The sequence below is a fragment of the Triturus cristatus genome, chromosome 5_2, assembly GCF_964204655.1.
Source record: "Triturus cristatus chromosome 5_2, aTriCri1.1, whole genome shotgun sequence".
NCBI lineage: Eukaryota > Metazoa > Chordata > Amphibia > Caudata > Salamandridae > Triturus > Triturus cristatus.
In genome coordinates this window covers 721,261,373-721,333,461 of record NC_140588.1, presented here as the reverse complement: position 1 = coordinate 721,333,461, position 72,089 = coordinate 721,261,373, and positions in this window count along the sequence as shown.

Sequence of the window (72,089 nt, the reverse complement as noted above, 5' to 3'; positions counted from 1 at the left end):
AGACAGCTGGAGAACTGTGTTCCTTAGATCCTGTAAATGTGTGCAGATATTTTAATCATAGGTTTCAAGCTATGATGTCTTTTATCTGCAAGAAAAACAACCAACCTCTTGGAGACGTTATTGCTTTCTTTTGGAGAAAGGAGCACCAAGCTAGAGGTGCTCCTCATGTGCATATGGTGTTATGGATCAAAGATGCACCTACATTTGGAATTGATTCAAATGAGACTGTTTTATCTTTCATTGAAGACTATGTTACATGTGGTATTCCAAAAACAGGAGAAGAAAATACCATAAGACAACAAGTTTTACGGTTTGAAACTCATCGATGTGGCAAATACTGTCGACAGAAATACAAGCCAAAAGAAAAGTTTTATACAAAATGTCGTTTTGGATTTCCACGTCCAGTAATTTCCAAAGGAAGAGTCAACAGTTTCATGTCAGCAGTGAGGCATACTATCACACGAAAATCTCCAGGAAATACTTACAATTTAAAAAGAAGTAAACATTCAAAGTTTATTAATGATTAGAATCCAGTGATTTTGTCGATGTGGAATGCAAATATGAATATCCAATATGTTTCAGATAATTTTATTGCTGTTGCTCGCTATGTTACATCATACATAATAAAATCGGAAAAGACGGAGTTGAAAGAAATGTGGCAAGAAATTTCACAAGAGAAGACTCTTAGTAACAAATTGTACAGCTTTAGTTTGAAGATGCTGTCCCATCGAGAGGTTGGATCCTATGAATGTTCGGATCGGTTGACATCTGCTAGTTTATATTCAAAGTCAAGAGGAATCATTTGGGTTAGTCTAGGTCTTGCTGCAACACAAAATTGAGTATTGAAATCTGTACAAGAAATTAAATATTTTGCATTAAATGAACCGGAAAGCACAGCTATTGCTAAAACAAACATGTTGGATACATAAAATTCTAAAAAAAAGTCCCTATCTTGTAAACATATGTCTCTATGAAGTACTGCAATATTACAGAGAATATAAATGAAGAAAAATATGAAATAATTAGCTGTGATGGATGTTTGGTGAAACATACCAAAGGAAATCTCATTAATCACAGGAAACTCAGTTACGAAACTCCTGATAAAAGGGAATTTTACTATTTAGCTCTTCTACAACTGTTCAAGCCTTGGCGTACTGAAATCAAATTACTTGGAGATTTTCAGTGCGATGAAGATTCTTTTAATGCATGTAAAAATAGCATTGAATGCACAGTTTTTCCAAATTATCTACAAATGTTAAATGAAGAAATTTAACAAGAAACCACTATTGCAGCTGAGATTGCTAGAGACAGTTGTCAGGATAGTCAAAGTTCTGTTCCACTGAGTCAAGATCCACTAGGAGAACAAATTCTTGAAAGTGAAGCTGCAATAGCCATGAGTGAAGTAGAAACAGTAATGCATCAAGCTCAACAGGATATTATGGAGTTGGGAAACTTGGAAGAACAACTAAATGTTGCACAGAAAGAAATATATCAGCAAGTTACACAACAGATAGACCATGGTTTACTTCATGAAAATAAAAAATGCAACTGTGCATCAATTAAACCTATTCAATCAATTTCCACACTTTCTATCTACTTCAGTAATCCCTCAGATATTAACCTTGCAGGCTAGGAATCACTCGGGGTGTAGTTACGTACTGCTCCTACAGTTATGCAATGATGCAGGCTGTTGTTGTGTAGTCATCTGATTACCTACACTCTAGCTTTGCATTTGTCAAATATCCCATGCGTTTCAGCTGCCTTCATGTATTCACCTAGTCAGTACTCAATGGCTCAAGAATCCCTTCAACTGTTATTTATACAGTTATCCACGCACTGAATGTGTATGTTTGCACTCATGAAATTAGCCAGTCACTTTTCATGTTGTCCTTTACTTACCCAGTGACTTATAGTTGACTTATGTAACAGTGTGCTGCTTTATTTTTGAGTAGGCTGAACTGTCATGCACTTATAAAAACACCCAAATACTCACCATGCAATCTTACAATGTTGCAGGCGCTACATATGCAGTGCTGTAATCACTCAGGCATTGCTTCAGCACTGAGGCAATCATTTAGGCACAACTGCGCATCAATTAAACCTATTCAATGTATATCAGTGGTCAGGCTGGTACAGGAAAAAGTTTCTTAATTAATGTTTTGACCTGTTATTTACAGAAAACCACTGAATTACATTTATCTTGTGTTGTAACCGCTCCAACTAGGTTAGCAGCACACAACAATAAAGGGATTACATTACATCGTTTATTGATGCTACCTGTTGAACATGAAAACAAGTTGGAATATCACAAGCTATCTGGGGAAGCTTGTTATGAAGTTTCAAGAGTACTAAGAAAATGAAACTTCTGATAATTGATGAGGTGAGCATGGTCTCAACCCTAATGCTTGTCTTTGTACATTTAAGAATGCAGCACATTTTTAAAACAGATTATGATGCGTTATTTGGAGTAAAACATGTGATTGTTTTCGGCAATCTACTGCAACTTCCTCCTGGAAAAGGGGAACTAGTTTTTAAAACACTTGTGCATGAAGACACTAGGACATTTTTGGGAAGTATTGGAAATGTCAACATGTGGTCGTATTTTGAATACAAAGAACTTATTAAAAATATGCAACAGGCAAGTGATGAAGATTATGGATCCAATCTTCAAGATATAAGAATTGGTGTATTGACAGAACATGGTAAAGAAGCTTTGCAAAGTCAGCTACTTACAAACTTGTTTTCAAATAAAAATGTTGCTCTGGAAATAATATACAAAAAAATTGGAGAAAATCTATAATTTTCCTAATGCCAACTCTGCGGGAGTGGTCTACATTCAATCAAGAACTTTTAAAGTTGGAAAATCAAAAAATAATTAAAATGGAAGCAATTGAATTACTATTTTTTTGTCTGACCAATTAAAATCAAAATTGGATTCTTTGGAAAAATCTATATCTAAGACTGCTGGTTTAGAATTTTTTTTATATGTATGTGAAAACTGTTGGGAAATTTTATGGCATAATTTGGATGTGGAATAAGGTATAGTAAATGGAGCAATGGGAAAAGTTGTTGATTTTTTTAATTATCCAAATAGAGATGGAATTGAATTTTTGAAGATTACATTTGATCAGATTTAGAGGTAAAACAGATTGGACGTTGTGCTGTTTGTTTTTTGCTTGTTAAAGACTTGTATGTTCGTAGAAAACAGTTTCCTCTTTCTTTAGCATATGAGGTGACCATTCATAAATCTCAAGGTTTAAGTGTAGACAGTGCTTTGGTAAACATTGGAAGTACCGTGTTTAAAGGGGGCATGGCATATGTTGCATTGTCATGGATCAGAACTTTATCAGGATTGTATTTGATCGATTTTGATGAGAGAAAGATTATTGCAGATGCAAATTGTGTAAGAGAGTATAATTGGTTAAGAAAGACTGTATGCTCCCAACTTAGGTGAATATCCTGTATATGAAAAGTGTATAGTATGTCGAAAACGGACATATGAGAAACTCTGTAGTGAGGTTGGAAATAAGAGATTGTTGAGGTTACAAACAAAAAGAAAATGGACACTGTTGAAGATATTGTAGGATGTCAGTTAGAAAATATTTCAGCTATCAACTGCCATGCAAATGTAGTTGTGAAAATAATATTTTTTAAAGACAATCTTCAACAACAAATTATGGAGAATTGAGAAAAAAGGTTTTGTTCTTTGCTGCATTGTATTTTTGAAAACTTTTCAACCGATAAAACTAAAATCCAAAGTGCTTCTGGCATTCGGCATCTTCTGGATATATGTTCTGGTTCTTCACAATTTACACTTAATGTACAGCAAGATGCTCAAGAATTTCTTATGCTTATGCTTGCAGTATTGGGAGGTGAAGGAATACAAATTGAAACCTGTCTGGAGTACGTTACAGATCGGATCATAAATGTGAAGACTGTTCATTTTCATCTACTGAAATAGACACAGATTGATTCATATATTTGACAATACCAGATTGCAAAACATTGTCTTTTAACAAATTAGTAGAATTTGTAAATCAAAATGTGGAATGTAGTTGTTGCAAATCTGAAATGTTATCAACATTATTTATAGAAAGATTTGGACAATATATCATTTTAAAGCTACAACGTTGTAGAGCAGATGGAAGAACATTAGAAACTCAAATTAAAAATGTTGTGGCAAGTCAACTGTCAATTTCAGGAAGAACTTTCAAAGCAGTGGCAATTATTTTCCATGATGGACCTTCTACAACATCTGGACACTATACCGTGTATTTAAAGTGCAATAAAGGATGGACACATTGTAATGATGTCCAGTTGGAATTCAAATGCTGGTTGCCTTATGAATTACCAAATTCATATCTAATATTTTTATGCCAAAGTTATGAAAACATCATTCGGCCTATTGGGAAGATGTCAACATGAATTAATGATTTTATTTTGGATATTTTCAATACAAACGATTTCAGAAACATCATTCGGCCTATTGGGAAGATGTCGATATGAATTAAGAAGTTTATTTTGGATTTATTCAATGCAAATAATTTCGGGAAACATCATTCTGCCTATAGGGAAGAATTACTGTTTCAATTATCGTTTCTCTTCTTTGAAGTCATATTTAGAAAATTGTTTTTGAAAGGAGCAGTTCATTTATTTGATCTTTGTATTATTTGCAATGTAAATGAGAGTGTTTATTTTTGAAAATGCAAACAGATAATTGAGTTTGTTGTAAATATTTTAAACACAGATTTGTTTTTTTTAACAATCTTATCGATTGCATTTTTTTGCCCGCTGTCACATGAAGATCGACATTGAAATCCCTCTGTATGGTGAAATTCAATAGTATCTGAAAACAGTAAAAAAGGCAAACTAACTATGTTATGTAACTGTAAATGTATGTTGTGTTCTTAAAACTATAATATTATATGTTATAACAGTATTTTTTCTTTTCTTTTACAGACACTAATACTAAAGTTTGAAAATATTTTAAATTTAGATTATAATAAAAGAACAGAAAAAATAGTTTCAATGACTTTCATATCTACTTCAAAAAAGGTAAGATTAAGTAACCCAATCACTACCCATGAAGTGCTAGAATCACCTGTGCACTACCCATACAATCCTCTAATCACCTAAACACTGCTCGTTCACTCCTTCAATTACACAGATAGTACCCATACACTCCAGCAATCACCCTGTTGCTACCCATGCACTCCTTGAATCACCCAGCCAGTACCATGTACTTATGCAATCACTCCACCAATACCCAAGCACTTATAAATTCACCATACACTCTGTTGCAGTACTCTAATCCTCCAGTCAGTAACCATGTACTCATGGAATGACCCAGGCAGTAACCATGCACTGCTACAATCCCCTGTGCACTACCCATAAAATCCTCGAATCACCTAGGGGCAGATGTATGAAACGAATTTTTATTCGCAAACGCTGCGAATTGTAAAAAACAGCGTTTGCGAATAAAAAATCGCTATCTGAGATGTATGAGACACATTCACAGTGCAAACTAAGAAATCGCAAAAATAGCGATTTCTAATACTGCAAAACCAAAATTCTGCGAATTCCTAAATAACGATTTTCTCAGTTTGCAAAACTCGCAAAAAGGGAATTGCAATCTAAGAAATCACAAGGACATGTATGAAAAATTCGCAAATTGAGAAATTGATAAATTTGCAAATTAAGAAATCGCAATTAACACCAAGTGCATGCAGGTGGCAACCATGTGCAAGGTACTTAAACCAGCCCACAATGCAACAGATCTTTCCACATTGGCAGCACTATTCGTGATAGCCAGGAGGCTGCGTATTCGGGCTCTTGCACAAAGGAAAATGAGACAGGAACGTATCTTCAGGCTGCGCATCACTCTGTTCCAGCAGACTGAAGAGGACATCGATGACAAGTACAGGCTGCACCCACAGACCATCTTGGACCTGATTGAGGAGCTGAAAACCTATTTGGAACACCCAAGACACAGGACACAAACAATTCCCACCCATGTGCAGGTCCTCTGCTCCCTGCACCTCCCGGCCTCAGGGAGTTTTCAAGGGGTCATAGCGGAGGTTGGCGGGTGTCACAGAGTGCCCTGTCACGCTTTTTCCATGCCTTTCTAGATGCAATGCTACAGAGGCTATCACATCACATATACTTCCTCAGCACCCAACAGGCATTACAGCAGACAAAACTTGACTTCTACCAGATTGCACGTTTCCCCCACGTCATTGGCTGCATTGATGGGACCCATGTGCCCATCACACACCCATCAGCAACTGAATATGTCTACAGAAACCATAAATGCTACCATTCCCTGAATATACAGATTGTGTGCAATGCTAAGTATATCATCAATGACATTGTACCCAAATACCCTGGCAGTACACATGACTCTTTCATCTTTAGACACAGTGGGATACACAGACGTCTGAGTGCTGGAGAGTTTGGCGGGGGATACCTGCTAGGTAAATGCATGGCACACATCCATACATCCACTACATCTCCTGAGGGGGGGGGACATTGACTTACCTATTGTGTCTATCCCTGCAGGTGACACTGCCTATGCAGTGCGGGACTGCATCCTGACCCCGTACCTGGATCCAGCCAATGCAAGTGAGAGGAGATACAACAGGGCACACATATCTACGCGCTGCATCATAGAGTGTACGTTTGGAATCCTAAAGAGCCGGTTCCGGTGCCTGCATAAAAGTGGAGGAGCACTGCAATACAGCCCTGACACCTGCTGTAAAATCATGGCATGCTGTGCAATGCTCCATAATATGGCTATGAGGAAAGGCACCACAATTGATGTGACCGATACAGACACATCGGATGACGATTGCCCTGCTCCCCCTGGCAGACCAGCATCAGGAGTTGGGGCAGCTGCCAGACGTCAGAGACGGAATGAGATCACGCAAAACTACTTCTAGGTGAGTAATGATGACATGAGCCAAAATTATGATTGAAATCTGTGCTGTGTTTATTCACACTTCAAAAGCATTCACTGTTGCTGTACCCAGCACATTTTATGCACACAGTGCAGGTAGTTCCCAAGAAAGTGTTCAATATGCATTGCTGGGTTGCATCACCCATTTACGCAAATGTTTCACTGTTCAGTTCACCTCCTCCGGTGACGGATTGGTGCTGTTCGGGATCCAGGCTGAGTGCCCTCCGTTGGGTTCCTAGGTACTGCACCCTGTCTGCCACTGTGCCTTCTTGCTTCAGGCAATGTAGGTGTGTTGCTACTCCTACTTGAGGTCTCCTCACTTTCCCCAGAGACCATGAGTGCGGTGCCACCTTAGTTAGCCGTCTGCATTTGCTCAACTGCACTGGTGACCTGTTCCAGCCCTCTTGCAATGTCCTGGCAGGAGTGTGACATTTCCAACTGCATGGTAATGCTGCGACAGGTCAAGTTGCTGGTGGTGGTGCACAGGTGGTTCACCGCCTTTGTGTAGTTATGCAGCCGTGCGTTGGCACGTTGGGCAGCCCTGTCCCTGGCATCTTGGTTTTGCTTCAGGGTGTCACAGAGGTCACGTATGGCACCTGCCATGGCCATGATGCCCTCCCCCATGTAGAGCTGATTCCTGTTGAGTGTGCTGAGCTGCCTATTAATGGAGCGCAATGATTTATGTTGCAGGCACTGTACCTGCAGCATGCTGTTTCCAAGACCTGCAAATACTGTGTGCTCCTCATCGGTGCCAGTGCTGCTCCTAGGCCTTGACCTGCATGTTTACATTGCTGCCACACTCATTCGTGGGGTTTCCTGCCTCCGCATGTGTGACACACCCTGCCTTGCCTTCCTGCTCACTCTCCTCCCCTGTGGCCTCTATGTCATCCTCCAATGGAGGCAGTGGGGGCACATGTGTGTGCTTCCTGCGCATGATTGTTGTGTGCTCTGTCTCCTCACGTGAGTCCCCATCATCATGCTGGTCCTCAGGATTTGCAAAGTCATCTCGCTCTGCACTGTCATCAAGTGCCCTGGATTGTGCTGTGGATGTAAAGGGGAATACATGAGTTTGTGTCATTGTCTGCATTTTGCACTCTATAAGGTTTTTACAATTTGTCTTGGCTAACTTCTGACACTGTCTTATTCCCTTATCACTGAACCACATGTTGCATTTGATTTCCTATGTGTCATGGACACACTATCATTCATGTTACTACAACTCTCATGATGCATTGCTGGGTGTGCTGTAACAAGTGGACCAGAGTGACATGTGTTGTTTCTATTTTGCGCATTCCTAAAAGTGTGCATGGGATGGGGATCTGGGCAGATATATTTGGAATGCATCTTACCTTGGCTGCTGGATGCAGGGTCGGAGCAGTCGATGTCAGCCACACCACTGACTCTCTCAGGCAGAAGGGTGGACTCCACCAGCTTCTCATGGGGTGTTGGCTCTGCTGCTGTGGATGATCCTCCCCCGGTCTTGTTGGACTCCTTGAGTCTGGCTGCCACCCTCTCCTTCGACCTTTGCGGCATGTCATACCACCTCTTGTGCAATTCTTCAACAGTGCGATGAGTCATACCCACAGCATTGACTTTTTCTTGAATGTCCAGCCAAATCTTTCTTTTCCTTGATTCAGGGACTTTCAGTGCCTTTTTCCCAAAGAGGAGCGCATGGCTGCACACCATCTCCTCTAAGAGCACCTCCTGCTCCTTGTCAGAGAATTTGTGTTTTCTCTTCCTCTTTTCACCCTCCTTGCCCTCATGTTGCTTCTGGGACTCCATTGGGGTTGTTTCTCTGCTGTGCTGACTCCTCACACTCTCCAAACAGCCTCTGACTGTGGCTCAGGCAATCAGGTGCAGCAAATCACTCCCACTTCCTGGTTGTGATGTCATCAGGCTGCACCTGTATAGCAGATTCCCGCTTTTGTGATTTCTTAATTTGCGAATTTCGCAATTAAGGAATCGCAAATCATGTTTCTGAGATTTTTTTGCGATTTTTATGTAATCGCTAATCATTAGTGATTTTTTAAATACATCCCGATTTACGAATCTCAAACTGCAAATCGCAATATGCCCCCTAGACACTACTCATTCACTCCTTCAATTACCCATGCAGTACCCATGCAGTCCAGCAATCACCCTGTCACTACCCATGCACTCCTCTAATCACACAGCCAGTACCATTTACTTGGCCCTTGGATGAATAGTCTGTAGATGCTTCAGCATCAACGATGTGCCGCATGAATACTTTTTTTCAGACCCACGCGACAGGACACTTTGGCACAGAGTGCACATGACTTTGCGTGCATTCACCTTCTTATGTCCTTCAGGATTAGAAATGAAGGCCCAGACAATGATGGTCGTGCACACCGCGACCTAAGATGGCCGCCTAGCGACGGAGCTCCGCATCACGCCGGACTTCATGCCTTTCTCAGAGCGGTTCTGCTGCTCTTTTTCAGAATATGCTGGCATCCTTTTGAATCGGAATGCTGGTGATTCCAGATGGTGCCATTTCCTGAATTTGGCTTTGAGGGAAATTTTGATTTTGTGCAGGTCACCTCTTTATGCTGCCTGACGGCCGCCATATTGTTTCCTTCTGTGCCGGTTTTCTCTTCAGACTTCCTCTCACGATGTCCCTGGCTACATTATCACAATGCTTGCTGAATGTTTTGTGCATCTTTTTTTCATGAATGACGTTTTGCTGTGGGAGGTCCTCATCTTTCTCGATTTTGCCACTTCTTCTGAGGTACTTTGCCGCCTATCCTGTGTGGTGTCACTACTTTTTCTGCATTCTCGCTACCACACTCCATGGGTAGGAGCAAATGCCTACTACATCATGCCAAATAATTGGATTTGAATGCTCCTGCTTCTTCTGGGACCAGCGTCGCTACTTTTATCACATTTTCCAGTTTATCTGGGCTATCATCACACGGACACTGTCCCACTCTTGCAGAGGGTCCCATTACCATGGCGTCTAAAGTGCTGTTACCTTCAACCACTGGCAAGAGACTTAAACAGGATCCTCCTTCTCCCCCTAAATCTTCTTCTCCAGTTTCCTTGGACATGGTTTGGGAGGAACTACGTGCCCTCCAACCCTTTATTGAGGAATCCTATTGTCGCCTACAAACATTGGACAATAAATGGTCTTTCATGGAGTTCCGCATCAATGTGGTGGAACATCAACTTAATGAAGTACAGGATTCATTTGCTAAAATGTCATCATTGGAGAAGGAAATTTTACAGCTGAAAAGGGCGACTGAAGATTTGGAAAACAGAAATTGTCGTAACAATTTATGTATTTATGGTCTTCCTGAGGGACTTGAAGGTGATGGCCTCTTTCTTGCTGCAATTTCTGGGTCTACCTTCTACAACTAAACTGAATATACAACGAGCTCATAGACTGGGTCCTCATCTTTCTTCCTCATCTGCACCTTCTAATCCTCATGGAATACATATTTTATTTTTGCAATTCACTGATCTGCTGGTACTAAACGCCGCTAAATCCAAAAAGAATCTTTCCTGGCATGGCACCAAAGTATTTATTTCCCAGGATGTTTCTTCAATGACTGCCAAACGATGGAAGGAGTTTCTGGATCTTCGTCCGGCTCTTCGCTCCTTAGGTGCAAGATATGGCTTGTTCCATCCCTGCCTCTTCAAGGTCACCTTTCTCAACATGACTTCCACCTTTGAGGGCCCAGCTGACCTCCGCAGATTTATCCAATCTCATTCTACTACCTCAATGGAGATGGCTCCTTCTTCCTCTGGATCTTGACTGTCGTATTTCTTCTGTTATACTACTACATCGAAGTTACTGTTATAGTTTTTACTTTTTGGTCTCCATTGTTCTTCTGGCTCTATTTTGCATACTCCTTTGTTTCTTGTTACAGGTTCACTGATAGTTTACCTCACTTCTCCTCATATTCCTGCTCCTACTCTTGTTTATTGACGTCCTGTTGTAGTATGTTGCCCCTTGTTGGGTGGGCTGTTTCCATTGTTCATTGCCACCTCATCCTTGTCCTTGTTCCATTACCTTGAGGGAAACTGTTCCTCCTTCTTCTGGATCTTGACTGTAGTGCTCCTGTTGTTAACCCTCTCTTCCTTTCGAGGTGGGGTCGATTAGACTCAATGAAGATGATGATTTCCCCTATTTTGATTTATGCTCTTTCTATGCCTCCCGTCCATATTTCTGCCTTTCATTTTAAACAAATAGACTCTTGCCTCTCTAAATTTCTATGGAAGAACAAAAGAGCTAGGATTTCTTTATCTTTTCTTCGCAAGACAAGACCTAACAGAGGTGTAAATTTCCCTTTATCATAAATCATTTTGCCTTCGCCAAGCCTCGAAATGGCTTCTTTCCAAACCTTCCCCTTTCACTCCCCTTTGGCTCTCCATTGAATGAGCCTTATTATTACCCTTTTCTTTCAAGGACGTTCTTGCCTTTTCTACCAAAACCCCTTATACCTCTCCCCCCTTGTTCAAGCACACTTGTTCTTTATTGAGGGCACTCGTCCATCCAAAATCTATGTCTAGAGAATCCTTTGTAGACTCTCCTATTTGGCATAATTCCCTTATTACTATCAATAACAGAACCATCTTTTGGATATCCTAGAGGTTAAAGGGCATCATTTGGGTTAAAAATCTTTTTGATGGCCTGGCCCCATGCTCCTTTACCCAATTTCAAGATACATTTCATTATCCATGCTCTTTCCTGCAGAGATTCACTATTCTAATGGTGGTCATTCTTGATACTTTTTACTCTCTTCTATCTTCCTCTCTTCCCTCTGTTCAAAACTCCATTCTTAAGATCCTTCTCTTGATACCCAAATCCTCTCTTATCTATAAACACTTCACATTTCCTAATCCAGAACGTACTAAGTCTAAGTTAGAGATTTTATGGGAATCTGACCTGGGATGTGAATGGACGATCTCCTTTTGGGACAAACTTTGGTCCCGCTCTCTCAAAACTTCTCGTTCTGCCTCTCTTACTCAATCCATGTTCTTCCTCTATCATAGACTTTATCTTACTCCTACCTCTATAGCTCAATTTTCCCACTCTACTGGTACAAACTGTTGGACCTGTTGCTCTTCTAATGCTGATCTTCTACACCTTTTCTTCCTTTGCCCCTCAGTTTCTAATTTCTGGGGGGATATTTGGTCCTATATTTCTCACCTATTCAATATTTCCACTCCCTACTTCATTCCTCTTCTTTTCTCTGGGAGTTTATCCGATTCTTTAGATCTTCTCTCCCATACACATGGTCTCTTTGACCTTATGCTTGCTTTAGCTTTTCAACGCATCACTCTTAACTGGAAAACACTTGCAAAACTCTCTCTCCAGCACTGGTGGAATAGTCTCTGCCATTTTCATCGACTTGATTTTGCTTTTGCCTCCTCCTGTAGGCCAATGGTTAATAAAGATCTCTTTTGGTTGCCTCTTACTACTTATTTAGACAATCTAGCGTTTACATATAATTCTCGTTTAAATGCTGAACATTTGAAACCTCCTTTAATGTTTATCTTCCCTGCTTCCTGCTTTTTACCTTTATTGGCTTATTGTATATATATTATTTTGAATGAAATTATCTCTCACATTTCTTTGTAAATATGCATTTATTTACCTTTTTAATTTTATCCTTATCAATTGTAAGAGTTTCCTTTTCCCCTTCCTTCTCTCTCCTCTTTCCCCCTACCTTCCCCTAAAAAAATTAAACAGCTTTCTCCTCTGTTTTTGTACTAGCCACTTTCTTGTTATGGTTTTTTTGTAGTATGTTTTACTTTCTATTGCTGTTCTTCTGTATTTTTTGTTATTATTTTAAACATAAAAAAGAAGGCCCAGACAACACTGTCAAATCTTTTTTTTACTAGTGCTGGTGTGTCATCTTCTTTCTCTGAACCTATTGTTGGATGCTGTAAGAAGCCATTTTTTCTTGCTCTTTTTGAAAAACACCAACAAAATGCACAAAATGGAGAGAGAAATCACAACTGCTGTCTCTCTGCTGATGTTCTGTAAAGAAGAACAAAATTGGGTGGGGTCTTGTAACTTGTAGAATGAAAAAGTTATGAACCAATGAAATTCTTCCTTTAAAAAGTCACCTGGGGGCGTGGCCAACGCGTCAAGATGGCAGTCGCGCTATGATAGGGTTCCGGACCCCTCCGTCATCCGCGTTGTAATCCAATGCCATCAGTGCTCCCATCAATCTCCACTGCTTCCCTGTTGTGGCTACGTTGGAGAAGAGTTCCCTACGTGCCGATTTCTCAGTGAAACAGCCTGCTGTGGGGTGAATCAGCCGTGAGGCCGGCCTCCGAGATCCTAAGATGGTGGCGCCCGGCTCCCCGGCCTGGCGGCCCTAGTTTCGGTATTCTGTATCGGCCTCCCTGTCTTGGTATCCCTGGCCCTCCGGGGCACTAAGCCACCGGCAAGCCACCCGCATACAACCTGCCTGCCTGGTCTATGCCCTCAACTGCGCTGTATGCCGCATTGCCTGCGTGAGAGCCCAGCCCTCCCCTACCTGGCCATATTCTGCCTTCCCTAGACCGGCCTGCGGGGTGGTGTGAGCAGCGGTGGATTCTTCTTCCTGCAGCTATTGCATCAGCAGCTGAATCGGGCGACGGGGGTTGTGAGATCTGCTGCCTGCTGCTCTGCTCAGGCCTGGACCGGACTCTGGCCCAGTCCCCCGTATGCTGCGAGTGGGCGGTCTGATGTTTCCGGTGGATGGAGCCGTGGCTGGACGCACCTAGGTCTTGAGGAGTGGGCCCTGCCCGGGCTATCACCTGATGTTCCTGAGGCACGGGGGGAGAGACCCTCTCGGTTGCTGCTGTGCCCGCCGGTCCAGTATTTTGTGTTCTGGACCCTAGCGCTCCTGAGACTCCATGTTCCGTGGTGGAGCTGCGGAGGCGGCCTGCACTATCTCCTGATCTCCTGCTTCAGGCCCGGCGGTGGCTGTCTGCTGTGAGGCAGTGGGTGAGTGCAGGACATCTGTAGCAGGGATTGGTGGGGTTTCCTGCCCGGGCGCCCCATGCCGATCTGCACCCAAATAGCTGCACCCTGTCTTGCCCCCGGGTGTCATTGTTGCCCTCCTGTTGGGGCCTGTCCTGTCCTGGCTTATTCCGGCCTGGTGTGCTGGTGCACCAACTCTCTACTCCTGCCTGGCCTTTGCATATCTTCTCCACTGACACACCAGTGACTGAGACACCGCCCCCCCTGCAGTTTGGGGCCTTGTGGGACATCACCTCCAGACCAAAGGGCTCAGCCACAGGCATCGAGTGGCATGACACCTGGGGGTGGGCCCTCCCTGCGGCTCCCCATCCTGCACCCTGACCCGGGATAGCACCCGGGGCTGACGCCCGCTGCTTCAACTCGGCCGCACACACCGGGCAGCGTGGGTTGCCTTGAGAGCTCACAGTCACCATCCTACATTGGCCGCACACATCGGGTGGCACGAAGCTCCCACTACTCACCCTTTCCTCTACATTGCTGCTTGGCGCATCGGCCGGAGGGCCCGTACTGGTCTGCTGCTTGATCAATTAGCCTCCGTCCTCGCTTCTGGACTGTTGGCCCAACAGCTGCCTCTCTCCTGCACAGACCCCTAGAGGAGGGGCGGGTTCGGCAGCATTCATCGAGCAACAGGAGGTCCGTGGACTGGGTCCTCCGTTCTCTCCCCCACCTTCCTTCGACCAGGTGGTGCTTGCCCCTAATAGATCCGGGAAGTCCCCCCGCTGGTTCGGCCATCACTTCCCATGGTGGGGGATGAGGTCCACGACCCCGGTGTGTCTGCACCCTTGGAAGCCCGGGGGCTCCTGCCGGGGTGGGTTCGGCGCCCGGGCCTGAGCATCGACGGTGTGGGGGCTCGCCCCCCTTGGTTGGGATCGGTTGCTTGTGGGCCTACCTCCTACATCCAGTGGGACATCCAGGTCCTGTGCTTGCAGCCAGGATGGGAAGGGATTGCACCCCGAAAACACCTGCACCACAAACCCAATCTAAAATGGACCAGTACACTACTGCTGACCGAGTCCGACGTGGGGGGCGTCCGGCAGCACCTCCCTTGCCGGAGGAGACCTTTCGACTATCCTGCAGGCGATTGGCACCTCTCAGGCCTCCGGGGAGGGCAAGATCAGCGAGGTACGGGCCGACGTGGCCCTTATTCGTTAGGACCTCCGCAACGCCACGACAAAACTGTCAGAGGCAGAGTCACACCTCTCTACCACTGAAGACGAATTGGGCCAGTTGAAAACTCAGGTGGCCCGCCTGTAGACTCAGACCTCAGAGCTACACCGCCGGGCTGAAGATGCTGAGAACCGCTCACGGTGGAACAACCTGCGCCTCATAGGTTTTCCTGAGAATGCCAAACAGGGGCACAAGGACACCTTCGTGGAGACTTGGGTCAAGTCATGGATACCCAAAGACGCTATCTCACCATGGTTTGCAGTCGAGCACGCCAACCGCTCTCTGGCAGCCAAGCCTCCCCCTGGGGCTCCACCCTGTCCCATCATCATTCATATCCTCAACTTCTGAGACAGAGACGCTATCCTGAGGAAAGCCGAGCCCACGGTCCCCTAAAATACCAAAACAATACCATAATGCTCTACCCAGACTACACGAGAGACGTTCAGGTCCAGCGTCGTGCGTACACAGATGTCAAACAAAAACTTCACAATCGGGGTTTACGCTATGGACTCCTCTTCCCGGCCTGCCTCAGGGTCATTTTCCAGGGCAAGGCAAACTTCTTCGACACACCGCAGGTGGCATGGACCTGGCTCACGGAGGAGCGGCCTCTGCGGACCCTACCTGCTTCGCCTCCTCCCCTGTCAGGCCCTTCCTGGTCACACCCATATTCCCCAAACAGCAGCGGAGGCACAATCAGTCCCGTAGGAGAGGGGAGCGGTGGGGGGGTCAATGGGCCGAGTCTGAATTGCTGATCTCTTCTGGGGACCCTCTGCTTCTGGATGACCCCAGCCGATCCAGTTCAATGACAGACTTTCACCATGGACATGACCCAGCTGCGACGCTGTGCCCGGCCCTCAGACTTAGATCTGTCTCGAAGACCCGCGCTCTGGGGGTCTGGTGATGATGCAGGACTCTGACTGTGGGGTCCCATGGAAGTGGAGCTAAATCGGAACTCTTGGGACACGTTGCAATAATATTCAAATGTTGACACTGTGTTATCCGCCTATATGGAGGGGTCCATTGTCATTGCCATCGCCACGAATTGCCCTGCTAACCGTTTTAGTGTAGCCTCTTGTTCTTGCTTTTGGGCGACAGATGCTTCAGGTTTGGAAGTATAGGGTGTGGGGTGTTGGGGGGTTTAAGGGGAGAGGTTGTTGCCCTACGAATTCTATTGGTTTTGACTCCGTTCAAGTCACTGTTCACAGCTCTGTTTGTATTGAAGTTTTTTGTTCTTTATGACAGCTCACCACATGCACACGCCATCTCCACCGACAGTGGGCATACTGTCATCCGCACGCCATATCTCCCTATCATAGCTGCCATGCGTCACCTCACCCGGGACTTAGGACTCCCCCAGATCTTTTATCTCCATGCCAGCTACTTCCCAGATGCCCACACATGGTAGGTCCCTCCACATCTTTTCATGGAATGTAAATGGGTTGCTGGACCATATTAAACGCATAGCCGTCCTCAGGAGCACCCAACGCCAGGTGCCTGACGTACTCCTCCTTCAGGAGACACACCTCTTGGGAACCCAATGCTACTTCCTTGCCCGTTATGGGTTTGACAGGGTCTGGCACTCCGGTTTCACAAGAGGCTCCCGGGGGGGTGGCTATACTGACTTGGCGAGGTCTTCCCTTCACCCCAATTCAAGTGACAGCTGACACACAAGGCCAATATGTTGCCCTCTCCGGTAGGCTTGAGGGACAGGTCTTCAACCTCCTTTCCACGTATACCCCTCCAGCCATGCTCCCCTCTACTCTCCGTCACCTTATGGAGGTAATATCCGCCCTGCCCCAAGGCCAAGCAATAATTGTGGGTGACTTCAATGCGGGAATGCAGCAGGACCTTGACGCAATGGGTGACCCCGCCTCATCACGCCTCACCTGTTCGAAAAGGCTATCAGACTGGTCATCTGCCCTTGGTCTATGTGATTCTATTCTCCCACGTGGAATCTCAGACCTCTCCGCCATTTCTCTCTGCTTGGGAAATACTACCGGGGGGGGGTGCGTTCGGTTTGGCGGCTCAATGCATATTTTTTACAAGACAGGGAGATCAAGGATGCGCTTGTAGTAGAATTGAAACATTATTTTCTTGACAACAAGGGCACTGTTACCTCTACAGGCACACTGTGGGAAGCTGGTAAGGCGGCTACCTTAGGTGGGGTGGCAAGGGGTCTGGTATACACTAAATGGGCAGATCAGACCGCTCGCTTGAGGCGCAAGCCTTGCGGCTGGAGTTGATCTCTGGTGACAAAAATGACGACTTGATATGCTTCGTGAAGAGATCCGTCAGATCTCCCTAGACTCAGCCAAGATGCTGTGGCGCTCCTCTGTGGCCTGAGTCCATGGATGGGGTGACAAAAATGGTAAGTTGCTTTATAACCTGGTCTCCTACCCCAGGGCCAACAACATTATCCCTGAAATCCGAGATGCTGCCGGTACCCATCACTATACTTTGCCAGCTATTGTCCAAGCTTTCACGGGTTACTATGCTCAGTTCTACTCAGCATGGCCCCCTGGGGCCTCTCTGGTGGGTCTGCTGGACTGAGCAGAGGTCCAACTCCCTTGCCTAGCTCAGACCGATTCGATAGACCTTGACCTTCCCTTTACTCCAGAAGATATCCAGGGTGCTATCTCCCTACGTCACTCTTGGAAGACGCCAGGGCATGATGGCTTTCCACAGGAATATTACACGATATACCAAGACCTATTGGTTCCTCACCTGGTCAATCTCTTCTACCACGTGGTAAAGATGGGCTCCTTCCCTTCGGAGACTGACGTGGCCACTATTGTGGTCATTTTGAAAACCCAGTCACCTTCTCTCTCTTGTGCGGACTAATGCCCGATTTCTCTCATCAACACCGAAATGAAAATCTTCGCTACTGCCCTGGCTCAACATCTTCGCCCCTTGTTGCATGAACTGATCCACCCAGATCAATGTGGCTTTATGCCTGCTCACGGCACTCGGCACTGTATACGGTGCCTCCATCTGGCCCTGGCCCGTCGCCATCTGCTCACCCCGTATTTGGCCCTGCTGCTCATCGTTTTTGAGAAGGCCTTCGATACAGTCAATTGGTGCTACTTGGAGGATGTTCTTGCCACGATGGGCTTTGGTCCCAACTTTTGACGTCTCATCTGAGTCCTGTATTCCAGCCCCAAGGCAAAGGTCCTGACCAACAGAGCCTTCTAAGAGGCATTCTCCATCCGAAGAGGCACCCGTCAGGGGTGCCCTCTTTCACCACTTTTATTCATGCTGGTGATGGAGCAGCCGGCATGACTCATACTCAGTGATCGCCAAATCCGAGGGTGGTCTTGAAACCCCCATCAGATCAACAACATTGCCCTATATGTGGACGACGTTCTGCTTTTCCTGGATGACCCAGAGAGCTCCGGCCCACGCTGTCTGGAGGGGCTTTGGACCTCTGAGAATGTCTCCGGCCTATGGCTCAACCCGGCGAATTGCACTTTGGTCCCCTTCACTCCTCAAGCGCCTGCTTTGATTGGCATTCTACTATCCCCTACGGAGACAATCGTTTAAATATCTGGGGATCTGGATAACCTTGCTTCCTGAACTGGAGTGGGCTCTTAACCTCACACCCCTGGTTACGAAAGCCAAGGCTGACCTTCAGCATTGGCAGTCCCTCCCGCTTAACCCCCTTGGAATGATGATTCTCCCCGTTTTTTATACATTCTTCAAAACATCACTTTTCATCGCCCGGGTAGTTGGTTCCGCGAGTTTGATGGGGTAATTACCAAGTTTCTGTGGGGGAGTGGGAGACCACGTATGGCCCTGGCCCACTGCCAGATACCTCCCTTTGACAGAGGCATGGGGGTGACCAACCTTCACCTCTACTACTTGGCCACCCGGCTCATTGATGTCCACAACTGGTTTGCTGGAGGTTGGTCTGATCCAGCCTAATGGATCGAGCTCAGAACTATGGATTTCTCACGGATTCAAGCTTACCTGTACGGGGCCCCCATTCCACAGAATACTCCACCCATCACCAGAGCGGTACTAACGGCCTGGCGCTCCGCTCTGCGCTACACACAATGGGATACGACGCTTACCCAACATATGCCTCTATGGCATGTCACATGGCTACGCGAGGCATCGGCTCTCCGAGGGTTTCAACAATGGGATCGGATTGGGATTTCACTTGTTGGGGATGTTTGGGTTGGAGACCACATTTGGGCCTTCTCTGACCTGCAACAGCACCACTCCCTTCATACCACTCAATCTTATAAATATCTGCAACTCCGTCACGCCCTCAATACACATATTCCACCAGGCACCTTACTCCCTGAATTGAGTCCGTTAGAAGCCCAGGTCATGATGGGCAGCCAGGGTAGAGGCGGGTGTTGCAGAAATATTGCTCCCATGTGAACAATGGCCCTGCCACCTTAGACTCGGTGCGAACCCGCTGGGAGGGATGGCTGGGCCCCCTGGAGGAGGCAGATTGGCGAGACGCCCTTATGGCGCCCATAACTCTGACATCCTCCTCTAAATTACACATCATTCAACTTTACTACCTTCACACAGCGTACCTCAACCCTGCGAACCTCCATAGGGTGGGTCTACGCCCATCACCGGATTGTACACGATGTGGCCAAGCTCCGGACGATTTTTACTACATGGTCTGGCAATGCCCTGGTCTCGCCTCCTTCTGGGCAGGTATAGAGTTGGAGCTCACACATACTCTGGGGTGGCAAGTCTCTCATGATCCCATATGCCTTCTCCTAGGAGTATTTGATAGCTTGGACGGCTCTTGAGCTGACAAGTGTTTACTGGGCACGGAGGTGGCAGTGGCCAAGCGAGATATTGCGGCGGCCTGGTCACAGGCCAAGCCTCCCACTGTACGCAAGTGGCACCGGGGGTGGATTGATGCGCGGCCCAAGAGGAACCCCTCTTTGAGGCCCGAGGATGTCCTGAGAAATTTGAGAAGGTGTGGGGCAAATGGCTAAATCTGCTGTTTTGAATTCTATGCCTGTTTTACTCCTGTATTGCTGCTCTCTCTCTTCAAGTGAAAAGGTTTATTCAGGGGCCTTATATTTAGGCCAGGCCTACTGCTATCTGCTGATGATGGACTTTGATGTACTGTGCACTCCTATGCTGTCTTTATATGTTTTATTGCACGCTGCACGCACCCATCGTGCACCCATTGCGAATTTAAAAAATACATTTATGAGTAATTTATCTTTATTGTACTGACAAAGATATTATTTTTATAAAAAAACTTAAACAATCTCTTGCTTTAATATACATGTAAAAGTTATATATATACAGATTTAAAAGTAAAAAGTTCATGGCAGATTCGTGTACCCAGCGCGAACACCGCAACGTTAAGTGAGGTCATAATTTGCACACCCATCGCTTACGAAGCGTGCATTCTACACGACTTTACCAATATGGCGGCATGAATTCGTGCACCGATCGAGACAGGTACACCATGGGTGTGCGACTCCAAATTTTTATTTAAATGAATATTTATCTTTTAAAAAGTACAAAATAATACAATTTTATTTAACAATTAAAAAATATGTAGATACATTTTTGCAACATTATAGTAAGAAAATAGAATTTAAAAACCATTTGAAATAATTCAATGAGAAAACATAGGTTACAGGAACGTTATAGTTAGAAATTAGCATTTAAAAAACCTTTGAAATTCTCTGTAAAAAAACATAGGTTTCAGGGACGTTATAGTTAGAAATTAACATTTAAAAAACCTTTGAAATTCACTGAAAAAACCATAGGTTTCAGGGATATTATAATTAGTTGGAAATTTCACTCGTACAAAACCAGAGAAATTCAGCCGTTATAGTTAGTTGAGCTAACTATAACTCACGCCCACGCAATGCACTGCTGATGACGTCACATATTACATCATTCATGACATGGTCAGTGACGTCACTGATGATATCAATGATGACATCTCAAATGACATCATTGATGACATCACTGAAGACATCATCCACGTGATAATCTGATGCACCTTCTCACACCCTAATATAACCTTTGATACACCCACTCTAAAATGTATACTACAATTTTCGAAACCATAGACACACAAATACCAGTTACTGCATACCCACTCACAGATTCCTAGTTCTACACACATGTCCACTCATTCATCCATACAGTTACTCATACATGCAGTCACTCATCAATACAGCCCTATCATATGCACTCATACACCTATACAGACACTCACACACCACCACTCACCCATAGAGTTACTCACACACCTATTCAGTCATGCAAAGAATCAATCCTACTCCCAATTTACTCACCTATACAGTTATACACACACCACTTCACTTATTTATATAGCTACTAACACATACTCTCTTATACAATCACTGACACAAGCACACCCTCATCCATACAGCCACTCTCACATATAGTCATTTATATACTCCAACACTCACATATACTGCCTTTTACATATGTAGTTACTCACACATGTACCACTGAGATATCCATTCACTCACCAAAACACCCATACACACACTTACCCACCCATACAGCCCTTCACAGATGCACCCTTGAACCCATACACCCAGTGAATCACCTACTCAGACATCTATGCCCACAGTCATACACCCCCCACCCACCCACAGAGAAACTCAAGCACCCATACAGATACCCAGACAACAAATCAATAACCCATATAGACACTCATGTAGCTACTCACAACCCATGCAGCCACTTACACACCAACTGACAGACTTATACAGACATTCACACAGTCTAGTCACTAGCCCATGCATTCAGAAAGACATGATTAATCACTCACTTATACAGTCAGTCACACACCTACTAAATCATACATTCAAACAGTCATACACCCACTCATTCTTCAAAACACATTGGTCTATATATATAAAACATATTTAAACATTAAAGAAACACACAGTCACTGGATGATGTCATCAGTGATGTCATTTGAGATGTCATCAGTGATGTCATCAGTGATGTCACTGACCATGTCATGAATGATTTAATATGTGACATCATCAGCAGTGCATTGCGGGGGCGCGAGTTGTAGTTAGCTGAACTAACTATAATGGGGGAATTTATATGGTTTTGTACGAGTGAAATGTCCAACTAACTATAACGTCCCTGAAACCTATGGTTTTTTCAGTGAATCTCTAAGATTTTTTAAATGCTAATTTCTAACTATAAGGTGCCTGAAACCTATGTTTTTTTCACTGAATTTCAATGTTTTTTTAAATGCTAATTTCTAACTATGCCTACAAAGTTAGGACATGTGAAGAAAGAGGAAGAAAAGCACAGCAAGAAGCAAGACAAATGCAGAAAGAGGCAACAGAAGTCCATAAAGATGAAGAAAAGTGAAGGAAGAAGCAAGAGACGGAGATGTGCAGAAAGAACCAATAGAGGAGCAGAAAGTCCTCCTGTGCCCCCAACTTTTTAGTGACGGGTACTGGTGGTAACTGACTCTGACTAACCAGGACTGGAGCAAGTGCTATGCTAAAAGACACTTAGAATACAGTGAAAACACCTACATATACTAGGGAACACTATGCGTTGGGGTACCCCTGTAATGAGCATGACCTCTTCTGTATTTGCCATGAGTTAGTGCCTGGGTCATTACATGATGCTGGATGGGTGATTGGAGGAGTGCATGGGTAGTGACAGAGGGATTTCTGGGTACAACCTGGGTAATTGGAGGAGTGAATCAGTACTGTGTAGGTGGTTAGAGGTCTGCATGGGTAGTGCACAAGGGGTTGTAGCAGTGCATGTGTTAGTGCCTGGGTCACACCATGAATATATGTGTACTGACTGGAAGATTAGAGTACTGCAAGGAGAGCGCATAGTGAATTTATAAGTGCCTGAGTCTTGGTGAAGTGATTGGATAAGTACATGGTGCTCTCTGGGTGATTGGAGGAGTGCATGGGTAGTGAAAGGGCATGGCTGGGCTGCATGGGTACTGCTCAGGGTATTGTAGCAGTGCATAATTTAGTGCTTGGGTCATTCCATGAGTGTATGGGTAGTGACTGGATGATTAGAGTGCTGCAAGGAGAGTGCATGGTGAATGTATAAGTGCTTGGGTTTTGGTGGAGTGATTGCATAATTACACACATGTCACATCAGGCCCGCTCCCTCCCTACACCACTGTTCAAACGCACCCCCTGGCAGGTTTTAATTTGGGGGTTTAATTCCCCTTGAATCCTGAGTATCCCTGGGGGCCAACTAGCCCACCAGGTACCTCCAGTAAGTACCACAGAGCTGCATTGCAGAGAGGTGGTCTGAGGCCACACCCCTTTTTACACCTCTCTGCAATGCAACTTTGTGGCACTTACTGGACGTACCTGGTTGGCTAGTTGGCCCCCAGGAACCCTCAGGATTCAAGGGGACTTAATTCCTCAACTTAAAACATGCCACAGGGCGCGTTTGCACACTTGTCACATCAGGCCACACCCCCTCCCTGCACCACTGTGCAAACGCACCCCCTGGTGCTTTGTAAATTGGGGAATTAAGTACCCTTGAGTCCTGAGGGTCCCTGGGGGCCAACTAGCCCACCAGTTACCTCCAGTAAGCGCCACAGAGCTCGGTTGCAGAGTGGTATAAAAAGGGGGCATGGCCTTGGACCACCGCTCTGCAAGGCAGCTCCCTGATGCTTACTAGAGGTACCTGGTGGGCTAGTTGGCCCCCAGGGACCCTCAGAATTGAAGGGGACTTAATCCCCCAACATAAAACAGGCCACGGGGCGCGTTTGCACAGTGGTGCAGGGAGGGGGCGGGGCCTGATGTGACAAGTATGCAAATGCACCATGTGGCGCATTTTAAGTTAGGGGATTAAGTCCCCTTGAATCCTGAGGGTCCCTGGGGGCCAACTAGCCCACCAGGTACCTACAGTATGCACCAGGGATCTGTGTTGCAGAGAGGTGTAAAAAGGGGCGTGGCCTCTGAACACCTCTCTGCAACACAGCTCCCTTTGAGGTACCTGGTGGGCTAGTTTGGCCCCAGGGACCCTTAGGATTGAAGGGGACTTAATCCCCCAATTTACAATGTGCCAGGCGGTGCGTTTGCACACTTGCTATGTCTGGCCCATCCCCCTCCCTGCACCACTGTGCAAACACACCCCCCGGCACGTTGTAAATTGGGTGATTAATTCCCCTTGAGTCCTGAGGGTCCCTGAAGGCCAACTAGCCCACCAGGTACCTCCAGTAAGCGCAACTGAGCTGCGTTGCAGAGTGGTGTAAAAAGGGGCGTGGCCTCTGAACACCTCTCTGCAACGCAGTTCCCTGGCGCATACTGGAGGTTCCTAGTTGGCTAGTTGGCCGAAGGGACCCTCAGTATTTAAAGGGAATTAATTCCCCAACTTACAACGCACCAGGGGGCGCGTTTGCTGAGTGCTGCAGGGAGTAAGCGGGGCCTAGCCGCGATGCTGTTGACCCCATCCCCGAGGGCCTGGCCCACTTTAAAATTTTTTTTAAATGGAAACGGGAAGGGGGCCACATGGGCCCCACTCCCATGGCCAATTCCAGGCTGGGGACCCCATCCCCGAGGCATGGCCACATATTTTTTTTTTATAGGAAGAGGGGTGCGTGGCCCCCCTCCTGTGGCCTCTATTGGCCCCGGGGGCCCCATCTCCCAGGGCCGGCATTTATTTAGAATTTTTTTTATTTGGAGAGGGGGGCCACATGTCCCCCCTGCCGGGCCACTTCTGGCCCTGGGGACTCCATACCCTGGGGTCTGGCCACTTCTTTGGGGACCGTAGGGGGAGCTCCAAAGCCCCCACAGTCCCTGCCGGCTCCCCGCCTCCTCCGGGAGCCGGCATTGCTTTTACACATGGGGAGCTGCTGACATGTAGCTCCCCATGTGGAAAAGCAATGTAATTTGATTTTTGAAAGCAAGAGCAGGTTTTCTGCTCTTGCTTTCAAAACCCAAACCACAGTTTGCTATGACAGGGCAGGAGCCTCACGACTCCCGCCCTGTCATAGCAAACAGCAGAGTCCCGGGGTGGGCACCCCGGGTCACTGCAGGAGCCGGTCCTGGGGGGTGGCAGTCCCCAGGGCCATGAAGGGCTCCAGGAGGGGGGCCGCGTGGACCCCTCCCACATAATGCACAGCCCCGGGGAGGTGGAGGTCTGCTCAGGGGGTCCCACAAGGACTCACAGGGCCCAAAAAATATATATTTTTTAAAAATCGCGGGATGTGAGGAGGATCTGCGGATCAGGCCGAAATTTTTTTATAAAACGAAGCGCGGGCTCCCGCGCTTCGTTATTAATTAGACTCCGGGTGGGCCAAGTCCCGGGGGCACTGTAAAATAAAATTGCGGGGGCACAATTAATAAATATTTGTGGGGGGACACAGCCCTCCCCGCAGCCCCGGGAACCACCGCCCCCAGAGCTTTTAAAAAAAAAAATAGACCTGTGTGGGGGGGTCGAGCCCCCCAACATGCCCCGGGGACTGCCACCTCCCCTGGGCACTAAGATTTAAATGCGGAGGTCCATAATGGACCCCTGCCGCAGGGACCACCACCTCCCTGGGCCAGTGCAATTGTTGGGAGGGGGGCCGCGTGGCCCCCCTCCTGGCCCCTTTCATGGCCCTAGGGACCGCCACCCCCCAGATACGGCTCCTGCAGTGTCCCGGGGTGCCCACCCCGGGACACTGCTGTTTGCAATGACAGGGCGCGAACCTCGCGGCTCCCACCCTGTCATTGCAAACTGCTTTGCTTCATTGAAGCGAGAGCAGGGAAACCTGCTCTCACTTCAATGAAGCAAAGCAGATTGCTTTTCCTCAAGGGGAGCTGCATGTTAGCAGCTTCCCATGTGGAAAAGCAATGCCGGCTCCCGTAGGACGCGGGGAGACGGCGGGACCGTGGGGGCATTGGGGCTCCCACCACGGTCCCCAACATATGAGATAGGCCTAGGGGGATGGGGTCCCCGGGGCGAATAGCAATTAATGGTAGGAGCCTTTTTTTTTACGCAAAAATAAGGGGTCGCGTACCTTGCGCAGTCCCTAGTGTGCATGCGAGGGGTACGCGACTCCAAGCGTGAAAAGCTATGTCGGCTTCCGAAGGTCGCGGGGAGCCGGCGGGACTGTGGGGGCATTGGGGCTCCCCCCACCGTGCCCAACGTATGAGATAGGCCCCGGGGGATGGGGTCCCCGGGGTGAATAGAAATTAATGGTAGGAGCCTTTTTTTAACGGAAAAATAAGGAGTTGCGTACCTAGCGCGGCGCTCAGCACGGCCCCCTAGTGTGCACGCGAGGGGTACATGACTCCAAGCAAAACTATAAAAATTTTTTTTATAAAAACGGAGGTTATATGTTAGGATATTGGGTGGCTCTAAAAAGAGCACTTGTGTTTATTGGGAGATTTTTGTAGCTACATGTAAGTGCCAATTCAGAGTCTTAAGTTGTTGAGTAGGACTTTGTTTCCCTTATCTGTGAAATGTACACCATCAGTCCTGTAGATCCCATCCATATTAAAATGTAGATTGTTGTTGTATATGGACCCCATACTATGGTCTCTGAGATAAGCAGAAGCAGCTTTATTGACATTTTTTCTAGCTTTCTCAATCTGTGGACAAAATTGATTGGACCTGTTCCATTTCTGTCTTTGGCATATGTTCGAGTACACAAAGGCAGTTTTGGGAAAATGCAACATCAATTCTGCAAAGGTGTCCTTCATTAGCATTTCCAGAGCTAACCCAGTCAATGTGCCTAGGTCATTGCCACCACAGTGCACAATCATGAGTTCAGGTGGTTGGAGATGCAAAAAGGATTTAACCAATGGCATCAATTGGTGCCACTTTAATCCTCTCTGTCCAATCCATTTAATGTCTATATTTTGCAAACGTAGGTCTTTGTCAATACCTCTGCTTTCAGCATACCTTTTGCACGAGAAAATATAGCTGTGTCCAATAATCCACACAGAAAGCATCTTGAAAGGATTTCTATAGGTAATCAGAAAATGTCTGCAGCTGAGGTAGGCAGGTGGAAGAAAAAAATCTATCTAAAATGGTGGACAAGATGCTGTTTTTAAGAAAGTAGAGATTTGATTGGCTGTTTAAAAACACTCTACATTCAAAAATAGGGTGCATTTCACTTTGTTTAGAAAGCATGTTTCTTATTGGTTATTAACAAATGTTGGAAAAGTACAGCAGAGAGGATAAGGGCAAGCATTGCAAAGCCAACAACCTGCTGTTGTCATTTATAACATTGTGTGGTGAACTTGTGACCTGGCAGCTAAGTTGAATGTTGCATGACCTGTTGCTATGGAAACTGACCTTAAGGAAAAGGGGTGAAGATGTCAGTTGAAAAGTATTATTCTCTGTGACCAATGGAAAATCATTTTTCAATTTGAAAAAACACTGGGAAGCAATGCCATTTGTTGTTTATGTCCATATGTATGGAAAAATAGAGGGACAATTTGCCAATACTGGTTGACCCTTGCAGAGTGTGTTGATCTACATTCTCTGTGTGAAAAATAAACTCCTGAGTGAGTGTGTGAGGTTTTTAATTCAACAGATTTATTTAAAGGTGAGTTACATATTTTTGGGGGGTTAATTTAAAAAAGATTTGACATTTTTATGAAACTGTGTTGTTTGAAATATATTATAAAATGCACAGATGTTTATTGGGATTATTTTGATTGTATTTGACGTTTGCTTAAAAAGCAGTATGTACAGTATTATATTTATTTAAGTGTGTTAGAAGATATAGTTGAATGAAGGCTTCTATTTACTATTAATTGGTTAAATATATACTTAGAAGGTGTATTTTCTAAAACATTCATATAAGGCATAGTTTATTAGGCATGATTATTTCTTCTGTGTAAAAAGGTATAGTTTAAAAATATTGCATTATTATAGATAGTGTGGTAAAATGAAGTACAGTTGTGCTGTTTGCAAGATGATCATATAAGATGTTAATAATTATGAACCTGTTATTTAGTAGGTACAGTTTCTGCAGTTTTAAAAATCCTTATTAAAAAATGTGTTCTTTATTACTGTTCTTCATTAAGTCTGTTGAGAGGTACAGTTTGATGAAGTTGCATATTTGTAGATTTAAAGGACAATATGTAGCTGCAAAGAAAGTCAGTACATTTTATTCTTCTTGGTATGTAGTAGTTAGTATGTCATGAGATAGGTTTTTGTTTGCATTATATTTATATATTCGTATGAATTAATGATAGGTATCTAATATATTAGAGGACTGCAAAGGTGGTGAAAATGTGATTTTATAAGTGTATGAGAAGTGATTTTGTGGTTCTATAATGTGTAATTTCGTTGTTAGTATATAAGTAAATGTGCTCAATGTATGCAGTGCTATAACCCGCTGCAGACTATTGATTTACTCCTGTAAAAATCCAATCAGTAGCCATGCTGATAAGCAATCACAATGGCATTCCCTGTCCAATCCTCCTATCATCCTGACAGCACCATTTCTGTTTCTACTCTTTGCACTGAAACACAAGCACTTAAAAACTCACCCTTCTGTCAAATACCACCACTCTTACTATCTAGTTACTTTGCATACACCTATAGAATGCTTCAAGCATTAAGACACTAAGGGCACCATTAGGATGGCGGGCGGACATCCTATCGTAGAATGGGACCACCCACCATTGGTGCAGGGGTCCCGTTGGTGACATTAGGATGCTCCCGCCACACTGGCAGATGCTTCCTGCATAGTTGACATTGCAGCGGGCGGTGCATGAGCACCGCCCGCCGCAACGCCAAAAAGACATGCAGTGCTGTTCCATGCACAACGTGGCAGGCACCATGCATGGAACTGCAGGAGGGTACCATAGGTACCCCCATGTGCACCCCCCCACCCCCCAGAATCCCTGGGGGCCTGCTACGGGCCCCCAATGGCAAGAACCGCCTGCCTTTCTGTGGCGGCAACGCCGCCACGGAAAGGCATGTTCCCGCACATATGCTAAAATGGATGGCGGTGTCTCCCAGACACCACCACCATGTTAACAGAATTTCCTACCGAGCGGATTGCCTACCGGCGGAAAACCAGCAGACGGTCTATCCATCCGCCAGGGTCTTCCCCGCCATGGTAATGTGGTGGGGGGATATTGCTATGCTGGCGGTGGTTTTTGGCGGGCGGATCGCCACCGCCATATGGGTGGTGGCGATCCGCCCGCTATCCTAATGACCCTCATAGTGTACAGTGAAATATGCGCAATGTATGCAGACTCTTAACCCTCTGCAGACTACTGATTCACCCTTGCAATACGCCAGGTAGTATTTATGTAGTGCCCTAATCAGGCTGTCACCCTTTGTCCACTCCTGCAATCATGCTGACAGAACCATATTCTTATCTAATGTCTGTGCCAACATACAAGCACTTATAAACTCTTCCTGTAGTGAATGAAAAGCAGTGTAACTTTCCAGTCACTATCCATGCTCTTGTAGAGTGACTCAGGCATTACGACAAGCAGTACTACAGTCAAATGTGCACAATCTATGCAGGCCTCTAACCACCAGTAGACTACTGATTCACCCTTGGTTTAAGCCAGGTAGTATTCATGCAGTGCCCCAATCAGACTGTCACTCTCTGTCCACTCCTGCAATAATGCTGACAGTAACATGTCCTTATCTAATTTCTGTGCCAACACACAATCAATTAAAAACTCACCCTCCTGTCAACTAACACCACTCTTACTATCTAGTCACTGTGCATACACCTGTAGAATGTTTCAGGCACTAAGACACATAGTGTACAGTGAAATATGTGCAATGTATGCAGGCCTGTAACCACCAGGAGACTACTAATTCATCCTTGCAATAAACCAGGTAGTATTCATGCAGTGCCCCAATCAACCTATCAGACTCTGTCCACTCCTGCAATTATCCTGACAGAAGCATGTCCTTATCTAACCGCTGTGCCAACACACAAGCCCTTAAAAACTCACCATCCTGTCCACTCTTACTATCTAGTCACTGTGAATACACCTATAGAATGCTTCAGGCATTAAGACACATAGTGTACAGTGAAATATGCACAATGTATGGAGGCCTGTAACCACCAGCAGACTACTGATTCACCCTTGGAATAAGCCAGGTAGTATTCATGCTGTGCCCCAATCAGACTGTCACTCTCTGCCCACTCCTGCAATGATCTTGACAGAAGCATGTCCTTATCTAATTTCTGTGCCAACACACAAGCACTTAAAAACTCACCCTCCTGTCAGCTACCAGCACTCTCACTATCTAGTCACTGTGCATACACCTACAGAATGCCTCAAGCATTAAGACACATAGTGCTACTGTGAAATAAGCGCAATGTATGCAGGCTTGTAACCCCCAACAGACTGCTGATTCACCCTTGCAATAAGCCAGGTAGTATTCATGTAGTGCCCCAATCAGCCTATCTCTCTTTGTCCACTCCTGCAATCATGCTTACAGAATCATATCCTTATCTAATGCCTGTGCTAACATACAAACACTTATAAACTCTCCCTGCAGTCAATGACAAGCAGTGTAACTTTTCAGTCACTATCCATGCACTTGTAGAGTGACTCAGGCATTAAGACAAGCAGTGCTACAGTCAAATGTGTGCAATCTATGCAGGCCTCTAACCACCAGCAGACTACTGATTCACACTTGCAATAAGCCAGGTAGTATTCACGCAGTGCCCCAATCAGACTATCAGTCTCTGTCCACTCCTACAATTATCCTGACAGAAGCATGTCCTTATCTAATCGCTGTGCCAGCATACAAGCACTTAAAAACTCACCCTCCTGACAACTACCAGCACTCTCAATATCTAGTCACTGTCCATATACCTGTAGAATGCCTCAGGCATTAAGACACATAGTGCTACAGTTAAATGTGTGCAATGTATGCAGGCCCCTAACCCCCTGAAGACCACTGATTCATCCTTACAATAAGCCAGGTAGTATTCATGATGTGCCCCAATCAGACTGTCACTCTCTGCCCACTCCTGCAATTATCCTGACAGAAAAATGTCCTTATCTAATTTCTGTGCCAACAGATAAGCACTTAAAAACTCACCCTCCTGTCAACTAACAACACTCTCACTATCTAGTCACTGTCCATATACCTGTAGAATGCCTCAGGCATTAAGACACATAGTGCTACTGTGAAATGTGTGCAATGTATGCAGGCCTGTAACCCCCAGCAGACTACTGATTCATCCTTGCAATAAGCCAGGTAGTAATCATGTAGTGCCCCAATCAGCCTATCACTGTCTGTCCACTTCTGCAATTATCCTGACAGAAGCATGTCCTTATCTAATCGCTGTGCCAACACACAAGCACTTAAAAACTCACCCTCCTGTCTACTACCAGCACTCTCACTATCTAGTCACTGTCCATATACCTGTAGAATACCTCAGGCATAAAGACACATAGTGTTACAGTTAAATGCGTGCAATGGATGCAGGCTCCCAACCCCCTGCAGACTTCTGATTCACCCTTGCAATAAGCCAGGTAGTATTTATGTAGTGCTCCAATCAGGCTGTCACTCTTTGTCCCCTCCTGCAATCATGCTGACAGAACCATATCCTTTTCTAATGTCTGTGCCAACTTACAAGCACGTATAAACTCTTCCTGCAGTCAATGACAAACAGTGTAACTTTTCAGTCACTATCCATGCACTTGTAGAGTGACTCAGGCATTAAGACAAGCAGTGCTACAGTCAAATGTACGCAATCTATGCAGGCCTCTAACCACCAGCAGACTACTGATTCACCCTTGGAATAAGCCAGGTAGTATTCATGCAGTGCCCCAATCAGCCTATCAGTCTCGGTCCACTCCTGAAATTATCCTGACAGAAGCATGTCCTTATCTAATCGCTGTGCCAATCCACAAGCACTTAAAAACTCACCCTCCTGCCAACTACCAGCACTCTCACTATCTCGTTACTGTCCATACACCTGTAGAATGCCTCAGGCATTAAGACACATAGTGCTACAGTGAAATGTGTGCAATGTATGAAGGCCCTTAACACCTAGCAGAGTACTCATTCACCCTTGGAATAAGCCAGGTAGTATTCAAGTAGTGCCCCAATCAGACTGTCAGTCTCTATCCACTCGTGCAATCATACTGACAGAACCATGTCCTTATCTAATCGCTGTGCCAGCACACAAGCACTTAAAAACTCACCCTCCTGACAACTACCAGCACTCTCAATATCTAGTCACTGTCCATATACCTGTAGAATGCCTCAGGCATTAAGACACATAGTGCTACAGTTAAATGTGTGCAATGTATGCAGGCCCCTAACCCCCTGAAGACCACTGATTCATCCTTACAATAAGCCAGGTAGTATTCATGATGTGCCCCAATCAGACTGTCACTCTCTGCCCACTCCTGCAATTATCCTGACAGAAAAATGTCCTTATCTAATTTCTGTGCCAACAGATAAGCACTTAAAAACTCACCCTCCTGTCAACTAACAACACTCTCACTATCTAGTCACTGTCCATATACCTGTAGAATGCCTCAGGCATTAAGACACATAGTGCTACTGTGAAATGTGTGCAATGTATGCAGGCCTGTAACCCCCAGCAGACTACTGATTCATCCTTGCAATAAGCAAGGTAGTAATCATGTAGTGCCCCAATCAGCCTATCACTGTCTGTCCACTTCTGCAATTATCCTGACAGAAGCATGTCCTTATCTAATCGCTGTGCCAACACACAAGCACTTAAAAACTCACCCTCCTGTCTACTACCAGCACTCTCACTATCTAGTCACTGTCCATATACCTGTAGAATACCTCAGGCATAAAGACACATAGTGTTACAGTTAAATGCGTGCAATGGATGCAGGCTCCCAACCCCCTGCAGACTTCTGATTCACCCTTGCAATAAGCCAGGTAGTATTTATGTAGTGCTCCAATCAGGCTGTCACTCTTTGTCCACTCCTGCAATCATGCTGACAGAACCATATCCTTTTCTAATGTCTGTGCCAACTTACAAGCACGTATAAACTCTTCCTGCAGTCAATGACAAACAGTGTAACTTTTCAGTCACTATCCATGCACTTGTAGAGTGACTCAGGCATTAAGACAAGCAGTGCTACAGTCAAATGTACGCAATCTATGCAGGCCTCTAACCACCAGCAGACTACTGATTCACCCTTGGAATAAGCCAGGTAGTATTCATGCAGTGCCCCAATCAGCCTATCAGTCTCGGTCCACTCCTGAAATTATCCTGACAGAAGCATGTCCTTATCTAATCGCTGTGCCAATCCACAAGCACTTAAAAACTCACCCTCCTGCCAACTACCAGCACTCTCACTATCTCGTTACTGTCCATACACCTGTAGAATGCCTCAGGCATTAAGACACATAGTGTACAGTGAAATGTGTGCAGGCTCCTAACACCCTGCAGACTACTGATTCACGCTTGCAATAACCAGGTAGCATTTATGTAGTGCCCCAATCAGGCTGTCAGTCTCTCTCCACTCCTGAAATTATCCTGACAGAAGCATAGCTTTATCTAATCACTGTGCCAACACACAAGCACTTAAAAACTCACCCTCCTGCCAACTACCAGCACTCTCAGTATCTAGTCAGTGTCCATACACCTGTAGAATGCGTTACACATTAAGACACATAGTGCTACAGTGAAATGTGTGCAATGTATGAAGGCCCTTAACACCTAGCAGAGTACTCATTCACCCTTGGAATAAGCCAGGTAGTATTCAAGTAGTGCCCCAATCAGACTGTCAGTCTCTCTCCACTCGTGCAATCATACTGACAGAACCATGTCCTTATCTAATCTCTGTGCCAACACACGAGCACTTTCTCTGTAGTCAACTACCATCAGTGAAGGTATGCAGTTACAATACATGCACTTGTAGAATGACTCAGGTATTAAGACACGCAGTGTACAATCAAATGTGCGCAATCTATGCAGGCCTCTAACCCCCAGCAGAGTACTGATTCACCCTTGCTATAAGGCAGGTAGTATTCATTTGGTGCCCCAATCAGACTGTCAGTCTCTGTCCACTCCTGCAATCATACTGTCAGAAGGATGTCCTTATCTAATCTCTGTGCCAACACACAAGCATTTATAAAGTCTCTGTGCAGTGAAATACCAGTAGTGTAAGTATCCAGTAACTATCCATGCACGTGTACAGCGATTCAAGCATTAAGACAAGCAGTGCTACAGTCTAATGTGCACAATGTATAGAGGCCCGTAACCTCAAGCACAGTACTGATTCATCCTTGCAATAAGTCAGGTAGTATTCATGCAGTGCCACAATCATACTATCACTCTCTGTCCACTCCTGCAATCATCCTAACAGAATCATATCTTTCTCTAATCTCTGTGCCAACACACAAGCACTTATAAACTTACCCTACTATTAACTAACAGCACTCTAACCATACAGTCTAGGTATCCTCATGTCTATTCCATATACTTCTCCATCACTTATCAACCACTATACATATCCTTTTACTCTGCCAATACCAGCAGTATCATCCTATCTTATCACTCTGCCAATACCTCAGTACTCATAAATTGACCATGTATTCTAATTGCAGCACTGTAATCATTCCAATTACTAGTAATGTATTTATAGAGTGGCTTAGCTACTAATACAAGTACACCTCCTTTTTGTCATCTTTCAATGCATGCTGCATTCCACGGCACACATTGAAGGACAAAAATGCCTTTAGTGATTATTTTTGTGCAGAAAGGTGTCCCTTCCTGCACAAAAACAATCCCCCCACGACTCAGACATCCTTGCACCTTATCTAATCTTTGTGCCAAAACACAATCACTTATAAACTCACCCTCCTGTCAACTACCAGCACTCTCACTATCCAGTCACAGTCCATACACCTGTACAATGCCCAGGCATTAAGACATGCAGCGCTACAGTTAAATGTACAAAATATATGCAGTCCCCTAACCCTATGCAGGCTACTTATTCACTCTTGCAAAAATCCAGGTAGTACCCATGCAGATCAGCAATCACAGTGTCAATGTCTGTCCACTCCTGCAATCATCCTGACAAAACCATGATCTTATCTAATCTCTGTGACAAAACACAAACACTTATAGCTTTTCCTCTCCTTGTAAATACGGCCCCTTCAAACGCAGCACTTTGTGTTTAAGGGGCATTTCATGGGTGTTGCTGTGTATGTTCCCACAGAACACCCATGGAACAAGACACATCTCAAGAATTACAAGAAATTGTAAATCTGGAGATGCGTGTGAATGCTGCACCACCCTAGATGTGGCGTAGCAAGTCGCAACGAGGAGACATGTTTTCATTTCTCCTCATTTTATCCTCCTTCAATGCTTGCTACATTCCACAGCACACATTGAAGGAGGAAAATGCCTTTAGTGATTGTTTTTGTACAGGAAGGTGTCCCTTCCTGCACAAAAACAATCTCCCCACGAAGCAGGCATCTTTGCACCATGGTGCAAGGGTGCCTGTGCCAGCGCACAGCTACAGTTTGTGCGCTAATGCAGAGGGAAGCACAGAGATGCATCATATTCATATAAATATGTCGCATCCATGTGCTTCGGAAGTGCCGCAGCACTGTGCATCTAAAGGGCTTGCGCTGCTACGCTGCAGCACTTCCTCATAGATCTGCCCCTATAAATTAACCATGCACTACTTATGCATTCTTTCAGTCAATCATTCTCTACACATATTTTCAATCAAACTTTCAGACATTACCATGCAATAATAGTTCTTTTTTTAACCAGATAAGGTAGTTCTGATAAAATCTTTTTTTTTCTTTTCTTTTTTTTTACATTTTTTTTGTATTTTTTCAACGATTTTGTTTTCTTTTTGGTGTTTTTCTCAAAACTGAACAATAAAACAAAAAAAATAAATAAACAGGTAACTTTTGGAATTAAGGATTATTCCAAAACAAAAACTAAAAAAAATTAACATTGGTGGTTGCGCTGAGCGGCACAAATAGCATCCACCGACTGCTCTCCGTAGCAAACTAGTTTTTTGCACTTGATGCAGCGCTGTTCTTAAAAGGCTTGAGATGTTGATGCTCCTGAAGTACTTGCTCCCGCTGCTGGTGGATTTAATGCAGCTCTTCTCATCATCTCCCGAGCAAGATTCAGAGGATGGATTGTCCAGAGGTGCTTTTGTTCATGCTGGCAGTGCTGCATGAGTACTTTTTTTCACTGCCTCTTGACAGCACTCTGTCGCAAATTTTACATGTCACCTTTGTGGCATTTACTTTCGTCTGTCCAGGTGAAAAGGTGAAGAACTTCCACACTACAGATTCTGGTCTCTGTTTTCTGGGTGCCTCCTGCAAGAATTCTTCATCCGAAGATTCTTCCACTTCCTGGTGTTCTCCAGATGCCATTTTTCTTCACAGTTGAAAGTAAAACACCCCAAAAAAACAAAGAGGTTGAAGTTGGTGAAGAGATGCTTCTCTGAAGATGGTCAAAGAAGAATGATGAAAATGGGTGGGGTCCTTCAATAGTTACAGTGGGAAATTTTATAAACCAATCAAATCTTTTTTTTGGAGGTCACATGGGATCCGCTCACCTTGCGCTAAAGAAGCACGCACCCAACGTGACTTCGCGAAAATATATTTAGAAGTGATATAACTTTATTATAAGTAGAAATATATTATTTTTATGAATACCTTAGATAATCTCTAACCCTAATATGTATATTAAAAACACATACATATCATTTTAGAACATAACATTTTTTGCGGTAGTTGCGCACCCAGCGCGCCCCACATATGACGTCACGCGGGGCCCGCCACCACGCATGCGTCGCGTACCCTAATGCGCATGGGTTGTGAATTAGCGGGAGCAGGAGTTGCACATCAGTCGCATACCTATCGCGCACAACATGCAATATTATATGTATATCACGTCACTGGAAAACATGCACCCGTCGCACACATTAAGCGGATCCTTCACAACCTTTCCAATATGGCGGCTGTAATACACACACCCGTCGCGTTAGGTACGCTTTAGGTGCGCAACTCCAAAATTTCATTTGAAAAAACAAAAAGAAAATAATATAAATATATTGAAATAAAAAATAAAAAAACTTAATTACAGTATATTTCAGTTTTAATTAAAAAAATGGTTTAAACAATTTTCAGAAAAGTATATAATACTGTTTAATAAATAATATATTTACAAGTTAACAGTTTAAAAAAATCTTCAAATTCTGTACAAAAAACATAGGTATAACTACTTTTATAAATGAAAAACTAGCATTTAAAAAACCTTTGAAATTCACTGAAAAACACATAGGTTTCAGACACGTTAAAGTTAGGAATTAGCATTTAAAAAACCTCAGAAATTCACTGAAAAAAACATAGGTTTCAGACACGTTATAGTTAGGAATTAGCATTTAAAAAACCTTAGAAATTCACTGAAAAAAACATAGGTTTTAGGGAAAGTTATAGTTAGCTGGACATTTCACTTGTACAAAACCATATAAATTCCTCCGTTATAGTTAGTTCTGCTACCTTAACTTGCGCGCCTGCAATGCACTGCTGATGATGTCACATATTACATCATTCATGACATGGTCAGTGACATCACTGATGACGTCACTGATGACATCTCAAATGACATCACTGAAGACATCATCTAGTGAATGTGGTTTTGTTTGTAATTTAAATATGTATTATATATATACCAATCTGTATTGAAGATTGAGTGGATATATAACTATCTGGATGGAGGATTTAGTAGCTGTCTGAGTGTCTGTTTAAGTGAGTAATTAAATGTGTCTCACTAAATACATGGGTTAGTAACTAAAGTATGCGAATATGTGCATCACTGTCACTGTTGTTGAATAATCTGCTGTTGGTCACTAACTGCATGAGTGTCCACATTAGTTATTGATTAGTTGGCTGAGTATTTGTATGGGAGACTGAGTGTTTTTTTGTTTGGGTGGGTGGTTTATAACTGTATGCATAGATGTGTGAGTGGGCGCGCGAGTTATAGTTAGCAGAACTAACTATAACAAAGGAATTTATATGGTTTTGTACGAGTTAAATGTCCAGCTAACTATAAATTTCCCTGAAACCTATGTTTTTTTTCAGTGAATTTCTAAGGATTTTTAAATGCTAATTCCTAACTATAATGTGTCTGAAACCTATTTTTTTTCAGTGAATATATATATATCTATCTATATATATATATATATATATATATATATATATATATATATATATGTTCATTCGTTTCCCCATGGGGCTGGGTTCTCGCGCACTCCCGGAAAGAACAGATCGTCACCAAATCATTTCGTCAGGTTTCTTTCTTTATTACAGCATGCCAGTTAGAAAAGGCTCTACGCGTTTCAGTCCCACCAGGGACCTTGTTCACGAGACTGGTCTTTGGTCAAACTTTTTTTGTTTGTTTTAAATCCACCTCTACAATCAACAGTGACATCACTTCCTATTCCGGAGCTAGGCATTCTGGTACATGAAGTTCAATCAGTTTCGAAGTTCATACTGTCCCCCATTAAATTAAATAACCTTTTTAACCTACGTAATAAACTCCACTACCATCTTTAATATGCAGAACTATTTTTCACCATGAGTGACATTCTCTGAAACTGTCAGCAATTTCAGCTGTTTTAATTGTTTATTTTTTGATTTTTGATTATTTATTTTCATCACAGTTTGGGTAGACTCGGGAGCACTGGGCAGAACAGTATTAATCTTAACCAAAATAAGAATCGAAACGAAAAACAGACTGGGAAGAAATTCAGTTATAAAACAATGTTTTATTAATAAGGGCCCACCAGAGGGCGAATTCGACACCTAGTTAAATTAATTATGAGTGTATTACGTAGGTTAAAAAGGATGACCCACTAGAGGGTGTTAGTCTCAAACCAATGAAATAGAATTTCAGTTATATTATTGCATTATTCACGAAGGTTGTCGTAATTATGTACATATACCTATGTTGCATCCTTACTTAAGGGTTTGAATCCCAGTATTCATTTTATTTAATTTAATGGGGGACAGTATGAACTTCGAAACTGATTGAACTTCATGTACCAGAATGCCTAGCTCCGGAATAGGAAGTGATGTCACTGTTGATTGTAGAGGTGGATTTAAAACAAACAAAAAAAGTTTGACCAAAGACCAGTCTCGTGAACAAGGTCCCTGGTGGGACTGAAACGCGTAGAGCCTTTTCTAACTGGCATGCTGTAATAAAGAAAGAAACCTGACGAAATGATTTGGTGACGATCTGTTCTTTCCGGGAGTGCGCGAGAACCCAGCCCCATGGGGAAACGAATGAACAATTAATCACGGCCTGACCCTGCCGTCTCGTAACGCACCGCCTGAGAGCGCCCTGTGATTTCCGAAGTGGGTCGCTTTGCAGAAAATATATATATATATATCTATATATATATATTATCTACTGGCGGTCGCCAGTAGATAGTTATAGTTAGGACCGTGTTTCCATAGGAAATCTGAAAATTCTATTTTGAATAACTTTGGCGCCGGTTGACGAATCCTCGCGAATTTTTCAAAATAGGTGGGGCGCTCCGCTCCGCTCCTACCCTGAAAGTCTCGGGGTGATTAGTCAAGCGGGGGCCGAGAAAAAAGGGGGGTCCCAAAACGCGTTTTCCCCATGCATTTTTCCATAGGGACCTTTAGTCCAAGGTACAGCCCGAAGGGCTGAACAGAATTACTTGAAATTTGACAGAGAGGTAGTCCTCAGGTCAGGGATGTGCCTTTTGAATATCTGGAGTCAATCTGTTCAGTAGTTCCTGAGAAAAGTTCAGTTAAAAGTACATATATATCTATAAGCGCGAACCGTGCGTGCACCGCTTGCGCACGGTGACGTACGCGAGCGCAATTCTGATTGGTTGTTAGATGTCAGTAAACATTCGAATCGGTCGAAATCAGGAAGTGTCGTCCGCCATTTTGTCTCTCGCAGTTTGAGGCAGTGAAAAATAAAGGTGGAGAACGTGAAAAGGGGCAGGGTGGACAGTTCCTGACCCCATAGCCTTTGTCAGGGGGTCACTGAAGGACCCCCAAGGGTGAAAAAAACATTTTTTTTTTTACGAAAAAGCGCGGGGTGTGCGCACCGTGCGCGTACGTCACACACAACGCATCGTGGGCGCTCGGTGCACGAAGCGCACCGAGTGCCCACAGCGCGCGCACGGTGCGTGATGCGCACGGTGCGCACACGGTGCGCGCACGGTGAAAAACCTGAAAAAAAAAATATAATAAATACATAACTTAGCATTTAAAAAAACGTACAAATTCACTTAAAAAACCATAGGTTTCACACACGTTATAGTTAGGAATTAGCATTTAAAAAACCTTGCAAATTCACTTAAAAAACCATAGGTTTCACACATGTTATAGTTAGCCGGACATTTCCCTTGTAAAAAACCAATCAAATTCCCCCGTTATAGTTAGTGCAGGCAACTATAACTCACGCGACCGCAATCCTCTGCTGATGACGTCAGATATTACATCACTGATTACATATGTGTCTTTCTGAAAAATAAATATTTGTAATATATGTATAGCTAAAGATTAATATTAAATATTAAAGATAAAGATAAATATCTGACATCATCAGCAGAGGATTGCGGTCGCGTGAGTTATAGTTGCCTGAACTATAAAGGGGGAATTTCATTGTTTTTTTACGAGGGAAATGTCCAGTTAACTATAACATGTGTGAAACCTATGGTTTTTTAAGTGAATAAATATAGTTATATATAAATATACCTGTGCCAGCCTAAGCCTATCTGATTTGGTTGAAAATGCGGACTCTTATTCAAGTAGATTCTTTAAATCAGATTGCGCATGAATGCAGGAAAGCCCACTTTTCTGGCACATGCTTCAATTTATACTAGTCCTGGCACTGAACCTTACCTAATTTGGGTCAGCAATATGTATCAAAGGTTTTTGCTAACAAGACTAAAGCTGAATGTTGAACACTTTCTTCTAGGCTACCCCTTATGGGGTACCCATATCACACATTTACCTGTTTGTCCATGTGATGGCAGCTCTGCACAAAACACTTTGCACTTCATGCTATTTTGCAAAATTTTATTCCACATTGAGGAAGCTGCTTATTTTACCTTTTTTAAAACAGGACCATTTAGACAATGTAGGGCAGCTATGTTGTTCTTACAATCTTTGGCAATACCAAAGCTATTTTTGTTAACTGCAATGTTTATAGTGAGAGCCATACGTTTAAAGGCAATGAATGCATTATGAAGTTTTCTTATTCAATATTTGCTTTTTGTCTTTTTTGCTGTGTATTATTGATTATGCCAGCACATCTTTCAATGTATTATGAAAGTTTGAATTATGTTTTATTGTATCTTTTATGGTCATTTCATAAGAGAGTAAATGATGATGGTGATATATGTAAGTTTTGTAAATATGGAATTTCTGTAAAAACATGGGCGCCTTATTTAAAAACTGTTGGTAACAGTGAATTAGGTGAATCAAACTGCATTAAGTATTATATATGGCAGTGCGAAAGAAGGACTCTAATAGAATGTGATTTTCCTCTACAGACCATGGGGCAGATTTATGTTTCCTGGCGCATCCCTGCAAATCAGCAGGGATGCGCCAGGAAAGATGCGTCACGCAAGTTTACCCTTGCGCCACCACAGATGCGCCGCATTTACAATGCAGCGCATCATGGCGCAAGGATAAACAGATGCGTGACGCATCTGATGGCATAAGGGCGGCGCATTGCTGGAGTCGTGTCGCAAGCACGATGCAACTCCAGCAATGCTCAGGGGCTGCCCGTACCGAACATTCTGCGTCATGCCTTACGCCTGCTTCAAGCAAGCGCAGGGTTTTGACGCAGCAGCGTCGGAAAAGTGACTCAGTGAAATCTTGTAGATTTCACTGCGTCACTTTTCCGAGGCTTTTTCCGACGGAACGCCCACCCTGCATACATTAAACCTGACGCAGGTTTAATGTAGCGCAGGGCTTTTCAACGTGACGCATCTCCCTAGATGCGTCACGTTGTAAATAAGGCGCAACATGGCGCATGGTTTACGCCGCCGCTGCGTCACAGAAGTGACGCAACGGCAGCGTAAATGTCTCGCAAGGGGCTTGTAAATCTGCCCCCATATTGATATGGGTATGTTCCTCCGAATGGTGAAAGGGTGTGTACCCCAGTGCTGAATGCTTGTGAAACTAATCTCCTGACTTTTTGATTGTCCCTGATTTTATGCTTTTCTAGCATGTCTGCAGAGAAGTAGGCCTCTACTTGGTAGTGTGAGGTCCATAACCTGTTCTGTCACTGACAGTAATTGACAAGGTATGCCCACATAGCAAACATAAGACTGCTGTGCATTGGGTGAACTTGAATTGAACGGCTGTTCACATTTCTACTTTGGGATATTTTGTGGCATCTGGGTTGTAGACCGTAGGAAACGCCATTAGCAAAGGAGGGTACTGAAAGTGTGTAGTGCATCACTGAAGATCGCAATTGAGACTCCATTCTTGTGCCAGATACCCCTAATGGTGCTGTGTATTAAAGTGATTTACTGTGTGATTAAAGAAGTTTATTTTTTAACAAAAAGATACGTTCTGGGCTTGACAATACATTCCTTTGAACTGACTGTTGACACCTGCACTCTTGCCCACCACACTATTAAACTTAGAAGCCTTTGACAGTTCACTCTTGCTACCCTGAGAATCAAGTGCTGAAATGTACATGGAAAAATTTGTAGCTGCTTCGTAGGATGGATTGAAGGACAACAGTGATAAATTGCCTCAACCACCATATTGGGGCCCATTAGCCCCTGTCTACTTTGTTGTCCCCTGAAAAGTGTCTGACACCATATTGTGGCCCAGTAGCCCCTGTCTACCTTATTGCCCGCTGAAAAGTGTCTGACAGGGAATAAGCCTCTTGGAGAATTATGCTCCATGGGTGCCTAGGTTGCTTGCATTTGACAGTATTGTCATGCTTGGATTTGATCAAAAAGATTCAGCTGCTCTACTGAAGCTGCTATTAGATCTCTCAACTCGTTTCTGAGTTCAGTTTAACAAACACTATGTAGCTACGGCCATTTTAAGTACTCTTCAAATCAAATTTTGTCATAGGGCCTTGGAATCAAGAGCTCCACAAGCTGGGTGTGCCACCTTAGTATGACCCTTGAAATTCTCTTTTCGGAGGGCCTTGGGCTGGTGAGAGATTATATTTTGAACTCATAGTGTGGGATGGATGTGTCATGTCTTCCGGCAGCAGACAAAACTATAAACAGAACAATGAAAATCAAACCCCTTTTCTCCCCAACTACCCCCACCCCTTCTTCCCTCCCAGAATCATCTATGGTCCTTAATCAACCCTTAAAACCAACCAATATAGTTATCATAATGGACCATTAGTGGCGCAACTCCAAGCTCCAAGACTTTCCAGTGCTGCAGTGCTGCAGCAGAGTTTGAGGGATGGGTGGAATCATAGATTGAGTACTTATGGCCCCAGGCCAGATGACCAATATTACTTGATTGTCACCCCTGGCTACAGGAGCTCACATTGGAGTTGTCTACTTGAGTCACTGTTCCAGCATCTGCTGGGTTCCATGGGCTGGAAACACCAAGGGGTGTTCCCATATTTCTCCCTGAGGCAGGCCCACATTTGTTTCAAAGGAGCCTGGAAACGATTGTATCAGGCCGCATCCACTCCGGGATCTTGTCTCCCATTTTTACTGGGAGCTCAGGATATTTGGATATTTTTGTGTTGTATGTGTTGTATGGTCTGATCCAGGAACCCAGTTGAGAGCCTTCTTTTACTCTGCCTCCTCCAGTGTCTCAAAGAAGTGGGTAAGAGAGTTATGTATCACCTTCATGGTCATTGGAAACAACAGTATTTATTGTAAGATCACTGCTCTCAATTCTGCTCAATCTCGTCAAAGGATTTACCTTTCTGCTCTGCCTTTGAAAGTAATCTGGAACGATCATGATGCATGTGGATTGGAGTGTGATGTCCCCAGCCGTCCTTGCCTCCCAGAATATTATATCCCAGTCTTGAAAGTTTCAGGATACGAGCCATCATTGGACATAGAGTGTCTCACAGGGAAGGTTTTGGAGCTAGTGATCTGTGCACCCGCTGAAGCCTGAATCATTGGGAGAGCAGATCATTAAGGATCCAGAATCTCAGCCAGGTCTCTTGAAAGTTATCTGGCTCTCTGTTTCTGCCCCTTCTGGAAATCCCAAAAATAGAAGGTTATTGTTTTGGGATCTGTTTTCCGTATCTTCTGATCTGATTTTGAGCTGTTTATCAGAGAGGAGTAGTTTACAGACCATGGATTTATGGGAGGTAGTTTCATTTTCTAGGGTGGAGATCCGAACTTCAGCCTCTGCAACGTAATTGGTCACATTACAAAGGTTTTGCTGGAGTATTGTCACATCCACCCACACCTCTCTAATCTTCATCTCCACCTTCCTCGAGTCCTGGTTTGCCTGCAAGAGTGCCCCGGTATCGGTGGAGTTTTTTGAGCACTGATTCAGTGGTTCCTCATCGTGGGCCCCAGTCGCACCCAGTTGATGTGTCGTTAATTTGTCAAACCTTGTTTGGACCTATGACACTTCTCTGATTGAATCCATTCCTAGTGCTGCTTGCCGGAGTCAGGGGCACTGGATGGGCACTTTTTAAGTCTCCAGGGGTAGTAGGAGATTACAGGACAGGCTCCCAAGCTTCTCTTCTGTGCTTTCCCGCATGGCCCACTCAAAGATTTGTGGCAAAGGGAGGGGGCAGAATGAACAGTAAGCCATCTGCATCAAATCTGTGGTATGCCACGCTAGTCCAATGACTGCACCAATCTTCCAGTAGAGCGAAGTTGGGTACTGCAAAGCCTGAGGTGGCATATGATTGTATGGTCTCAGTGACATGGTGGAATCAGGAAGCTCAAAGTCACAGTTTAAAAGGGCTGGAAGCACTGCACTATGTGACTATAGTACAGCAGATATCCTCCTTGCTGCCAGGGTTCTGTGCGGGGTGCCCATTATAAGCCACCCCTCTCTTTGCGCAGTCAAAACCTTACAACTCTCCTCTTATGGTCACCCTGGAGCCCCCAGTAATGAACCATATGGAGGTGGGGGAGGACGGGTTTGTACGACCATCCTGGCTCCCCGAAACAACTTCCTGCTGTTGCAGGATGAGAGGGAAGGAGGGAAGAGAGAGGGCAACATTTCCACTCACTAGTGAGGGGGACTTCTCCTCTGTCGATCAGCCAAGCTGTGGACCCAGGTTTTTCCTGCAGTAGGATGCAGCACCATGGCCCTGTAGGTGTAGGGATCTCTGAGGATGCATTGGCACAAGCCCGACTTCCTTGCGGGGCCACTTGTGCAAAGCCCTCGGGAGCTAGTACTGCCTTGTGTCTCCCACAGACAATGCAGCGCAGCTCTAGGGCAGGCTGTGGGGCTAGTGCTGATCTTTGCCCTCCGGCAGCAAGACTAGTACGCAGGGCTTACATTGGGCAGCAACGAGCCATCTGAGCTTTTGGGAGCATCTGCTGGCCCAAAATTTGCCATCGATCTATCAATTTAATTGCTTTTGTAATTAAGAGTAATTTGGGGGAAAATCCTACTGCAAGAGCACATTTTGCATTTACTATTTATGTTCTGTTCCATTTACTGCTATTTCGTAGCTTGCAATGCATCCATGCATCCATAAAGCGCTAAATGCAGGGAGTAAGTTGGGAAATATCCTACAACAAAGCACGTTTAGCCCTATTTCTTAGCGCTAAATGCATTCTCGCACTCATTTGAGACACAAGGTGAAATTTTGCAGCAGAAGAATAGTGCTAAATGATGGGAGTAAGTTTGGGGAAATCTTACCCCAGGAGCACATTAGGTAAACACGAGTCTGTTCTCTATTCGTATTTTGTTGTATTTAGTGCTATATTTTAGCACAAAGTGCATTCTTGTGCCCATTTTTTAAATGAAGGGATCATTTGGTTCTAATAAATAGCGCTAAATGCAGAATTACTCTTTTAGCCTAATTATGCGTAATCTTGCAGAATTCTTAGATAAGTCTGTGTGATTATGCTAGACTGTATCACACAAGCTATATTCACCTTTACCATTAAGGCCATGGCTAGAGCCACAAATTGACATTTGTCCTGTACCATTATCAAAATGTTGTCAACGTAAATAATAATTCTCAGCTCTTTTAACTAGTAGCTGGAAACTCTTGGAAAGTGTCCAGTTCCGGAAAAAGGAAAAGCTGAGCATGAAGTTTCTTATGCTCTGACAAATACTAGCTAAGCACAGGATTGCAATGGGATGGCTGCCCCAAGGTACCCAAAGGTGAGCAATTGGTTAAAAGACATGGCGGAATGGGTTACTGCAGAGGTGTGCCATATGAGACTGACGCAAAGAGATGTAAAATTGGAAGATGACATGAGAGCATGGATGGCGATGCTCATATAATTATTGATGCCCCCAGATGCACTGCCACCATAGATCATAATACCATGAATAGTGAGAATGGTTGCGAATGAGCCAAAAGATTGGTCAGGGTTGTGGGGACTACAATAGTGGTGGAGAGGGGGTAGCCCCTGCCCTGAGATGATACATGTAACCTGACCACAAACACCAATGAGTAGCATTAGAATTGAACACTCTGAGATCAGGGCTGGGGAGGGTGTGTTGTCCAATGAATTCCAGGACTAGCAAATACATTTCACCATTCACTCCCACTTAAAAGGCATGTCTTTGAGTAAGAAAACACCTTTCATTTTGCAATGGTTGTAGACTAAAAGCCATAAGAGGTTCCTCAAAGTCGCTCTATTTTTTTCTTTTCCACAACAAATGTTGCAATGATGGATTCTAACTCTGCAGAGAAAGAAAACTTTGCTAGTGATGTCATTAGTGATTTATCTGGGATGTCATCAGTGATGTCATTAACGATGTCTTTTAACATGCCATGAGGTTTGTAATATCTAATAAGCAGTTCATGACCGGGGCACAATTTATGACTTGTTTACTGAACCATAGCTGGTGAATTAAAGTGGTTTTTAGATTCTATTTTATAAACATAAGAGCACTTTAACAATGTTTCATAGTACATACTTGGGGCACAATACTTCTCTAAACTATAACTGGCGTATTTCACAGTTCTTTGGGGTTTTCAACATTAGTATTTGTCTCAATTGAACTATAACCTCACTTTAACTTTTGCTCTTTCAGTACAAATAATTATATATATACACACACATATGTATATAAATATATAAATATATATATATATATATTACCTACTGGCGGTCGCCAGTAGGTAGTTATAGTTAGGACCACGTTTCCATAGGAAAACCTCAACATTCTATTTTGAATAACTTTGGCGCCGGTCGACGAATCCTCGCGAATTTCTCAAAATAGGTGGGGCGCTACGCTCCGCTCCTACCCTGAAAGTCTCGGGGGGATTCGTCAAGCGGGGGCTGAGATAAAAGGGGGGTCCCAAAACGCGTTTTTCCCATGCATTTTTCCATAGGACCTTTAGAACGAGCTACAGCCCGAACGGCTGAACAGAATTACTAGAAATTTGGCAGAGAGGTAGTCCCTAGGTCAAGGAAGTGCCTTTTGTAGGTTTGGTGTAAATCTGTTCAGTAGATTCTGAGAAAATAGCCTTTAAATCAATATATATATCTGAGCCCGCTTACGGTACGCTTACCGTACGCTTACGGTAAGCGTGCGGTGGCGTGCGCGAGCGCGATTCTGATTGGCTCTTAGATCTTAGTAAACATTCGAATCGGCAGAAACCAGGAAGCGGCGTCCGCCATTTTGTCTACCGCACTGAGTGTTATGTATCAAACATGATGGCCAAAAACATGTTACGGGGATGTTTTGACAACTCCCTCTCACATAGTCATGTTGAGGGAGTCCCCAAACATCCCCCAAGAGCAAAAACGGCATTATTTTTTTTTCGGCAATTTCGCGGGGTACGCTTACCGTAAGCGTACGGTAAAAAAATAAAAATAAAAAAAACACTATCCACACTTTCTCCACCCCTTGTGCAAATGGTGGCCGAAGGCCACCATTTGTGCATGGCTTATCAGAGCACAGAAAATTTTCCCAAAAAATTTCAACAGATTACCTATCACAAGGAAGCGCATAATATGTCCTCCATTTGCGCACGGTGCGCGAAGCGCATCGTGCGTACATGGCCCATCTAGCGTAACGTGGGCACGGCACTAACTGCGTAAAGTGGGTGCGCGGTGCGCGAAGCGCACCGCGTGCTCACTGTGCGCGCACGGTGCGCGAAGCGCACCGTGCGCGCACGGAACGAACTGCGTTAAGTGGGCGCGCACGCCACGAATGGCGTAAAGTCACTTAGCATTTAAAAAACCGTACAAATTCACTGAAAAAACCATAGGTTTCACACACGTTATAGTTAGGAATTAGCATTTAAAAAACCTTGCAAATTCACTGAAAAAACCATAGGTTTCACACATGTTATAGTTAGCGGAAATTTTACTGATAAAAAACCAATGAAATTGCCCCGTTATAGTTAGTGCTGGCAACTATAACTCACGCGACCGCAATCTTCTGCTGATGACATATGTGTCTTTATGAAAAAAAAATATTTGTAATATATGTATAGCTAAAAATGTATGGAAGAAGACATGGGCAAATAAGTGTCTAAATACAGTATTAGCATCAGCAGAGGATTGCGGTCGCGTGAGTTATAGTTGCCAGCACTAACTATAACGGGGCAATTTCATTGGTTTTTTATCAGTAAAATTTCCGCTAACTATAACATGTGTGAAACCTATGGTTTTTTCAGTGAATATATATATATATATATATATATATATATATATATATATACATTTTCACCAAGTACTCACAGGTACCGTTGCACTCCCGTCAGGAAATAATCACCGCACAGAGTCCATCCGTCATTCAGTGAAATAATCGTTTATTCTTTTCTTGTCGGTTTCGTTAACATTTTGCAGTATTGATGTTACTAAGGCAACACTTTTCTCAATTGGTTTCTTTTTCTTCTTCCTCTATTTTAGTTTTCTTGAAACGTCAGAAGAAATGAAGATGATCTGTTTGCATTTTTTCAAAAGGAAAACATTAATTGTCCATTTGGGTAAAATGGTGCTACAATGAATTATATGTTTGCAATTGAAGAAAAGTTTCATCCAATATTACCCACTTGGGTATAAGAGCAATATTCTTTACAGGTGACATGGATAGACGTCGTTTTGTAATCACTTGATAATAATGGGAGCGTGGATATGCATAGAATAACTGCAAAGTTTGGGTAAAATGATGTTGCAATGAATTATATGTTTTCGATTGAAGAAAAAAATTTTCATCTAATATTACCCACTTGGGTATAATAGCAATATCCGTACATGTGACATGGATAGACGTTGTTTTGTAATCACTTGATGATAATGTGAGCTTGAATATGCATAGAATATTTGCAAAGGTTGCAGAATTATTCAGCACAATGAGGACTGGATAAAATAATTGATTAATTCTCCTCTTATTGACATCTGCACACGAAGAGATATTTCACGGGTGCTTGATTAGGATGAAATGGGGCACATTCTGTTCCGTCTTCTCCATGGTAACTGTCAAGAATATCCATGTTCGTAAGCGTGACGGACAACATCACATTAATTGGATTGAATATTTCGAATTTTAGAAATTTGTAAGAGTCTGGTGCAATTGATTTTTATTGTTTACATCATCACCCTTATTGTTCTATCAATAACTTTATTTGTAAGAACATTTATTTGTAAGAGAACACTGCTCGAAGATGGCCACCGTTATGTTGGAGCTTAACCTTTAGAATGACAATCCGTTATCTATGTTGGTACGTTATACGTAACGTGTTTAAAAACCACTTGGCAAAATGTTTTGTTTACCCGTGACCAAGGCGAGTGTATCGCTGAAACGCGTAGGGTATTTTCTGGCTGGAAACCGACAAGAAAAGAATAAACGATTATTTCACTGAATGACGGATGGACTCTGTGCGGTGATTATTTCCTGACGGGAGTGCAACGGTACCTGTGAGTACTTGGTGAAAATGTATGGATAATAGTGGGCGTCTTCGGACCCACGGTTGCACCGACGCTAAAGTGTCCCGGGATATCTGAAGAAGTGAAGGGTGATATATATATATATATATATATATATATATATATATATATATATATATATATATATATATATATATATATATATATATATATATACATACATATATATATTACCTACTGGCGGTCGCCAGTAGGTAGTTATAGTTAGGACCAAGTTTCCATAGGAAGAACATTTTTTGTTTTGCTCATAACTTTGGTGTCGTTTGAAGAATCTTCATGAAATTTCCCAAACAAATTCTTTGTTTATATCAGCTCCTATGTGGGAAGTTTGGGGGTGATTCGTCCAGGGGGGCCGAGAAAAAAGGGGGTCCCAAAACGTATTTTCTCCATAGAAATTTTTATAGGAAACTTTAAACAAGGCTACAGGTTGAACGGGTGAACGGAATTGCCCGAAATTTGGCAGGGAGAAGGGTCTTGGTCTAGAAAACACGCTTTGGTTTATTTGGTGTAACTACATTCAGTAGTTTTGGAGAAATATAAAAAATCACAGTTATCGATATTTGGTAATTCTGCCATCTGATTGAGGCATTACGAGCACGAGCTTGCTGCTTATTGGTTGTGAGCGCTGCGAGCGGTTGCAACGAGGAAGTGTTGGCCGCCATTTTGTGATTCCATTGAAGCAAGAAAGGGGGAAAAAGTGCGAAAAGAGTAGGAAACAGGAGGATAGGAGCACTGTAACCTCTGTGGGGGAGTGCGAAGTGAAGTAGTCACACCTACCGGTCTGAAAGTGCGGTGTTGCTCAGAGTGACATGGTGCTGAGATGAGATGCTGCTACAGTCGGGTATGAAACCTAGAGCCTAAACCGGGAGGTCATTGCTGTAAAGTGATGTGCTGTGGTGTTTTTAGGATACCTGTGGAAGTAGTGTTAGTAGGTATTTATACCATACAGGGAGTAGGAAGTGAACTACTGAGCTCTACCGTGCGTTTATACTATACCGGAAGTGGGAAGCGAAGTACTATGGCTACCGGTGTGAAGACTTGGGGATCAAACCGAGCTGATTGTTGTAAAGTGATGGGCTGTGGGCGCTGTAGCATACTGGCCGCTGTAGTATAACTGTAAGTAGTGTTAGTTTGCGTTTATACTATACAGGGAGTGGGAAGCGAACTACTCACCCCTACTGGTCTGAAGTCTCGGGGATTAAACCGTGAGCTCATTGCTGTAAAGTGATGTGCTCTGTGCACTATTTCAATGTAAGTCACAGTACAATGTTAGTATGTAATGATACTATAATATAAGTATGTAATGTTAGAATGTAGGGCTGTCATGAGGGGAATCTTGGGGAGTTTGTACACGGTGCTGGAGAAGACAAATGCCTTGGTGTGTGGTCCTGTTGGTGGCTGTTTAAGCTGTCTTCTTTTCCTGCAATAAATCTACTTATCGGATCCACTGCTGTCTTCCTGTTCACTACATAAATTTGGTGACGAGCGGGAGAAGATGAAAAGAAGGCAGCACTCACCAAGATTTTGCGCTTGCTTGCGTTGTGCTGAAAACCCATTTTCTTGCTGAATCTGTTTCTACTCATCCCAGGGTCGTGTGCTGAAGACCCGTTTTCTTGGTGAATCTGTTTCTACTCATCCCAGGGTCATCGGCTGATCGAACTATGTGATCCTACCTTTGATATGATTGATATTTTTTAAATTTGGGCTTCCTTTGCCTCTTCACTACTCTGGTTGCTATACCACACGTGTGTAAGTAGTGTTGGTATGCGCTTATACTAATTCTGTAGTTATGCATTAAACAAAGCATCATGGTCCCATGGAGCGCCACCTCCCAGATGCAGGTCATACAATGTCCCGGGGTGTGCAAGAGTGGGACATTTATATTTGCTATTACAGAGCAGGAGCATTGCTTGCACCCTGTGATAGTAAATTCTTGTTTGCCTCGTTGAAGCGAGAGGAGGAAAAGATCGTATCGTTTCAATAAAGCGGAACCGGATAGTAAAAATGGAGAAAACAAAATGTAGCGGTGTCTCACCCGTTCATTTAAATGAGCCCACTGGTGGGTAATGTTCCGGGGCCAATCCTATCATTATATTGCAGGTCTCTGCAGCACTGGGGATCTTAATCTCACATGTAAATTAGGCGCGGTAGTTCACAGAGACGTTTCGCAGACTGGGGGATCGACATCTCCGCGGGTATAGTTTACGAATTGTTCGGGGGGCTTCGAGGTCAACTCAAGACCGGGGATCGGCAACCTCCGGGGCTTTATTTAAATATGCTGGGTGGGCCTCACCAGTCCTTGAAGCCTCGGTGGCCCTAGGCAGTGCCTTATTGGTTCTGAAATCACACGGCAGTACTCATGGTGTTATAAAGTGATACACTCATAGAACTCTTGCCGTTGTACAATTACCCAGGCTTCATTTATGTAATAGTCTGTTGGTTTATATTTGGTAGGTGCCTCGGAAATTAAACAAAATTTCCCTTATAACCTACTATCAACCGCCGATTTTCACAATAAACTACAGACAAGTGTTGTCAGAAAAGGAAGACCCATACACTGAGTTATTTCTTGGTTAACAAAAAACTTTTATTAACACAACACAAATAAATGGAAATGTAACTTGATTCGAACAACAGTAAAATATGAAAGAAGTGGGTGGGACTCCTCCGGAAGCAGCGTACAAAACCTGCAAGACAAAAATGAAACATAAGTATGTGTGCCATGTCTAAGAGAAAAAGAAAGGTAGTGAGAATGAAAGGAGGAAAGTGAGAATGGGACAAAGAGCAAGTGGGTGGAAGGGAGAAGGGGAGGGAGAGTGAAAACGAACAGAGGGAGGCGGAGACAGAGCGCCGGCCTACTGCACCCAGCCCTCACTGTTCACCTCCCGTCACCCATGTGTCTGGGACGTTGGGGTCTGAAGAGAAAGAGTGCGGTCAAGCAAGTCCTTAAAATGAAATAGATATATGAATGAGGCCAGAGTTTAGATTATTATCTATGGCAACATTGCTTGCCTGCACTTGTGCAACCAGGCTGCTTCACCCCAGCCCCTTTCTCTGCTCTGTGCTCAATTGCAGCTCCTGCGTGCCGAGGCTTGACTCCCCACCTGCCACAACCGGTGTGTCCAAGGACGTGCCGGTGCGAGCTCCAACTCCGGGGTGCCGCAATCAGGGTTGCCCAGCAGGTCTCCGGTCGGGTACGGTGTCTTGATACCACGGTGGAAGGTGTCAGAATACCCAGGGCATCATCACGGGGTGAGCACCCACACTGCCCATTTTGCTCCACTAACCCAGTGTCTGAAAAGGGAGAAATATTATAATGGTGGAAACGTCTTAAGGTAAATGAAGGTTTATTTCAAGCTTAAGAGAGAACACCAGTTGAGTGCATCCTTCCTTCTTGAAGTACGATCTTCGAACTGTTAGTGGTAATCATGGTTCATAGAGGAGTTGGAGTGCACGAGAATACACAAGGTTAAGTAATAATATGTTATGCCAACGTTCACATACAAAGGAACAGAGTGCATTCTAGAAGCATAATGTGCGGGTGTAATGCAGTGGCGCAAGCCTGTGTGCATGTACACTTAGTAATCAGCTTACTACAGTGACCCAAAAGCCAACACCATGTGTCTGTAGGGCAGCGCTGCCCACTGGCTCAGGCTTACAGTACGGTCCAGCAGGTCCTTAAAATGAGACAGAGATGTGACTGAAGGAGGTCAGAGATCACATCGGTACGCAGGGTAACATCGGTTGTTTGCACTTTCGCACACACGCTGATGCACCCCACCACTCTCACAGCACTGCGCTCAACACGTGTCTGTAGGGCAGCGCTGCCCGCTGGCTGAGGCCTACAGTACGGTCCAGCAGGTCCTTAAAATGACACAGATATGTGACTGAATGAGGTCAGAGAACATATTATTAAGCTGGGCAATATCGCTTGTTTATACCTGCGCACCCAGGCTGATGCACCCCACCCCTCTCGCAGCATAGTGCTCAATTGCAGCCCCTGTGCACCCAGGCCCCACTGCTCACCTGCTGTCATTGTTGTGTGTTCAAACACGACGGGCAGCAGTGTTCACAATTATGGTGCAGTGTTGATTGCGATGATGGTGTACACCTTATGGATCCCTTTTGTTATTGCGCATTGTGATATTCGAGGTGGACGCGGCCATATCACCTGATGCAGTGTAGAAGAACTGGGACATGTGGCAGCGTCGTTATCCTATTTATACGTACCCAAAGTGGGCTGGACTTGCTTAAGCCAGGCGAGTGTAGGGGTGTGAATAATAGTTCTGGGGACCTGGGCGTTGTTCAGTTCCTGCCTGGCCAGGAAGTGTACTTATGTGTGTTTCTGTTGCAGTTTTGACGTCGTAGAATGCACAATTTACATGAATGTAGCATGTACCGGGAGGATGGCAACTATCGCTAATGAGATGCTGTTTGAAAACATTGAATGACCAACATCACATGTCGTTGTCAAGGTTGTGGATATGCACAGACCCTCATGCCAATTGTGTGCGGTAATATTGAAAGTGTTGCTATCGCGAAGTGCACACAAGTGAATGTGCTCGGATGGAGGGAGGATCAGCAGTGAGGCTATGTCATAAATAGTGATAACTTTCATTATAGTCAAGCAATGCATGCCAAACGTGAATCTGAAAGTCTCACATATGACAAACTACTATACTGGTAAAGCCTGACAACAGAGAATACAGCAATACAAATGTACACATTACTGTTTATTGTTTGACACACGTGATCTAGGATGTGTACTCTGCCCATGGCTGATGATACCCCTTCGGGCCAGCAATAACCAGGCCGAATGGCAGCACAATAATGTGCACACACACACACCAGGAGCATCGTATAACACACATTTGATTTTTGATGTAACGTTTGAGATGCACGGCCATCACACGTGGAAGGCTAATGTACAGACCATGAATATTGATCAAGGTGATCGTTGCATGTTGTGTGTAGTAGAAGATATGTGTACACAGCAAACAAACTTTTCAAAAATGCTCTCTATGCAGAAGGGGTGTGTCTCATCAAACGCTGTAGAGAGAATGACTAAAATGGGTGGGGTCCTCCAACTTTTACAATGGGAAATGTTATGAACTAATCAAATGCTTTTTTTTAAGGTCACATGGCAATCGCGCATCGAGGGCGCAAGGAGGCCGCACCCAACAAGGTTTTGAGAAAATATATTTATCATAATATAAGTTTATTACAGTTAGAAATATAGAAATGTTTAAAATATTTTAGATTATCGCTTGCTCTCATATACAGTTTAAAGTTATTTAGATATAGTTTTGAGACATAAAATAAAACGAGGGAATGGCGTATCCAGCGCGACACCAAACGTCTATGACGTAACACAGGGCCGGCAGCGTGCACTCGTCGCATACGCAACATGCAGCAGGCGCGACCCATACGTACATGACGTAATGTGTGGCTTGGTACTGTGTACCCATCGGATACCTATGTAGCAGCTGGCGCAAACTCATATATATATGATGTTACGCAGGACGTGGTGCCACGAATCTGTCGGATACGAAATGCGCATCCTTTACGAGTTTAGCAATATGGCGGATAGGATTCGCTTGGTAATGGAGCTTGGTACACTACCGGTATGGGAGTGCAGTTTAAAAAAAAAAAAGATATACATATTTTTGGGGGAAGATATAAAACATTACTTAATTTTTAAAGTTGAAAAGAAAGAAGTATAATAGAGTTCCAAAATATTTTTACAAAAAATAGAAAAAAGATAGGTTTTATAAACATTAAAATATGAAATTAACATTTAAAAAACCTTCGAAATTCACTGAAAAAAGCATAGGTTTTACAGACGTTATAGTTAGGAATTAGCATTTAAAAAACCTATGAAATTCACTAAAAAAACATAGATTTCAGGGATGTTATAGTTAGTTGGACATTTGATTCATATAAAACGAGAGAAATTTGCCTGTTATAGTTAGTTGAGCTAACTATAATTCGCGCGCCCGCACTGCACTGCTGATGATGTCACATATTACATCACTCATGACATGGTCAGTGACATCACTGATGACATCACTGATGACATCTCAAATGACATCACTGATGACATCACTCATGACATCATCCAGTGAATGTGTGTTTCTGTAAAGTTGAAATATTTTTCATATATATCTTTGCCAAGGTGTATTGAAGAATGACTGCATTTACAAGAGCCTGAAGGAATTATTTAGTAGGAGCGTGACTTACTGTACAAGTGAGTGATTGAATGTGTCTTACTGAATGCATGGGTTAGTGACTACACTGTGTATAAGTCTGTATTAGTCTCTCAGTTGGTGCCCCTTGGCACGTTTTAAATTGGGGGATTAAGTCCCCTCGAATCCTGAGGGTCCCTGGGGTCCAGCTAGCCCACCAGGTACCTCAAGTAAGCGCCACAGAGCTGCGTTGCAGAGAGGTGTAAAAAGGGGCTTTGCCTGGACCACCTCTCTGCAACGCAGGTCTGTGGCGCTTACTGGAGGTACCTGGTGGGCTAGTTGGACCCCAGGGACCCTCAGGATTCAAGGGGACTTTATCCCCCAACTTAAAATGGCCACAGGGCGTGTTTGCATACATGTCACCTCAGGCACCCCCTCCCTTCATCACTGTGCAAATGCGCCCGTGCCTGGTTTTAAGAGGTAGTTTTAATCCCCCTGCCCTATTATGTACTAGGGCCTTACAGAGGAGGTCATGCTAATCACAGGGGTACCGCAACTCATAGTGTTCCCTAGTGTATGTAGGTGTTTTTACTCTATTCTAAGTATCTTTTAGCATAGCACTGGCTCTAGGCCTGGTTAGTCAGAGTCAGTTACCACCAGTACCCGTCTGAAAAAGTTGTGGGCACAGGATGATTTTTCAGCAAGGCCTCTTTCTGCTCCTCAGTTGGTTCTTTCTGCACATGCCCTGCTTCTTCCTACAATTTTCTTCATCTTTGTGGACTTCTGTTCTCTTTCTGCATTTCTTTTGCTTCTTTCTGTGCGGTATTTCTTCTTTCTTCACATGTCCTATCTCTGTAGGCATAGTTAGAAATCAGCATTTGAAAAACCTTTGAAATTCACTTAAAAAACCATAGGTTACAGACACGTTACAGTTAGAAATTAGCATTTAAAAAACCTTTGAAATTCACTGAAAAAAACATAGGTTTCAGGCACATTATAGTTAGAAATTAGCATTTAAAAAAACCTTAGAAATTGACTGAAAAATCACGTGCCTGAAACCTATGGTTATATATATATATTTACTGAAAAAACCATAGGTTTTACAGACGTTATAGTTAGGAATTAGCATTCAAAAAACCTTAGAAATTCGCACAAAAAAACATAGGTTTCAGGGACGTGATAGTTAGTTGAACATTTGACTCATATAAAACCAGAGAAATTCGCCTGTTATAGTTAGTTGAGCTAACTAAAACTCGTGCGCCCGCAATGCACTGCTGATGATGTCACATATTACATCACTCATGACATGGTCAGTGACATCACTGATGACATCACTGATGACATCTCAAATGACATCACTGATGACATCACTCATGACATCATTGAGTGAATGTGTGTTTCTATAAAATGTAAATATGTTTTATATATATGCCAAGGTGTATTAAGGAATGAATGCATTTACAAGTGCCTAAAGGAAATATTTTGTATGTATGTGACTGACTGTATAAGTGAGTGATTGAACGTGTCTGACTGAATGCATGGGTTAGTGACTATACTGTGTAAAAGTCTGTATTAGTCTCTCCATTGGTGTATAAGCAACTGCATGGGTTGCTGAATACCTACATGAGTGTCTATATAGGTTATTGATTTGTTGTCTAAGTATCTGTATGGGTCCCTGAGTGCCTGTGTGGGCGGGTGGGTATATGAGTCTGTACATAGATGTCTGAGTGGGTGATTCAGTGGTTGTATAGATTAAAAGGTGCATCTGGAAAGGGCTGTATGGGTGAGTTAGTGTGTCTATTGGTGTTTTGGTGAGTGAATAAATGTCTAAGTGATATATCTGTGACTAACTACATATGTTTTAAGCCACTATATGTCAGTGTTGGAGTATATAAATGAGTATACGTGAGACTAAGTTATTTAAAGAGTGGGTGTATAAATAGGTGTCTGCTTCTATCAGTGATTGCAGAAGACAGTAAATATGTGTTAGTATCTGTATAAATAAGTGATGTGGTATGTCTAAAAATAATGAAGTTGGTGTGAATAAGTGTATACATGATTAAATGGGTATGTGATTCATTCTTTGCATTACTGACTAGGCGTGTGAGTAACTCTATGGAGGAGTGGCAGCGTGTGACTGCATGTATAGATGTATAAGTGCATATTATAGTCCTCTATTGATGAGTAACTACATGTATAAGTCACTGGATGTATGTGTAGACCTAGGAAACAGTGAGTGCTATGTAGTATATGGCATTCTTCTGTGTATGCTTTCAAAAATAGTAGTCAGCATTTTAGAATGGGTATATCTAAGTTCATATTAGAGCATCAGTATGTGCATCAGATTGTCACGTGGATGATGTCATGCGTGATGTCATCAGTGATGTCATTTGAGACAGTATATGAGAGCACGCAAAAATCTAAATTATTTTAAACATTTATATATTTCTAACTGTAATAAACTTATATTATGATAAATATATTTTGTCAAAATCGCGTCGGGTGCGGCCTCCTTGCGCGCTCGGAACGCGATTGCCATGAGACCTTCAAAAAAAGCATTTGATTGGTTCATAACATTTCCCATTGTAACAGTTGTATGACCCCAACCATTTTGCTCATTCTCTCTACAGCGTTTGATGAGAGACACCTCTTCTGCTTAGAAAGCTATTTTGAAAAGTGTTTTCCTGTATACACATATCTTATACTAGACACAACATGCAACGATCATCTTGATCAATATTCATGCTCTGTACATTAGCCTTCAACGTGTGATTGCAATGCATCTCAAACGTTCCACCAAAAAACAAATATGTGTTACACGATGCCCCAGGTGTGTGTGTCTGCACATTATTGTGCTGACTTTCGGCCTGGCTATTGCTGGCTCTAAGGAGCATCATCAGCCACGGGCAGACTGCACATCTTAGATCACATGCCATCTCATTAACGATAGTTTGCGCCCTCCCGACACATGCTACACTAATCTAAATTGCACACCCTGCGAGGTCAAAACTACAAAAGAAACACACATCAGTACACTTCCTGGCCAGGCGGGAACTGAACAACGCCCAAGTCCCCGGAATAATTATTCACACCCCTACGCTGGCCTGGCGTACGCAAGCCCAGCCAACTTTGCGTATGTATAAATAGGATAACCATGACACCACACGTCCCTCTTCTTCCACACTACCTCAAATGATTTGCCGCATCCACCTCGCATATCACAATGCGCAATAAAAAAAAGAAATGGATCCATGAGGTGTACTCCATCCTGGCAATCAACACGGGCTCTAAATTGTGAGCCCTACTGCCCGTCGTCTACGAAAGATATCCATGAGGTGTACACTCTCCTGAAATCAACACTCCATCTAAATTGTGAGCACTGCTGCCCGTAGTGTTTGCTCACACAACAATGACAGCAGGTAAGCAGAGCGGCCTGGGTGCACAGGGCCTTCAATTGAGCACGCTGCAGCGAGAGGGGTGGGGTACCTCAGCCTAGCTGTGCAGGTCCGAACAAACGATATTGCCATGTGTTATGATGTGATCTTTGACCTCATTCAGTCACATCTTTGTCTCATTTTAAAGACCTGCCGGACTGTACTGTAGGCCTGAGCCAGCGGGAAGTGCTGCCCTACAGACACCTCTTCAGTGCGGTGCTGTGGGAGGGATGGGATGCATCAGCCAGACTGCGCACGTGCAAATAATTGAGATTGCCATGTGTTATCATGTGATCTTTGACCTCATTAAGTCACATCTCTGTCTCATCTTAAAGACCTGCTAAACCATAAGGTAGGCCTGAACCTATGGGCAGCACTGCCCTACAGACACCTGTTGAAGGCAGTTCTGCGGGAGGGGTGGGGTGTATCGCCCTGAGTGTGCACGTGTGAAAAAGTGATGTTGCCGTGCTTAATGATGTGATCTCTGACCTCATTCAGTCACATCGGTCTAATTTTAAGGACCTGCTGGACCATACTGTAGGCCTGAGCCAGCAGGCAGCGCTACCCTACAGACACATGGTGTTGGCTTTTAAGACACTGTAGTGAGCTCCTTACTGAGTGTACATGCACACAGGCACCCGCCACTGCATTACACGCGCACATTATGCTTCTAGCATGCGCTCTGTTACTTTGTATGTGAACGTTGGCATAACATATTATTATTTAAGCTTGTGTATTCTCGTGCACTTCAACTCCTCTTTAAACCACGATTACCACTAACAGTTGGTAGATCGTACTTCAAAAACGAAGGATGCATTCAACTCCTATTTTCTATCAAGCTTGAAATAAACCTTCACTTACCTCCAGACGTTTCCACCATTAAATTATTTCTCCCTTTTCAGACATTCCGTTGATTGCCACAAGAAAGGCGGAGCGGGAGCTGACCCCACAATGATGCCCTGGCATTCTGACACCTTCCATCGTGGTATCAAGACACCGTCCCCGACCGGAGACCTGGTCTATCGTACAAACATACCCCGGACTAGGAGCTTGCACCAACACATTGTGGGATAAACCAGTGGTGGCAGGTGAGCAGTGAAGCCTCGGTGTGCAAGACCTACAACTGAGCACAGTGCGGGGGAAGGGGTTGGGGTGCAGCACCCTGGGTGCACAGGTGCATGCAAGCGATTTTCCCGTAGCTAATAATGTAGGACTATATTATCTGGAAGGGCGATAACATTATCACCACTTTAGCGACAGGAAACTGCTGCTAAAGCGATGATAAGGGGTTGATAATATGCCCTTGTAAATTCCCATTGAAGCCCAGGTTCACACCAAAACCTGGGCTTCTAATGGAATTCACAAGGGCATAATATCAACCCCTTATCGCCGCTTTAGCGCCAGTTTCCTCCCGCTAAAGCGGCGATAATGTTATCACCCTTCCTTCATAATATGGCCCATAATCTCTGGGCTCATCTTTTAAGGACTTGCTGAACCACACTCTTGCAGACCCCAGCGTCCTAGACAAACGGGTGACGGAGGGTAAACACTAAGGGCTGGGAGCAATAGGCCAACGCTCTGTCTCCTCTTCCCTCTCTTCTTTTGACTCTTCCTCCCCTTCTCCCTTCTACCCACTCCCCCTCCCTTCCATTCTCACTATGGTCCTTTCATTCGGACTACCTTTCTTTACCTCTTCCACATAGCACACATACTTATGTTTTATTTTTTTCTTGCAAGTTTCCTACGCTGCTTCCACTGGAGTCCAACCCACGTTTTTTTTTATTATACCGTTCTATTAAAGTTACATTTCTATTTATTTCTGTTTTAATAAAGGTTACTTATTTTTTCAAATAAATAACTGAGTGCATAGGTCTTCTTTTTCTGACGACACTTGTCTATTGTTTATTGTGAAAATCATCTGTTTAGAGGAGATTTTAAGGAGAACATTATTTAATATTAAAGTGCACCTACCAAACATAATATAACTGACTATTAGACAAATGAAGCCTGGGTAATTGTACAACTGCAAGAGTTCTATGAGTGTATCACTTTATAACACCATAAGTACTGCCCGTGTGATTACAGAACAAATAAGGCACTGCCTAGGACCACAGAGGCTTCAGGGACTACTGAGGCCCACCCTGCATATTTAAATAAAGACCCGGAGTGTGGCAATCCCCGGGCTTCATTTGGCCTCGAACCCCCCAAACAATTAGTAAACAATAACCGGGAAGGTGGCGCTCCCCTAGTCTGCAAAATGTCTCTGTGCCCTTTCGCGCCTAAATTACATGTGACATTAAGATCCCCAGTCCTACAGAGACCCCGCAATATAATAATTAAATTGGCCACGGAACATTACCCACCCATCAGTGGCCTCATTTAAAAGAATGGATGAGACCCCGCTTTTTTGTTTTTTGTTCTTTTCTCTCCATTTTTACCATCCACATCCCCTCTATTGCAGCGATACGAGGTTTTCCTCCTCTCGCTTCAAGTAGCCAAACAAGTATTTGTTATCACAGGATGGAAGCCATGCACCACCCTCTAATAGCAAACACAAATGTCCAGCAAATGCATACCCCGGGACATTGTATGAATTGCACATAAGAGGTCGCCCTCCCTACTACCATGATGAATTTGTTAGTATAAACGCATACTAACACTACTTACACATGTGTAGTACAGCGACCAGAATGTAGTGAAGAGGAAGCGCAAAATCTAAAAATATAAATCCTACCAGAAGTCGGATGACATAGTTCAATGAGCCAACGACCCTGGCATGAGTAGAAACAGCTACAAGAACAAAACAGGTCTTCAGCACAATGCAATCAATTTTGAAATATTGCTGAGTGGTGCCTTATTTTTGCCTTCTCCCACTCGTCGCCAAATTTATGTAGTGAAGAGGCAGACAGCAGTGAATCCAATAAGTAGATTTATTACAAGAAAACAAGACACCTGAAACAACCACCAACAGGAGCAGACAGCAAAGCAACCGTCTAATCCAGCACCGTGGACAAACTCCGCAACGTTCCCCTCATGACAGCCCTACATTCTAACATTACATACTGAGGGCCGTAATATCAAGGAAAGGCGTTGAAATTATCGCCGCTTTAGAAGCAGGAAACTGCCGCTAAAACGGCGATAATGGGCTTGATAATATGACGTAGATAATTCCAATAGAAGCCCTTGTTCTCGTGTTAACATGAGCTTCTATTGGAATTCTATGGCATATTATCAAGCCCATTATTGCCGTTTTAGCGGCAGTTTTCTGCCGCTAAAGCGGCAAAAATGTTAACGCCGTTCCTTGATAATATGCCCCTTAGATTCTAGTAGAATTACATACTAACATTCTACTATGACTTACAATGGAATACTACACGGAGCACATGACTTTACAGCAACGAGCTCATAGTTTCATCCCCGAGTCTTGACACCGGTAGGGGTAAGACTTTCGCTTCCCACTCCCTATATTGTATAAACGTAAACTAACACTTCTTCCACAAGTATGCTACAGTGCCCAGAGCACATCACTTTACAGCAATGAGCTCACAATTTAGGCTCACGGTTTAATACCCGAGTCTTCACACCAGTAGGGATGAGTAGTTCACTTCCCACTCCCTATATGCTACAAACACATACTAACACTACTTACACACTTATACTACAGCGGCTAGTATCCTACTCCACCCAGAGCCCATCACTTTACAGCAATCAGCTCGGTTTCATCCCCAAGTCTTCACACTGGTAGGCGTAACTACTTTGCTTCCCACTTCCGGTATACCATTATCAACTTTGCATTTCCCTCTGATTTTTCGGTTTTTACCCTTAACCGATCTACTAGGGGAGGGGGTATTGCGTTGGCCATGCGACCTGGCCTCACTGGTAGTTGGTCTGGTTTGACCATTGCGGGATGTGAAAGTGCGGTGTTTAAGATCTCGGTCACCCCACATTTCACACTCTCGGGGATGGTGGTTTATCGCCCCCCTGGGAGTGATGTGGCGTTTAGAGCGGCCTTCCCCGACGTGGTTAGTTCCTTGGTGGTAGGCTGCTCCAATTTCTCGATTTTGGGAGACCTCAACTTACATTTTGAGAACCTTACCTCCCCCTTGGTTAGCGGTATTCTTGCTGACCTGGAGGCCCTTCAACTGGTGCAAATGGTTCGACAGCCTACCCATACAGGCGGCCATACCTTAGATCCTTTTTTCACCAATTTGGCAGACGCTGCTGTCTCTGCCGTCACACCTCTTGGCTGGACGGACCACTCTTTGGTTACCATCTGTACCCCTTTGCCGGGAATGATTACTGTTCCCCCGGCAAAGCTGGTTACAAGGCGGCAATGGAGTAAATTACGGCTGGAGGACTTACATCGTGTCCTCGCCGAGGAGCCTTTAGAACCTCCGATGCTGGTTGACTCGGGTTACGAGAAGTTCTGCTCCTGGATCTCCAAGGCGCTTGACGCCCTTATCCCAATTACCGCTTGTAAAGTCAGCTCCAGGGACTCCAGTCCGTGGTACGATGGCGCCTTACGTACTCTCAAGGGTAGTTGTAGGCAAGCAGAGAGGGCTTGGCGGAAGGCGTACGATAGCGGGAAGAAAGCTATTTATCTCGCCTCCGTCAAAGTATACCATCGGGCTGTTTGCCAAGCTCGGGCAGCTTATTACGCTACTGAATTCGGCAACAGCTCCAACCCCTCTAAAACCATCTTTAAAGTGATGAAGGATCTTTTAGCAAAGCGTGCCTGTATCACGACGACTGGTTCCACCACTCACTGTGAGGCTCTCGCTCGTTTTTTTTTGGAAAAGGTCTAAAACATTTATCGGACGTTCCCTTGTACAGGGCCTCCGGTTGAGCCCCCGATCAACATCTATGGTGTTTCCACCTTGCACGTGCTGCCCCCGCTGACATCAGAGGGGTTTGACCTCCTGGCTCTGCAGGTCAAATCAGGGTCCCCCGCTGATCCGCTTACAGCGACTCTTTTTAGAGAGCAGTCGTTTGTGGGACGGGCCGTGGTTCACTCCTTGATTAACATCTCGTTGGAATCAAGCACGGTACCCACTAGCTGGAAGCGGGCAGTGGTTTCTCCCATTCTGAAGAAGCCGTCCCTGGATCCAGATAAACCTGAAAACTACCGGCCCATCTCCTTACTTCCGTGGCCGACCAAAGTGTTGGAGGCCCATGTCAACAAAGTTCTTTCTGCTCACCTTATCCATGCTAACATCTTGGATCCCACCCAGAATGGGTTCCGTGCTGGACACAGCACGGAGACCGCCCTCCTCTCCATGGCTGAACACCTTTGCACGGTGATGGATGCGGGACAGACAGCAGCGCTCGTCTTATTGGACTTGAGCGCCGCGTTTGATACTGTTTCGCATCCTATCCTGTTGCATCGCCTGGAGGAGATTGGGCTGGGTGGACCTGCCCTCCAGTGGTTCCGGTCTTTTCTAGACGATCGTTTCTTTAGCGTTGCCGTCCCACCGTTCCAGTCCCAATTCCATCCTTTGAAACAGGGGGTGCCGCAAGGATCCTCGCTGAGCCCCACGTTGTTTAATCTCTACGTGAGACCGCTGGCTGAGGTCGTCAAGCAATGGGGCATGACTATGGTCTCATATGCTGACGACACTCAGCTAGCGGTTACGATCAGCGGGGATGCGGACCGGGATGCCCCCAGGTTTCAGAGTGGACTTAGGGCGGTGGCGAGCTGGATGAAGAACAACTGTCTCCAGCTCAACGCCAAGAAAACAGAGATCATGATCGTAGGCAAGAGATCGGAGCTATGGGGGGACAGGTGGTGGCCTATGGAGCTGGGGCCGGCCCCCCTTCCGGTCACGGAATTAAAGAACTTAGGAGTATGGATGGATCCCTCCCTCAGCTACGTTGGCCACACGAAGAAAATCGCGGCCTGTTGCTTTGGTATCTTACGGTCGCTTCGCCCTGTTTTGAAGTTCTTTGACCATCGCACCAGGCAGCTGATAGTCCAGGCTACAGTGTTATCTCGCCTGGACTATGCCATCTCTCTTCTGGTAGGGTCCAATGTGGCTGAGGTTACCCGCCTCCAACGTGTCCAGAACGCTGCGGCGAGAGCTATTGTTGGCCTACCCCGTACTTGTTCTGCCTCCAGCACATTGAGATCACTGCACTGGCTGCCTATCAGGGCCAGAATTCAGTTTAAAGTGCTGTGTATGGCGTTCAAGATTCTGAGGGGGGTAGGTCCCCCTATTCTTGCGGACCTTTTGTCTTGGTATGTGCCTACTCGGCCCCTGAGATCCATGGGTCATGCACTCACTGTGATTCCCCGATACAGGCTGTGTCGGGTCGGTGGCCGTTCTTTCCGGGTCAGAGCAGCCGAGCTCTGGAACTCCCTTCCTGTAGAGTTGCGACTGCTAGATGATCTTTTAGTCTTTCGTAAAGCCTTAAAAACCTTTTTGTTTTAATAAATTCACTTTCCTCCTTTCTGTTGTGTTTCCTGTGGTGTTGCATTTTTACCTGCCATGCGCCTGGACGCCCCTTAGCTGGGGCAGCAGTGCGCATTACAAATGTATGTAACATAACATAACATAACATAACTATCAACACACAGTAGCGGTCAGTAGTTTGCTTCCCACTCCCTGTATGGTATAAACGCCTACTAATACTACTTGCACATGTATGCTACAAAACACCAGACCAGATCACTTTACAGCAATGACCTCATGGTTTAGACTCTCGGTTTCATACCCGAGTGTAGCACCATGTCATATCACCACCATGCCACTCTGAGCAACACCGCACTTTCAGACCGTTAACAGTGATAACTACCTACTGGCAACCACCTGTAGGTAATCAAGAACAAATTATAATAGTTCCTTGATTCTTTTAGCTTTCAAAAATACTCTCTATTACTGTCTTTCTACTTTTCCATATAAATAGTTTTTTTAATATTCAACTGCACATCGAAATCAGAAATGCAACGTATTCTATCAACACACTTTTTAGAACATTCTACAACATGTGGAGGTTAAAAGTTCATCAATTTTTTTAAACCTAACGATATTTTCTTGCAACATTTTCTCGAACATTTAATGGCATGTGTAGGTTAAAAGTTCACAATTGTTTTAAGTTCAAACAGTGCCTTCCAAATGCAAGTAGCAGGTGTGGTTGATTTGAGCAAATTTTATCCTATAATATGCTCTATAATATGTACGTGCTTTTTCTTAACAAATCACAAAAATACTTTTCCACAAAACGAATGTGCACCGTGCTATTAGAAAACAATGCTTTTCATCTCCCAATCAAGTACCGTTTTGTATGTGAAAAGAAACTAGTTCCCCATCTTTAAACATATCTCTTATTCTACGAAGGAACTGCATGAGCTACAGACATCTTTCCATACCTTCCAGCCATACCTTCAAAATGCTAGTGTGGATTGTAGAACATAGCTATGTTTTCTGGTGCAAGAGGTATGCAGAACAGAGACGTATTGACTTAGACCTAGGTTTACAAAATTTGGACATTAACCCCTTCAGTGCCCATGACGAGCTGGACTCGTCATGGGCCGCGGTTGCGCTGTGCCCATGACGAGTCCAGCTCGTCATAGACCCCGCCCGCTAATGAAAGGCGCGGCACAGGGCGGGGAAAGGGGCGGGCACTGAAGGGGTTAAATGGTTTAGAGAGAGAGGATTGAAGTGGCACCAATTGTTGCCTTTGGTTAAAACCTGTTTGCATCTCCAACACCCTGACCTCATGATTGTGCACTGTGGTAAAAACGACCTAGGCACATTGACTGGGTTAGATTTGGAAATGTTTATGAAGGACACCTTTGGACAATTGATATTACTTTTGCCTCAAACTGTCTTTGTATATTCTAATATATGCCAAAGACAGAAGTGGAAATGGTCCAAACAATTTTGTCCTCAGATTGAAAAATCTCTGAAAAAAGTCGACAAAGCTGTCTCTGCATACCCCAGAGACCACAAAATGGGGTCCATATACAACAACACCAACATACGGTTTGGTATGGCGGATATATACAGAAGTGATGGAGTACACTTCACAGATCATGGAAACCGAGTTTTCCTGAATAACTTGAAGCTGTGCATCCGCACTTATATGTAGCTCCAACTAATGAACACAAGGGCTCTTTTTAGAGCCACCCTATAACTTACAACTTAGGTCCCCTATTTTAGGACCATATAACGCCAACTCCCGCACCCTCGCCAAAATGTATTCTCCACACAGCTGTGGCGCAGCAGCCAGACCATCTCACTCTGCAGCACAGACCTCTCGCTTTGATCCCCAGCTCTACTCACCCATAGGGGTGATTAGTTTGCGCTCTACAAATACCATATTGATTTACCTTCGCACTCCCTATACAACACCACCAAAGCACCATACACAAGCTACAATGTTCTAAACAAAAGTTCATCCAAGTACCTATAACTACATGTCAGAGACTGAAGATGAACCTCGGCACTCAAATCAGTTCAAGTTTGAGTTATACAAAACAGTTTTAATATTTAATTCAACAAGTATATACCACATGTTATTTTTCGTTAAGTGTACTTGGCACATCATTCAAATACATTTAAGTCATATATTTGAAAACAGACAATATATATTTCATAGATGGTAAGCTTGATATAATAATCCTTCCACTTAAGTGATGAACCGGCAGTCAACACGTGTTTCGTCTCCATGAAACTTTTTCAAGGCTGCAATAAATGCTGTAAGAAAAACCCAATGTTTACAGCCATTCTTTATGTACAAAAGAGCAACACAAAGAAACAGAAGCTTAAAATATTATCAAGGCCAACAGAGTCATTCATATTATCATAATTAAAAGGTGCTATATTTCACAACCATAACGGTGTGATAATCCAGAACAGAGGCTTGTTGTTATTGCAAAACAGTTTAAAGAATAAAGAAGAATAAGAAAGAAAAGGAGTATATTATTCCCAATATAGAATCACACATAGTGTGCAGTGCTCAAACCACCTCGATTTGATTGGCAGTAGAAACCCAAAGTGAGACCAATAGTGGCTTATGACCATAAGTGTTATTCTAGTGCACTAAGATAACAATCAATGTGAACCCAGTGACAGTTGAAATTATTTAGCCCTGTAGTGAACAGGTCAAAATAAAATTCTCTAACTAAGTAATCATAGAGCTCTTAAATTTTTTATCCTTTAGACAATTTCAATCTTCTGGCAAAAGTGTATGCTCCTTAAAGAAAATTTGAGTCGAAAAAAAGAGAAACAAGAAAGTGAAATATAAGGAAGTCATATTTAAAAATAGAAAGTTTCATCTTTTATGCTTGGATGGCGTATTATTAGCAGCTTATGGTGGTAATTTTTGTACCTTTCAGAGAAGATGAGTGTCTCCACATTAAAAATAATTTCCCATATTCTCAAAGAGTCATTTAAAATCTGCAGAGGGACATGAGCAAAAAGATAGGTAGAAAAGATAGTTTTCTTCATAAGCCCCATATCTATTTTGCAATGGATTACAGTTTTAATAGAAAATCTATTCCATGAAGATAAAAAATATATCTATCAATTACAAGTGCAATCTATTGTTAAAATGGCCAATAAGTCGTCATTTGAGTGAGTAAATCTAATTTTAAATAAGGCTAAAAGAGCTCAGCATTGTGGGTGCACTATAGTGACAGAAAAGGTCTTTGTAATAAGCCAGAAGCCACATAAAATGGATGTAATTCAAGAAATGAATCATCAAATTATTGAATTTAAATAAGGCGAGGCACCCTTGAGTACTTACAGGGTTTATATACGGAAGAACTTACTGATAAATTTAGCAGCAGCACTCGGGCTTTGATATGCCCCTAAATATATAAAGAAAAACATACATTTAGCTTTATAATTCGTAAAAGTTAAAATGTAGTACATGTTTGTTCATATAGGAACTACACTATGAACGTAAGGAAGAAAAGACAGTTCCCGATATCGGTAATCGGTATTGCGCTTAAGTAATATTGCAAGTGTATGGAATGGCGAGTTATACCTAAATATATGTCAGTCTAGAGCTAGTGAAAAAACATAGTAAAACGAAGCCAGCTCGTGTCGCATAAATTAGGATATTCCTATGTATGGCGCACCAGAATATGCCCCAAACAATAACGTATTTATACTCGGTTTCGATTAAAGTTAAAGCGTCAAGCATTGTAGCGTATTTCTTCCCTCAAATACACTAACCTGTTGTTTGCAAGTTGCATCGTAATGCCGAGCCATTCCGGAAAGTCAATGAGTCAGAGTTACGGCGCGAGGCGCCTCTTTTATACAAGAATGTCCCTTGCACTAACGCCGGCATTGCAATGGACGAGTTGCCACTTCCGCTTTTTCTCCACTAACATGGAAGAAGGACTACTATGTTCAACTATAGTCTTTTCTATGCGGCCAACGGCGGCCATTGATAAAAGGTGTTTGTTACTGCGTTTTATGTACCTATAGACATCTATATTTAACACTTTGTTGGTTTATGCAGCAAAACTAAAAGTTGATATATAGAAATTAGTACATTTTAAGGGTGAATAAGCATAAGCGATTACGTGCATTGAATTAGTTTGTAAGAGAAGGAGAATTTGTAAATTTTGAAAAGTTAAATTCTCTTTTTACATTGCTTCCGATAATTGGTGCCTCACATCTTTTCTCAAGTTTTTTTAAACATTTATAAATACATTTTGATACCATCAGCTTATATTTCACAGAGAAATGAGATAATCATATAGTAAGTGCTATGATTTTCAAAACTCACAGCTGCGACAGCTATTACAGTTTTTCTAAGGTATCCCTCCAACATATGGTTGTCACTACATATGCCATTATATTAGAAAAACTATATGGGTCAATGGTCATACATTGTCTGATATCTAAACCCCTTGAACATATGACATCTAATAGTGCATTTAATTATAAACAGATTGACATATGTTACAGAAGAAAGGTAATGTTACATTGTTGTACAACATTAACATCAGTCAACAGTTAACTGCATCCATAGTGTACATTTTGTTTTATCTTGTATCTTTTACAATTAAAGGAAGATTGTTACACAGTTTTAGCTGTACAACGTCAGTGCAGGGGATAGGTTGTTACAAAATCCCTGTATATTACTTCAGGAAAGTGTATAATTCCCTATAAATATTAACTCCTCTTTCTACCACACGAACATGAATAATCCATTGTGCCTCAGATTTTCTAAGCCTTAGAGTTCTGTCACTTCCCCTGGCATCAGTTTGAGTTTCAGCAATGCCATGGAAGGAAAGACCTGTTAGAATTCCATTTTGATGTTCAGAATTAAAGTGTACCGCTAAAGGATAGCTAGAGTCATTGTTTCTAATTGCCCTCATGTGTTGTTGGATTCTTTCCTTTAGCGGTCTTACTTACTGCCTATGTAGATTAAACCACATATGCAGCGTATACAATACATTACGTATCTGGAATTACAATTAATGAATTGGCGAATCTGAAACGATGTATTGGTGTTATATTTAAATTTCTTCAGTTTATTGCAAGCAAACTGGCACATGTTGCATTGTCCACATTTATAAAAACCATCTGGTTTATTCGATAGCCAGGTTCTTACGGTGGATTTAGGAGGTAAATAGCTTAAGCATTAAAAAAAACTCTTAAAGTTTTACCCTTTCTGTACACTATACTAGGATTTGGTGTAACAAACTTCCTCATTGCACTATCCAGATGTAGGAGATGCCAATGTTTTCTCATGATTTTGTATATCTGATGTCTATGTGTATTGTAATTAGTGACAAGGCTAATCTTGTCTCTGCCTTTCGTTTTCTTTGTAGCATTGGATTTTTTCAGTATAGAATGTCTGGTCTTCTGCAAAATTCTCTTTCTCGAATCTTTGAGAACACCTGCAGGGTATCCTCTATTGAGAAAGCGTGTTTCAAGATTTGTTAGTTCTTGATTGAAGATATTATCTTCACTGCAGTTTCTCCTAAGTCTGGTCATTTCTCCAAAAGGAATTGAGTTGACCTGTGTCAAGGGATGAGCACTAGACACATGCAGGAGAGCATTGCATGCTGTGGGTTTTCTGAATAGACGGGACGTGATTCTATTTTCCTTAGCATAGATTGACATCCAGAAATTCAATTTCAGTTTTACTGTACTTGGATGTGAATCTTAAATTATAGATGTTATTGTTCAAGTGTTCAGTTAGAGTCTCAAATTGATATGCACTGCCTACCCAAATGATAAAAACATAATCTATGTATTGTGTCCAATAGACTATAAGGCCTGTTAATTCTGGGGGTCCCAAAAGCCATAGATGTTTGGCCTCGAATCTACCCATGTACAAATTACCGTACGATGGGGAAAAGTTTGCTCCCATGGCAACACCCATAGACTGTTTAAACCATGTACCTTGATGAAT